A 72,089-nucleotide genomic window follows, 5' to 3' on the forward strand; every position below is an offset into this window, starting at 1 on the left:
CCTCCATCTTCTTCCTGTAGATGTTTTTTCCATCCCTGATTTTCCTTCTCAGATCCTTCTGCACGGCTCTCAGCTCCTCCTTATTTCCTGATCTCCTTCAGGAGAGCCTTTATTTCGGAGTTGATCCAGGGTTTGTTGTTTGAAAAACACCGTACCCTCCTGGTGGGCACAGTGTTTTCCACGCAGAAATTTATGTACTCAGTGATGCAGTCCGTGATGCTGTCGATGTCCTCCCCATGAGGGGCACAAAGCTCTTCCCACACAGTGGAGCTAAAGCAGTCTCTCAGAGCTTCTTCAGTCTCCTCAGACCATTTCTTCACTGTGTGTGTCACAACTGGTTCTCTGTGTACCAAGGGTTTGTACACAGGCTGGAGATGAACCAGGTTGTGATCTGAGCCCCCCAGGGGAGGCAGAGGTGATGAGCTGTATGCCTCCTTGATGTTGGCATACAGTAGATCCAGTGTGTTGGTATTCCTGGTGTGGCAGGTGACATACTGGGTGAAGGTGGGGAGAGTGGAGGACAGGGAGACGTGGTTAAAGTCCCCTGAGATCAGAAAGAGGGCCTGTGGGTGCTGTGTTTGGAGTCTGCTGGTAGTAGCATGGAGGACATCGCAGGCTGCAGCAGCGTTAGCAGAGGGCGGCACATACACAGTTATCACAATAACATGTGAAAACTCCCGAGGAAGATAGTACGGCCTCAAGCTAACAGCGAGCAGTTCAATGTCCTTACTGCAGAGCGTCTCTTTGATGGTTAGATGTCTGGAGTTGCACCATCTATCGTTCACAAACACAGCCAGACCCCCGCCCCTCTTCTTACCACTCTCCTTGGTTCTGTCGGCACGGATCAAATGAAAGCCGTCCATGTTTATGTGTGAGTCCGGGGTTAGCTCGGTTAGCCACGTCTCCGTCAGGCACATGAGGCTGCTCTCCCGGTAGCTCCTTTGATGTCGCGTTAGCGCCGCCAGCTCGTCCACTTTGTTGGGAAGAGATCTCACGTTTCCCATGATGATGGACGGGATGACGGGCCTGTACCTTCTCCTCTGGCAACGACGACCTATGCCCGCACGTCTCCCGCGTCTCTTCCTTCTCAGTTCGCGGGGAATATCAGGTCGTTCTGCAGGAGTAGGCACAGCGGAGCTCCCGATGGAGAACAGCTGGTCCCGAGAGTAAACAATAGGAGTGTGGCCACTCTCGCAGTCTCCAAACATAAACACCATAAAAAGGGTAAAAATCAAAAACAAAGTTTTCCAGAAAAAAGTCTGCTCCATCATGGGGAAAAAGAGCAGAAGATACAGAAACTCAAAAACACATCTAATACTAAACAAAATGAGAAAAAACACGAAATGAGTGCGGAGCTGCTGAAACTGGCTGCCTGCTCGCGCGGCGCCGGAAGCGGAACTTAATAAAATAAAACGGAAGAAAATAAAGTGTGACACAATAACAAGAGGAGCATATAGAGAACCTATAGAGCTCATCTTGAAATAGTAAATATGTTTGGCACAACAATACATTCAGATCACAGCTCTGTTTGCAAGATCTGCCAAACATGACAGGCTTAAAAAAAAAAAGAAACCATTGGTCTGAACACAGGAAGTGGAAGCACAGCTTAAAAGACTGTTTATTTCAGCTCCCTTATTGATAAACCCAAATACTGAACTGCAGTTTGTAGTTGAAGTAGATGCCTCTGGTGTAGGCGCTGTGCTGTCACAGCGGTCCGGACTCGTACAGAAGTTACAGCCTTATGTTTTTTTTTCTCGATGTTTGAGTTCCACCAAGTGGAATTATGACATTGGTGATCAAGAACTTTTAGGCATTAAGTTAGTGCTTGAAGAATGGCATCATTGGTTGGAGGGGGCTAAAATACTTTGCCTCATGTTTGTAGCCTTTATGTTCTTGCTCTTTTTCAATCTAACATATCTTATTATGCCAGAATTTGTCCCCCTATGGTATTTCTCTCTAACCCTAAGCAATTCATTTCATTGACTAAAATGAAATGACTAGTTTTGTGTGCCAGCTAATGAAAAGAGATGTTCTGTAATGGGTTAATGAGCTTTTCAGGGTGTCCCCCCCGCTTCTTGTTCAGCTGGAATAGGCTCCAGCCAGCGACCTTGAATTAGATAAGCAGAAGAAAATGGCTGTATGGATGGATGAAGAAATGTGGTCTCACATTGACCGTGGGGGGGGGGGGGGGGGGGGGGGGGTGGGGGTGGTATTTTATTGAATAGAATATAGGTGAAAGATTGTGCAGCTATAGAAAGTGGGTTTTTAGGGCTGTCAGCTGAAGCATTGCCAGGATCATTTAGCTCACAGAATAGAAAAAAAAATCACAATACAACTATCCATCCATCCATCCATCCATCCATTTTCTTCCGCTTATCCGGGGCCGGGTCGCGGGGGCAGAAGCCTAAGCAGAGAAGCCCAAGCTTCCCTCTCCCCAGCCACCTCCTCCAGCTCATCCGGAGGGACCCCAAGGCGTTCCCAGGCCAGCCGAGATACACAATCTCTCCAGCGTGTCCTGGGTCTACCACGGGGCCTCCTCCCGGTGGGACATGCCCGGAACACCTCACCCAGGAGGCGGCCAGGAGGCATCCTAATCAGATGCCCGAGCCACCTCAACTGGCTCCTTTCGATGTGGAGGAGCAGCGGCTCTACTCTGAGCCCCTCCCGGATGGCCGCACTCCTCACCTTATCTCTAAGGGAGAGGCCAGCCACCCTTCGAAGGAAACTCATTTCTGCCGCTTGTATTCGCGATCTTATTCTTTCGGTCACTACCCAAAGCTCGTGACCATAGGTGAGGGTAGGAACGTAGATCGACCGGTAAATCGAGAGCCTCGCTTTTACGCTAAGCTCCCTCTTCACCACGACGGACCGGTGCAGCGTCCGCATCACTGCAGAAGCAGCCCCGATCCGCCTGTCGATCTCCCGTTCCCTTCTCCCATCACTCGTGAACAAGACCCCGAGATACTTAAACTCCTCCACTTGAGGCAAGAACTCGTTCCTGAGCCGGAGATGGCACTCCACCCTTTTCCGGCTGAGGACCATGGCCTCAGACTTAGAGGTGCTGATTCTCATGCCAGCCGCTTCACACTCGGCTGCGAACCGTTCCACTGCGAGCTGGAGGCCCCCCCGTGATGAAGCCAACAGAACCGCATCATCTGCAAAAAGCAGAGATGTGACTCTGAGGCCACCAAGGAAGAAGCCTTCCGCCACCTGGCTACGCCTAGAAATTCTGTCCATAAAAATTATGAACAGAATCGGTGACAAAGGGCAGCCCTGACGGAGTCCAACACCCACAGGAAACAAATCCGACTTATTACCGGCTATACGGACCAAGCTCTCACTGTGGTTGTACAAGGACTGAATGGCCCGCAACAATGGGCCAGACACCCCATACTCCCGCAGAACCTCCCAAAGAACACCCCGAGGAACACGGTCGAATGCCTTCTCCAAGTCCACAAAGCACATGTAGACTGGTTGGGCAAACTCCCACGCACACTCGAATATCCTTGAGAGGATAAAGAGCTGGTCCAGCGTTCCACGACCAGGACGAAAACCGCATTGTTCCTCCTGAATCTGAGGTTCGACTAACGGACGCACCCTCCTTTCCAGCACCCTGGCATAGACCTTACCGGGGAGGCTGAGGAGTGTGATCCCCCGAAAGTTGGAGCACACCCTCCGGTCTCCCTTCTTAAAGATGGGGACCACCACCCCGGTCTGCCAATCCAATGGCACTGCCCCAGATCTCCACGCGATGTTGCAGAGGCGTGTCAACCAAGACAGCCCTACAACATCCAGAGCCTTCAGGAACTCAGGGCGAATCTCGTCCACCCCAGGGGCTCTGCCACCAAGGAGTTGTTTAACTACCTCAGTGACCTCACCCCCAGTGATGGTCAAGTCATCCCCCTCATCCCCAGACTCTGCTTCCACTACAGAAGGCGTGTCAGTGGGATTCAGAAGGTCCTCGAAGTATTCCTTCCACCGTCTGACTATAGCCTCAGTTGAAGTCAGCAGCACCCCCCCCGCACTATAAACAGTGTGAGTGAAGCACTGCTTTCCCCTCCTGAGTCGCCTGACGGTTTGCCAGAATCGCTTCGATGCCGTCCGAAAGTCTTTTTCCATAGCCTCACCGAACTCCTCCCACACCCGAGTTTTTGCTTTGGCCACTACCCGAGCTGCATTCCGCTTGGCCTGTCGATACCTGTCAGCTGCGTCCGGAGTCCCACAGGCTAACCAAGCCCGATAGGACTCTTTCTTCAGCTTGATGGCTCCCTTCACCTCCGGTGACCACCATCTGGTTCGGGGGTTACCACCACGACAGGCACCAACCACCTTGCAGCCACAGCTCTGAGCAGCAGCCTCAACAATGGAGGTGCGGAACATGGTCCATTCGGACTCAATGTCCTCAGCCTCCCTCGGAATGCTGTCGAAGTTCTGCCGGAGGTGGGAGTTGAAGATCTCCCGGACTGGGGCTTCTGCCAGGCGTTCCCAGCGCACCCTCACAATACGTTTAGGTGTGCCAGGTCTGTCCAGCATCTTGCTGGACAATACAACTAATGAAGAACAATTTCATTTAGTACAAGAAACACTCCAATTCCAAATGATTTGTGAATCTCATAAACACATTTTATTTGCAATAGTACATAGAAAACATATCAAATATTTAAATGACAAAATGTACAAAATATTCACTCATTTTGAATTTGATGGCAGCAAAAAAAAAGTTGGGGCAGGGCCATGTGTACCATTGTGTAGGATCCTCCAAACATTTGGGAACTGAGGAAACCAGTTCCTGGACTTTTGGGAGAGGAATGCTGTCCCATTTTGATATAGCTCCTCAACAGTCCTGGATCTTCTTTGTCATATTTTTGGTTTCATGATGTGGCAAATGTTTTCAGTTGGTGAAACTGCATACTAATATATCAGTATGCAGTTTAGCATTATTTTGCTGAATTATGCTTGACCTTCCTTGAAAAATGTGGCTCTAAAACCTCATGGTGCCTTTCCAGATGGGTAAGCTACCAATTCCACAAGCATTAATCCGCCCCAAAGATGCAGGCTTTGAACTGAGTGCTGATAACAAGATGATGCTTTAGTGTCAAAGATGTGGTGTTCGTATTTTCCTAAAACAGTTTCACTTTGCCCCATGATTAGTAGTCACAGTGGCAGCTCTGCTTAAGTTAACCATAGGCCTGGTTATTTATTGTGCTGCAACTAAAACTATAACTATCAATTGCAGCTGTGATCTGAGGCATGTTTCTGTATGTAAATCTTCCTACATGTGTGGAAGAATTTGGACTATTTCTTTAAATGTAAGCTTATATCATTCTGCCATTGCAACAGGACAGATTATTAGTGGAGCCTCATTTTGACCTGATTTATTAGTACAGGGGCTGAAGAATGGATGGATGGTGCCAGAAAAGCTATCTGTGAATGTAAAGATGAGCACCTTGGCATCCACATTGTAGAAGGACACCAGCCCCTTATCATAGTCAACATAGATTCCAATCCGGGAGGGTCTGATGTTAAGTGTCAGGTTGGTTGAGGGTTCTGTTCTGAAGGCATACTCAGTCCGATCCCGGAGACTGAGAAACCAGTATCCATGGGCGGGGCTTACAGTGATTTTGCCCTTACGACTGATAGACCGACTTGCCACTCCCAGGTCCCAATCAGTCTTTCCCCCTACCTCCACCTGAAAAAGGGCAATGTGGTACAGATTACTGGAATTAATTTAGACATGGCTCACCTTAAGAGCATGGGCATTATTTGCATTGAAGTGTGTTTTGATCTTTAATGTCAACATGATAAATTTTTCCACTTATGAAATATTCTATTCTTTTTATAAATATAAAAAAGAACAAAGCACTCTTTGAATGAGTTTTACATGTCTTAGGTAATCTGTGTGAACCTAGATAATTTCACCTATGGTCTTGTCACCAAATTACATTAGACAATATTAACTTCTCTAATTGATAACATAAATTTTCACAACAAGGTCTAATTTAAAAAAATAAGAGTGGCACATGCAAATATTATTTATAACTGTAATGTGTATTGTGTATTTTTTGTGGACAGTTTTTGTTTTTTGCACTTTTCAATCCATCATAACTAAATGGTAAATGGACTAGTTCTTATATAGCGCTTTTCTACTCAGATATGAGCACTCAAAGCGCTTATACAACACGTTTTACATTACCCCATGCACACCCATTCATACAAGCACTTCCATGATTAATTAATTAAGCTAAGTGCTTTAATTATTTAACATTCACTCACATTCATACTCCGACGGAACGGTCGGAGAGCAACTTGGGGTTAAGTATCTTGCCCAAGGACACATTGGCATGCAGCCTGCAGTAGCCAGGAATTGAACCACTGACCTTCCGATCAGTAGGTGACCTGCTCTACCTACTGAGCTACAGCCACCCCTAGTGTTTAGATATATGTACTTTCCCTGTCAGACAATAGAGGGCGCAAGCTACCGTTGCCAGCTAATACATAACTCTGAGTGCAACGGTTAGTGTTATACTTTAGGACAGCTACACACAAAATAGTTCTTCTTTTTATGCTTTTCCTAATTTGAATACAACACCTGGGGGAGGCCTACGCAGTTGGTACAAATATAGGGTGGCTGTAGCTCAGGAGGCTCAGGAGAGTAGGTCACCTACTAATTTCCTAAATTAGTAGGTGACCTACTCTGGTCCAGTCTGCCTCCACTCTGTGTGTTTTAAATCTCACTGCTTACCTTCCTGATTCATATCACCTTTGGGAGTCCACTCTGCAATTATGGGCCATTGGAGTCTAATCACCAAATAGCTTAACTGAATTCTATAAATCAATAAATCGTGTTCAATTCCTCCTAATGGGCTCTCCTTATAGCAAGATACTGAACCCTAAGTTGTTCTCAGATGTGTTGAATGGAGTGTGAATATTAGCCTTAGGTGTAGAAAAAAAGTGCTGGTGTGAATGGGTGAATGAGGCATGTTGTATAAAATGCTTTGAGTGTTCAAGTAGAAAAGCACTATATAAAAACCAATACATTTACTCCACACAGAAAACAGTGTCGGTTAGGACAGGGAGTTTCTTTTCCTTTTTTAATGACAACTGTAAAAAAACCCAAAGACATTTACTATCACAAAAAAACATGGAGACAATTAAATATGTAAATTGGCGAAGAGGGTACCAGTGAATTTTTGGGATTTCTGATGAATAATTGACTCATCATCAATCAAAATAGCAATTAGTTTTCTCTTAAACATCTAATTAATCAGTGCACTATATTTTCAGCTCTAGAATGGTAGTTGGTTCCTGGGGAAATGATGGAATTAACTTGTACAGTGGTCTCAGAGGAGGGTGCCGGCTATGGTCGCAGTGTATGTGACATATTTGTGGTGATACTGAAATTACAATCACACGCAGAAGCACATTCAGGAACTGGGAGAGGAACTTATGTATTATAGCTAATATAAACACTGAAGTAACCTATCAAGAAGCGCAGCTACTGTGCTTCTGCATAATATGTTCCAGAGTCACACAGCATATAGTTGTTTATGTCTAAAATGATGTTGAAAGATTATCATATCTTTCAACATCATTTATAAAATTTAATCTTTCACATCATATAATATTAAAAAAAAAGGATGACCATGAACTTATAATGTTTAGGCATGAAAATACATGCTAAATTCAAGATGTCATAAATGTCCCCTTTCTCATGCCTGTTGAATGTCAATCTTAAAACCAGATTATATCACCATCAGATGGACTGCCTCAGCAGTGTAGACTGAAGTAAATTTTCAGATAGACTTGAATACCTCTTTGAAAACATGTCCATTTCTTTTCTCGTACATAAAGACCCAGAGCTGTATCGGAAAAAGTTATCTTTCACATTGCGTCACACCTACCTCCCAGTAATGGCGCCCTAAGCTGAAGCCCTGGTGGGCCAGTACACACACCACCCGGTCAAAGCGTTCAGGGTTGTCAGGTACCAGCTGATGGTGATCTCCACAGTGGACCTGTTTCCCATCCGCTGAGATGGTGAGACGTGGGTGGGCTGTGTTGGGGTCCAAAGTGATGTCAGCTGACACACAAAGTGATAGAGCGATGGTTAGTTCTTATAATGTTATGTGTAAGGATAGACTGTAATTAATGTCCAGCCCTTTTGCGTGTTTAGAACACCCAAATGGAAAATATGAGACTGTCTGAAATGTAATATCTTCTAGTTTCTAAAAACTTGCCTATTTAGCATGTGCCATTGATATTTTAACCCTTACCTGCATATTCTTGAACCCTCCTAACCTCTGAAAAGAAAAGGTGATGTATTTACTTTTTGACATGTTGCTTGATTCAGTCATTTGAAAGGAAACTAAAATCTAAACATTTTTGCGCTATTTGTTATTTAAACAAAGTCTTACTTGGGTTGGGTCTGGATAAAGACGGGTTTGATGAGGACTGCTGGCCTGTCAATGAGCAGAAATACATTTTAGTTGATATTTAAGGAATAATTAATTAATGTTAATTAATGAAGAATCATCATTAAAAGCTAGAACTCAGAATGGCAAAACTGTTAGGATTTATTTTGTTACCTTTACCACAAAAACCTTACAGAGAAGAAAGGCACTAAATAAGAACCAGTCCATTTATCAGTTCCAAAGGTGATTTTGGTAATACACCATTTGTTCCCTTGAATTTTTAACATTTAGTTTACTGTCCAGTTCAATCTGAGTTGTGAATGAAGACTTACAGACTTCTGGCAGTTTCCTCAGCTCTTTGTGAAAGTGCTCGATCATCTGATTGACAGACCTGAGAATCACACCTGATGTCAGCTGAGATGACACAGAGACTCTGGACCTGTTCTTAGCTTGTGGGGGTGCAGACAGGGCAGGGAATGTCTGCAGGGAGAGAAAAATGTCAAACACACAGATTGTCCTGTTGGTGAATAGTCTCTGTAATAGTCTCTGCTTAGTTTTGATAGCTGTTTTAAAATGGATAAACAAATAAGTGCTGTTACTAAAATTGTTTTTTTTTTTCAACTCAGAGTCATATCTATGGTAAAGCTTGTGTTCTGCAAAAGAACTTGGAGATAGTTATTCATGCTTTTATCATTTCCCACCTGGACTTCTGTAATTCCCTGCACTTTGGCACAGCTCGGTCATCTGTGAGGTCATCTTTGTTGTTTTTAACGTGCTGTATAAATAAACTTGACCTAGTTAGTTAGCTATAGTAGTTAGGGGCAACATAACTGATTCCAACCAATCACTTATTATATTTTCAGTGGCTTTTTGATTAGGATTAGGAAAAGGCTGTGGTTTGGGTTAAAATGAACCATTTCACAACACTGACCACATCCAAATGGGGCTCCATTACCAGCATGATGAGTCCTACCCCAACAAACATATGGTTGGTTACTGGAAAAACAGCAACAGTGACTACACAACTACCCATCAGAAAAAGTTAGGTGATTTTATAAAAACCTACTGACACAACCACAAAAGGCTGACACTGTAAACCTTACTTAGTTTAACCCCCTTAAATGATCAGACTATTGAGGCATTACTTTGGACTCCAGTAACACTGTGAGAAATCATTTTTGACCAGGATATGTCCTTCAATGCACATATTAAACAAATATGTAGGACCACTTTTTTGAAGCGGTTCTACATATTCTAGGCTGGACTATTGTAATTCATTATTATCAGGCTGTCCTAAAAGCTCCCTGAAAAGCCTTCAGCTGATCCAAAATGCTGCAGCTAGAGTACTGACAGGGACTAGAAAGAGAGAGCAGATTTCTCCCATATTGGCTTCTCTTCATTGGCTCCCTGTTAAATCTAGAATAAAATTTAAAATCCTTCTCCTCACATACAAGGTCTTGAATAATGAGGCCCCATCTTATCTCAAGGTCTCCATTTACAGTTTGTGTTGCACTTTTCACAGTTTTACTACAGCTTGGAGAATAGCTGGACAGTGTTAATAGGCAAGTCCATCACTTTCATTCAAACTACTCAGGAATATGCTTGTGACCAAAACAATCACACATTTTTGCCATTCAGTTGGGGCACATATAAATTTCCCCAGTTACCTTTGGTTGCACAGACTGGTCTGTAGGCCTGTGTGATTGGTGATTTAACAATCATTTTCCTCACTGACTGCCAGCAACCTCCAGCAGCCATTCGCAAACTGGTTGGGAAATAATAACATTTCCCTCATGACTGGAGATTACTAGATGGTCACAGTCTGGTTTCTAGACCAGTAGAATTGGGGCCTTATTCACTTGATCCTACATTGTTACCATGAACTCCTCCAGAATGGAGTACAAGTTAACATCCAATCCCCTGGACATGTGTCTGCACCATACCTCTAACTTGATCCTCTAACCCTCATTCAATGTTCTTTACTGCAGTGCAGGAAAAATAAATGACTGATATTGAAAATATGTGTAAATACAAAACATCCACTGATTGTAATGATATCAATATAAAAAATGTTAAGAAGATTATAGAAAAGATCACAGAACCACTTACATTCATCCACAACGTATCATTTTGGCTCAATAAAGTATAAAATAAAATGAAAATAGCTAAAGCTGTGACACTCTATATATGAAAAGCACTTCACGGATTCTCTACTACCACAATTCTCCAAAATCATAGAGAAACCATTCGAGAAATGATGAATTCTTAGATAAACATGCATGTAGCATCCACAAGGATTCTGTACTGGGTATAAATGGCATTCATAAGGCATCTGATAAATTTATATCAGCATTATTTGCAGATGACATTTGCAGATGGGGGAACCCCAACCTTAACCCTAAGGGAGGGTTCAGGGTCACCTGATCCAGCCCTAACTATAAGCTTGATCACAAAGGAAAGTTTTGAGCCTAATCTTAAAAATAGAGAGGGTGTCTGTCTCCTGAATCCAATATAAAAAAAGTGATCTGACACAACAAATTATTATTAAAATTAAGATGATGTTATTTGGTAATAGTAAAGAAACTCACAAGTGCAGATACATGTACAGTAATCCCTCATTTATCGCAGGTGTTACGTTCCAGGACCACCCGCGATAAGTGAAAATCCGCGAAGTAGGGACGCTATATTTATTTTAATACTTATACATTATTTTAGTAGTTATACACTATTTTAAGTTTTTATAAACCCTCCCCACACACAATATTATTTTACACTAATACTGATTAAAAACCCGTGAAACTGCGAGTCCGCGAAAAGCGAACCGCGAAGTAGCGAGGGATTACTGTAGACGGTAAATGGAGTTCTTGAGAATAAGTTTTTGTTGTGATAATAAATGATAAAATAACCTGGAAGTCTCATAAATCATATCATCATATACATGGGAAAGTTTCAAGAAGCATTTCAATATTGAGTAAAGCAAAACACATTCTCGACCATGAATCACTCCACATTCTCTGCTGTTCACTGATTTCACCATATTTTAATTACTGTGCCGAGGTTTAGGGTGAACAGGTGGAATACTACACATTTATTGCTTCTGTATTATTTTGTGTAGTAATTTATTTCATTTACCTAATCCATTCATTCATACCTTGAGAAAGAATATGTAGTCCTCAGACAGGGCCATCTGGCTCAGTGTTGTACTCCTTTTTTTAAGCTCATCTATTTCTTCTTCCAGCTCTCTTAGCATACTATAAGCTCTGAGCTCCACTGCTTGAAGAGACACCTCTATCACCTGGGTGCAACAGTAAAAACATGTGCTCATGAATATACTTCAAAATTATCATTTCTGTAAGAAGCAGTCTTGTCTACTTGATTTCCTTGGAAAGACAGAAGGTCTGTCTGCTTTATAAGATTCTCTATGTAGTTAGTCACCTCCACGACTTCAGATTGGCAGCGCTCCACGCTGGAGATCAGCTTGGAAAAAGCACAAACAACTCCATTTGTCTCTCTCTCAGCAGCAGCCTGATGGAGGAACAGCAATAGTTATCTGTTTGAAGGCAACTACTGGAAGGTTTTTAACAAGCCTGGTCAAAAAGTAGAACAGTAAAAGTAAATGAATTCAGAGCAAACCATAAATGCAAATGTGACAAACTGAAACATGTTCAGTTTGAACTGTTGTACATTTTCAGTCACCTGACCCAGCTGCCTTAGCTAATTATAGGCCAATCTCCAACCTTCCTTTTCTCTCAAAGACTCTTGAAAGAGTAGTTGTAAAACAGCTAACTGATCATCTGCAGAGGAACGGTTTATTTGAAGAGTTTCAGTCAGGTTTCAGAATTCATCACAGTACAGAAACAGCATTAGTGAAGGTTACAAATGATCTTCTTAGAGCCTCTGACAGTGGACTCATCTCTGTTCATGTCCTTTTGGACCTCAGTGCAGCTTTGATACTGTTGACCATAACATTTTATTACAGAGATTAGAGCATACTATAGGTATTAAAGGTACTGCACTGCAGTGGTTTGAATCATATTTATCTCATAGACTCCAATTTGTTCATGTAAATGGGGAGTCTTCTTCACACACTAAGGTTAATTATGGAGTTCCACAGGGTTCTGTGCTAGGACCAATTCTATTTACATTATACATGTTTCTCTTAGGCAGTATTATTAGAATATATTTTCATATGCAGATGTTACCCAGCTTTATCTATCCATGAAGCCAGATGACACACACCTACTTCCTGACAATATTCTAAAATTATAACAATTTAATAGGAATTAAACTTTCTGTTATACTGCAGGAATGTCTTAAAGACATAAAGGCCTGAATGACCTCTAATTGTACTCGGCCCCACAAATCTTAGAAACATGGTGTTTAACCAGATACTTACTCTGGATGGCATTACTTTGGCCTCCAGTAACACTGTGAGAAATCTTGGAGTCATTTTTGACCAGGATATAACTTTCAAGAACAAGGAGAGCACTGATCAGAGATGTAGCCAAGAGGCCGACGGTGACTCTGGACCAAATGCAGAGATCCACAGCTCAGGTGGGGGAATCTGTCCACAGGACAACTATTAGTCGTGCACGGCACAAATGTGGTCTTTATGGAAGAGTGGCAAGAAGAAAGCCATTGTTAAAAGAAAACCATAAAAAGTTCCGTTTGCAGTTTGCCAGAAGCCATGTTGGGGACACAGCAAACATGTGGAACAAGGTGCTTTGGTCACATGAGACCAAAACTGAACTTTTTGGCCAAAATGCAAAACACTATGTGTGGCTGAGAATTAACACTGCACATCACTCTGAACACACCATCCCCACTGTCAAATATGGTGGTGGCAGCATCATCATGCTCTGGGGCTGCTTCTCTTCAGCAGGGACAGGGAAGTTGGTCAGAGTTGATGGAAGATGGATGGAGCCAAATACAGGAAGAAAACCTGTTGGAGTCTGCAAAAGACTTGAGACTGGGGCGGAGGTTCACCTTCCAGCAGGACAACGACCCTAAACATAAAGCCAGGGCTACAATGGAATAGTTTAAAACCAAACATATTCATGTGTTAGAACGGCCCAGTCAAAGTCCAGACCTAAACCCAATCCAGAATTTGTGGCAAGATCTGAAAACTGCTGTTCACAAACGCTCTCCATCTAATCTGACTGAGCTTGAGCTGTTTTGCAAAGAAGAATGGGCAAAAATTTCAGTCACTAAATGTGCAAAGCTGGTGGAGACATACCCTAAAAGACCTGCAGCTGTAACTGCAGCAAAAGGTGGTTCCACAAAGTATTGGCTCAGGGGGGCTTAATACTTTTGCACACCGCAAAAGTATTGAGCCCCCAGTTCTCAGTTTTTTATTTGTAAAAAAGTTTTTGAATCATGTATAATTTTTGTTCCACTTCACAATTGTAACCACTTTGTGTTGGTCTTTCACATTAAATTCCAGTGAAATATATTTATGTTTGTGGTTGTAATGTGACAAAATATGGAAAAGTTCAAGGGGTATGAATACTTTTGCAACCCACTGTATCTAGAAGGTCTGGATTTTAAACCACCTTAGCCGGGGTTTTCTGTGTGGAGTTGGCATGTTGTCCCCGTCTTTGTGTGGGTTTTCTCCCACAGTCCAAATACATGCAGTTAGTGGTGTTAGGTTAATTGGTGATTCTAAATTGCTTGTGACTGTGAATGGTTGTCTGTCTGTCTGTGCTAGTCCTGTGACAGGCTGGGGATCTGTACGGGTGTACCCCACCTCTTGCCTTGCGATCCTGAAGAGATGGATGGATGTTTTTTAATCATCTGCCCCGTATGAGTGTGGTATGAATAACACTTCAAATCACTCACCTGTATCTCTTGCAAGGAGTTGTGTATCTCCTTCACTTTTCTCTCTCTTTCATGGATGAGATCCTTTAGCTCCACCTCTGCAATACCTAACTGAGCCTGTATAAGACAGAAAACACACACTGTGTCTAATAGACACTGCTGTTCACATATTCTGCTGCAGATACATGTTTATATACAATTAGAAGCACAATGTGTTGGACAAAGACAAATTTTTGTCAGTTTGCCTCTGTACATTGCCACAGTGAATTTTAAAACATGCACTATATGACTGAAGTGCAGACTTTCAGCTTTAATTCAATCAGTTTAACCCTTTAACTGCAAATGTCCCACCATTCACAGGCTTCCAGCAACAATTACTGTAATAACCCCATTTTCTCAGCTTTCAGAAACCATTCAGAATTTGAATTCTTTCCATACAACAAACGGTTTTTAATTGCAGAAATTTAAAGCACATCTAATCTGATGTCTCAGCGGTGACACGATTGGTGTTAACCAGCTTTTCATGGCAGGTCACAGGTGAATCTGCAGCGATCGCTGCTGTTAAAGGGTTAACAAAATTACCTGTTTGGGAATTACAGACATTTTTATAGACAGTTCCCCATTTTCAGAGGCTCAAAAGTAATTGCACAAATGACAAGCAGCCATGGCCATATTGTCAGGTCTTTACCCCACAACGCTATATAAATGAAATGGAAATTGAATTGAACTGAATGTGTATTTTATAGATTTTACTGTAATCTTACATATGCAGCCCAAAGAGATGGCAGTGCAATTGAGGGAGGCCATCATGAGATTGAAAAAACAGAATAAGATAAATCAGAGAGAGTGCCCAAATCAACAATCTGGAACAGTCTTTAAAAGAAGGAATCCTCTGGCAAGCTCAGCAGCACCAAAGGGCCGGATCATAGACAACAACTAAAGTGCACAATTATTTCTGTGGTTAAGAAAAATAACCCTAACCCTAACTAGGTCAAGAACATTCTGGAGGAGGTAGGTGTAACACTGTCAAAGTCTACAATCAAGAAACACCTTCATGAATGGAAATACAGTTTAAACAAGATGCAAACCACTGGTTACACTGAAGAACAGGAAGTGTCTGTCTACCAAACTGTTACTGTAGATGCTAGCACAGGTGTGTGGCCCACACAGCATTTTATACATTAGGATTTCCACAGCTCCAAAGGTGCCACCCTAACCCTCTGGACTTCTGGATTGGCAGTTGTGGTTGTGTTGCTTTTGCTGAACATGTTCTAGATACAGCTCATCTCACCCCAAATCACCTAAGTGCAGTATAATCGTGTTGTTAAAGCATCATCCCAGTTATGTTGTTGTGAAAATTAGATTCACTACATGTCTACAGCATATCAGGGCCCCTGAAGGTTAAAAACAAAAATTGTGTTGTGTAGTTCCTATCTGACTGACACATGCACAAACCTTCTTGATGTGCCACTCTCTCTTGGCAGGGGTGACGTTGTGTCCTAGATGATCTGTTGTTTCCACACAAGTGCTGCACACGCAGATGTTATCAGTACGACAGAAGAATTCCAGACCTCTCAGGTGGATGGGACATTTCGGCAGATCAGAGGAGGAGTCACTGGAGCTCCTCACACTGGATATGTGCAACATCGGAATAAAGTCATCATGTAACTAATCATAAACCGATTAACTTGTTTGTCATTTTGCTTCCATGACATGTTATTCAAACATAGCAGTCCTTCAATTGTTTACAATTTGTACAGTGTATCACAAAAGTGAGTACTCCCCTCACATGTCTGCACATATTTAAGTATATCTTTTCATGGGACAACAGTGACAAAATGACACTTTGACACAATGAGCAGTAGTCTGTGTGCAGCCTTACCTTTAGGCCTAGACTTAAAAATCTGGAAACAAAACAACTGAAACATTACCCTGAGAGAAAAATGAATATTTTAAATGAATGACTCCTCGGCCTTTGTTTTAGCGCTGCTCTCAGGACAAACATCACATTTTACTGCAGAAGTAAAATGAAATACTTTTCTCTGAATGTTTGCTTGTTACTATTTGTCCCACATCTAGAAAAAACATCATGAAAAGTTTATGAGAATTTCTTTACTAATGTGAAGTTATTTCATTGTATTTTTATGTCACAATTACCGAGTCCAACTTCTTAAATCTTTTTATTAGTACAGTATTACCACGAGTACCTACTCAGCTCGACTTGACTCTACTCTACTTGGTTTTGTTCATTTTCCAATACAATTAGGTACCACGTCAGCAAGGTGGTCCAAAAGTCCTGTGATGTCTTTTGTATGTGACACAAACCCAAACGGTCACTCTATCTGGATTGCTCTGGATTCTGTTCTCAGCCACCAAGCACGATTTAGTGTGCAGCCATTTCCCTCATTGACAGGAGTCGTTCTTATGACTCATCTAGTGATGTTACCGCCTGGCCAATCAGTGGCATGCAATTTGTTGATGACACATTTTAGGCTTGAGCTCACTTGGAACCACATAGGAGTAGATACTAAAAAATACCTTGTATGAAGTACTGCCACCTAATGACCTTAAAAACTTTGTTGAGCTGAGATGAGCTGAGTAGGTACTAGAGGAAAAGCAGTATATGTGGTTGAGTCTATCCTATTGTAATATAATATAAGTGCAGCTCGATACCTGCAGGGAGGAGAGTAGGGTGGTGGGGGGCCATGATGCTCCATCTTGGCAAAGTGAGTATCATCTCGACCGCGGCTTTGATGATTCGACCCAGGGTCTGCCAACTGCTGAAAACGTGTCATCATCTCAGCAAAGATGTTCTCAGGCATCTCCCCTTGTCTTGGTAATGTAGGTGATAGTGGTTGATTATGATGGGGATGTGAGTTGGGATGTTCTATTCCTCCAACTCTTCCAGCGATCGGCGAGCTGGCCATCTGCTTGAATTGTTCAGTTATTTCCTTCAGGGTTAGGTTGACATGGAGCTCTGGACGCTTGTGGAAGGACTCTTTGCAGAGAGGACACTGGTAAGTATGTCTGCCTCCATCCCAATATGAGGAAATGCAGGATTGGCAGAAACTGTGTCCACATGGTGTTGTGACTGGTTTGGTAAATACTTCCAGACAGATTGAGCAACTGAACTGGTCTTCAGACAGGAAGGCAGCAGGCAGTGACACAGCCATTCAGTTTAGCTGCATATAGTGACAGGAGATTAGGAAAAATACTGAATCATGTGAATCAGTAAGCTATCTAGTAAATGCCTGAGATATGAAATTTAAAACCTCTACTGTTAAAGCATCTCACACCTAATTGTTGTGACCACAGTAAAAGATCATGTTAATACTTTGATATACTTTGGCAGAACTGGTTTGAGCTTGAAGCTTTTTCAATTCAATTCATTTCATTTATATAGCACCAAATCACAACAACAGTCATCTCAAGGTGCTTTATATTCTAGGATAAAGACCCTCCAATAATAGAGAGAAACCCCAACAATCAGATGTACCAGCTGAAATTAACTAATTGGGAAAAAAACCTGTTTTATTTGTTATTATCTATCATCCACCTGGTCCTTACTCTGATCATTTCTTAGTAACATTTACTTTAATGGATTACACAGCAGCGGGGAATAAGTTTTATTACAGTAGAAGTCTTTCTGAAAGTGCTGTAACTAAGTTTAAGGATCTAATTCCTTCATTGTTATGCTCTTCAGTGCCAACACAGTGCAGAGCAGCTACCTAAACTCTGCTCCCAGTGAGGTCGATTATCTCGTCAATAGTTTTACATCCTCGCTGCGTATAACTTTGGATACTGTGGCTCCTCTGAAAAGGAAAGCTTCAAATCAGAAGTGCCTGACTCCGTGGTATAATTCACAAATGCACGGCTTAAAGCAGTTCCACAGGGTTCTGTGCTAGGACCAATTTTATTTACATTATACATGCTTCCCATAGGCAGTTTTATTAGAAAGGATTGCATCAATTTTCATTGTTATGCAGATGATACTCAGCTTTATCTGCTGATGAAGCCAGATGACACACATCAATTAGTTAAACTGCAGGAATGTATTAAAGACATTAAGGCTCAGATAAAAGTAAACCTCTTGTACTCTGCCCCACAAAACGTGGTGTCTAACCATATACTTACTCTGGTTTTTCCTTCCCACTGTCACCAAGTGCTGCTCATAGGGGGTTGTTTTGACTGTTGGCTTTTCTCTGTATTATTGTAGGGTCTTTACCCACAATAAACCACTTTGAGGCAACTTTTTGTTGTGATTTGGTGCTATGTAAATAAAACCGAATTGAATTGAATCAAATTGAATCAAAAGTAAAAGACAAAAAAGGTCCCTGAGAGGATCCAAACCTCTTTTTGCAGTAAGGCAGTGATTACCATGGCAACTTTAGAGTTGCTAAAAGTGAATTAATCTGCTTCTAGGTTTTATGTTACTGAAGAACTAAGTGTAATTAAAACTAATTTGTGATCTATTCCATCAACTTCTTCAGAAGCAGTGTTGGAGCTCTTGTCAGCATACAGATAACATGTGAGTCTATTTATATGAGTGTGCACTTCCTGACTTGAACACACAATACTAAAACACACTCTGAAACAATACAAAAGAGTAGTTGCGCAAGATCAAGAAATTCAGGCTTGGCTGGAACATTTTCACAGTCCGTTGGCCTGGATGTCTTCATTACTGTTAAATAAGGCAACAAACAAAAATCTCTTTATACTGTACCAAGATATTTGGTAACATCCTTAAAATACAGGTTTAGTGATAGCTGTGATATATCTTCTTCCTCTACACTCCACACAAATTGAGCCACACTCGTGGACTGGATAATTAATTACCATACAAACAAGTCACAAAAACCATTTCCACTTTGTGTTCAGAAACACTATAAATCCAAGAATAGTTCCAAAAACATGTACTCATATTAATAACATTATTTTTTTCCCAAGACTGAACAATTACAGGAGTCATTTTCTGAAGCAGGGTTTCTTGCATATTGTGAGAACTGCAGGTGAAACTTGGTTTACCTGTATAGTTACATCCACATGCCACCAATCCTTATCATTTTTAAAGTCACTCCAACATGACCACATTTGTGATTCTGATAGGCTGGTGTTGTCGGGATGCCTATGCCTCGGCTACTTTGTATACAACATACTAAAAAAAGTGGAAAACTATAAACAAAAGATCTTATTAACAGCATCTGTGATGATATGGGGGTAACTTACTGCATGGGTAATGAATGCCCTATTAATGTTAAATGATACAGGATCTGGAGCATCTTTTTCAGGTAAGGATTGCTTATTTTCAGAACAAAACAAACAAATCAATAAGAAACACAGCGATGAAGTGATGCAATGCAGTCACCTTATGTCCAAACTCTTTATAAATATTGTGGACTAAATAAACGGACAAGTTCTTATATAGAGCTTTTCTACTCTAATTGAGCAGTCAAAGCGCTTATGCAGAACATTAGCATTCACCCATTCCTCGTGCTTACTGTCTACCATTCATGCTCCGATGGTTGCCTCAGAGAGCAACTTCTGGTTCAGTATCTTGCTCAAGGATATTCTGGCATGCAGACTAGAGCAGCCAGGAATTGAACCACCAACCTTCTGATTAGTAGGTGACCTGCTCTACCTCCTGAATGACAATGGAGAATGGAGAGGTCTGTATTTTTATTGTAGGTACACTTCACCTGTGAGAGACAAAATCTAAAAGAAAGATCCAGAAAGTCACATTGTATGATTTTTAAGTAATTAATTTGTATTGTTTTTCTGTTGCATTTGATACAACAGAAAAGCAGTACTTAATATTTGGTACAGAAACATTTCAATTAAATTCAATAATACAGAGAAAAGCCAACAGTCAAAACGACCCCCTATGAGCAGCACTTGGTGACAGTGGGAAGGAAAAACTCCCTTTTAACAGGAAGAAACCTCCAGCAGAACCAGGCTCAGGGAGGGAGGGGGGGGGGGGGGGGGGGGGGGGTGTCATCTGCTGTGACCAGTTGGGCATTTGAGGAAGATTTGTTTGCAGTTACAGAGGTTAGACGTTTCCTGTAGTTCTTGACCAAGTTTGCACACACTACACTGGCTGTGTGTTTTGGGTCATTGTCATCTTCAATGCTCTTACTGAGGGAGGGAGGTTGCTATTGGGATACATGGCCCCATCCATCAATCCATCCCCCCTTCAATATGGTGCAGTCGTCTCGTCCCCTTTGCAGAAAAGCAATGTTTCCACCTCCAAGCTTCACGGTTGGGACGGTGTTCTTGGGGTTGTACTCATCCTCCTTCCTCCTCCAAACACAGTGAGTGGAGCTGATACCAAAAAGCTCTATTTTGGTCTCATCTGACCACATGACCTTCTCCCATACCTCCTCTGGATCATCCAGATGGTCATTGGTGAATTTCAAATGGGCCTGGATATTTGCTGGCATGAGCAGGGGGACCTTGTGTGCCCTGCAGGATTTTAATCCATGACAGCATAGTGTGTTGCTAACAGTCATCTTTGAGACTGTGGTTCCAGCTCTCTGCAGGTCATTGACCAGGTCCCCCCATGTAGTTCTGGGCTGATTCCTGACCTTTATCAGAATCATCCTTACCGCACGAGGTGAGATCTTCCATGGAACTCCAGACCGAGGTAGACTGATTTTGTGTTTCTTCCATTTTCTAATAATTGCATCAACAGTTGTTGCCTTCTCACCAAGCTGCTTGCCTATTGTCCTGCAGCCCATCCCAGCCTCGTGCAGGTCTACAGCTTTGTCTCTGGTGTCCTTAGACAGCTCTTTGGTCTTGGGCATGAAGGAGAGGTTGGAGTGTGATTGACTGAGTGTGTGGACAGGTGTCTTTATACAGGTAACGAGTTCAAACAGGTGCAATTAATACAGGTAATTAGTGCAGAATAGGAGGGCTTCTTAAAGAAAAAGTAACAGGTCTGTGAGAGCCAGAATTGTTGCTGGTTGGTAGGTGATCAAAAATCATACAGTGTGATTTTCTGGATCTTTTTAGATTCTGTCTCTCACAGTTAAAGAGTACCTAATTACAGACCTCTCTGTTGTTGGTGGGTGGGGAAAGTTGCAAAATCGGCAGTGTATCAAATACTCATTTTCCCCCACTGTAGGTTTTAAATCATTGTATTCATTTTCAATTTAACTTTTAGACATCACATTTTTAAGAAAAAGATAACAGTTGTTAATAGTCAATTTTGTAATTTGCAACATATTTGGTTAGTATATTTAGCAGCTCTGGCACTAGTGTTACCATTGCTAAATTAATAATGTTTGTCTCTTTAGGGGAGAGCATAAACACATATCTGTTTGTACTGCTACATGTCTTACTTTATTTGTGTTCTACATATGTATTCTTAATGACACAAATATAACCTTGATTGTAATTTTAATTATACATGGAAGGTGAAGAAAGAAAGGACATTTTCTTTGGGCTTTCTGTTTTAGAGGATCTAATGACATATGCAGAAATGCAAGCAGCTGCAGTACAGGTTGCACCACTTTGCTGAGCCATTACTAAGGCACTTAGTAAACAATCTGAACATAGTGATCATAGCTGAAATGTAGAAGAAATGAGACAGTGTTGTAATGTGTCTAGAAGCTTCCTCAGTGATCAAAGAACTTGATAAAGTTTTATAAAAATATTGTGCAAATATCAACAATATCCTGACTGTGACACTTTATGTTCATGTTAATTATCATCCCTCTTTAAAACTGTTGCTGGTTAACCTATGATTAAAGTCAGAAAGTGTTTTGTTCTAATGATCAATGCAATCTGTTTCAGATGGAGAAAAAACAGACTTTTGCAGAGTCCAAAAAGAAAGGTATTTGCATGATGTAATTTAATGGACTAAGGATTATGGGAAGAAGAACTGTGGGTGGAAAACACTAATGTACATGTAGAGAAGGCCACCGCATCTGGAAACAAATCTGGAAGCTTTTGTGTTGGTTAAGTATTTTTCATTTAAGTTGGTGTGTGCTATCCTACCACCATGCCACCCTGATCTCATTTGATCTCAGAAGCTAAACAGGTTTGGGCCTGGTTAGTATTTGGATGTGAGACCCCCCTGGGAACACCAGGTGCCATAAGTTGAGGTGGTTGTAGCTCAGGTAGAGGTAGAGCAGGACACCTACTAATCAGAAAGTTTGTGGTTCAATCCCTGGCTGCTCCAGTCTGCATGAAAAACATTCTTGGTTAAGATACTGAACCCCAAGTTGCTCTCTGGTGGAACTGTTACAGTATGAATATGTCTGTGTAGATTCTCAGTCATCCAGGTCATAGTCCAACTCTCTGGAGCTTGAAAAAAGGCAACTGGACTTCTTTTTGTTTCTTTCAGATGTTCCTCCTCTCATCCGAAAGGCTTCTTCAGGTCTCAAACCAAAAGGTGGAGAGACCCAGGTATTTAAACCCCAGTAAGCATAGACGCCTGGAGGTGGTTGTGACCCTCTATTGTTCATGTGCATAATCACGTGCGCCAAGGTGTGAAAGGAGGCGTGGGTCATTACAGTGGTCAAACTCAAACTAGGGAGAGAAATTAGTCAGAGAATCTCAGAAGAATTTTCTCGAAGCATGGCATCCCAGTATCCTTCAAACCAAGTCATACCCTAAGGCAACAACTGGTTCATCCCAAGGACAAACCCCCGAAACACAAGATCAGCAACGTAGTGTCTGCTGTCCAGTAAAGAGTGCTCGGACCTCTACACCAAACAGCCTCTTCACAAACAAATGGCACAACATAGAAGAGCCACCTCGACAGGACAAGACTCAGCTGTCCTGTGAACAACCATCACTGAACAGAGGAGGTGGATTACGTCACCAACTTTCCCCCGCTTACAGTGCTGTCCTGAGCTCCCTTCCCAGATGTCTCAACCCCCATTCACACCTTTGTTCACGTGACCTCAATATGCCACATGATACAATGGAGGGAAGTCCTATATTGGTTTCACCTGAAAACACTGATTGAAATCAGTGTTTTCTCTCCACCTTTTGGTTGAGAACTGAAGAAGCCTTTCGGATGAGAGGTGAAACGTCTTCAAGAAACAACAAGAAGTCCAGTCGCCTTTTTCAAGCTCCAGAGACTACTATGACCTGGATGACTGAGAATCTACACAGACTGATTGAAATGACCCATGCCTCCATTCACACCTTGGCACATGTGATTGAACAATACATGAATAGAGGGTCATAACCACCTCGAGGGGACCACGCCCACAGGGGTTTAAATACCTGGGTCTCTCCACCATTTGGTTGAGAACTGAAGAAGTCTTTCGGTGAAAGATCTTCAAGAAACAAAAAGAAGTCCAGTTGCCTTTTTTCAAGCTCCAGAGAGTTGGAGTATGAATGTTAGATAGAAAGCACTTAGCTGTAGAAAGAAGTGGTTGTATGAATGGATGAACAAGGAATGTTGTATAAAGCACTTTGAGTGCTCAGAGTAGAAAAGCACTTTAAGAACCGGTCCATTTAAAATCTTTGGGTCCAGTGAGGAGCTCTTAATTCATCCACAGCTGTAAACTCAGAAAGGTTCTTAACTGAGTAAGGATACCCAGAAGTATCTGCATGGCAGCCACAATTGGAGATAATTTATTTGAATTTCAGGAGCAGGACTACACCTTCCAGTTCTTTGACTTCATATGCATTCGTGCACGACAGTCAGTTTTTTTCTCATTTTCATGTGAACACCCATCAATGAGGAATTCAATGCTGTGTTATCTCTCACAAGATAATTTTGGCCACTCTCCATTGCTGCAAAATTACAACCTTAAGCTCCATTTGAGGAAGATCAACCACCAGCCAAAGTTACCGGCATAAAATACGACTTCACCTTCTAGCTTCAGTCCTGCTCACTCTGAAGCCAGCCCTCAGGCCTGATGAGTCTCCAGAGACTCTGGCTCATCTCAGTGCCAGGTTCACTGCATTTCCTAAATATTATCAACATGTGAACATTCCTACCAATGATAAGAACACATTGGATCATGTCTACAAAATGTCATTGTATTGTGCGATGACAATAAAGATATCTTATCTAAAAAAAAGCTGTACTCCACCCTTACTTACGGCACTTACAGCCACTCGATATGACTTTTCTTTCAGCACACAGGATCAGGTTGAGTATGTGATTGGGGACATTAGAATTTGTAGTAATAGCATCATACAATGCAGGAAGCCCTGTGTTCACTCTCCTGCATTTAGATCAGCCAACAGGAGTATAAAAGGGCAAAGTTGTTGAACATGAAACTGGATGACCTGACAGGTCTGACTGGGTTATACTGAGCAAGTCAGAGATGTACTGACCTTTATGAAGGTCAGTGGTCACTATGTGTGTGTGTGTATATATATATATGTATATCTATATATATATATATCTATATCTATCTATATATATATATATATATATATATATATATATATATATATACATACTTAGTGACCACCGACTTGCTAAACTTTAACCAATTTTAAATACTGCATAAAACAAAAACACAAGATGAGGTTTTAAAAATGTAGTTTAAACATAGCTCACAAATGTCAACAACACATTATTCAGAAGACTGTAAATTATTGTCATATTTTTCACAATGAATTTACACTGGTGTATTTTTGTCTGCCCAACAGGTGTGGTTCTTTGGTATTTCTGTGGAGTGAAGTCCTCTATAAACTTTCATAGGACATAAAGAACCACAGCCTTCTTTCAGCTTTGCTTTGTTGCCTTTCTCTGCTTATTTCTTTGATATCATGAATAATTGGCTGCTGTTACACCCAAATTTCCCCTCTGTGGGACAATAAAGGCTGTTTCTTCTTCTTCTTCTTCTTCTTCTTGTAGTGTCTTTACCTCACAATATAAAGCACCTTGAGGCAGCTGTTTTTTGTGATTTGGAGCTATATAAATAAAATTGAACTGAAGCTCAATAGAGTTGGGATGTCAGAAAGTAAGCCCATATCTACACTTGATGAGCTGAGTGTGTTTTGAGGTTATATAACACATCAGCTGTTAGCAGCACCATTCTCAGAAGTTACCTAGTGGGAAGATTCATATGTTAGCTGCTTAATATTGAAACTGTAAAGCCACAGTATTTTTTTCTCTGTAACTATTGATTTTTTACCTTAAAATTATAAAGCACATTGAGATGACTGTTGTGAATTGGCGGTATATAAATAAAATTGAATGGAATATCATCTGTCATTCTTGATTTTACACCATGTGAGCAGATGTAAGTCGACTGAAGTCTTTAAACAAAGAAGGTTGTGAAAGATTTTCCATTAAATAGCTTTTCACACACTGTTCACAATCATCCATGTAAAGGTAAAACACATAACACTGCTCTGTGTGGACTGTTCTCCTCTTAATTATGGAGAATTAAATATCAGTTTTTACTGTACATATAGCCAAAACAAATATTTACTCTGATGTAACACAGAGAGAAGAAGCTCTACGGGCTGCTGTGTACTCCATCAGGATGGACCACTCCTGTTCACACACTAACTTCATAATATAACAATAAATGAACTGGTTCTTGTGTAGAGCTTCTCTGATCACTCAAAGCATTTTATGCATCTCATGCACTTCTGTCTATACCTAAGCGCAATCACACTCCGATGCACTGGAGATGTAACTGGGGTTCAGTACCTTGCCCAAGGATACTTTGGCACAGACTGGGGCAGCCAGGGATCAAACCACCAACCATCCAATGACCTGCTCTACCTCCTGCACTACAGCCATCCTGATAGGAACACAGATTCCTACTGAGATTCCACTGGTTATATCAGAGAACATGCCTTACCTGCTTCTGAGGACTAAAATAGTTTCAACAGAGACTTTATTTCTTGAGCGTATGTACAAGACGGTTCCAGTGGTGAGTGTTCCTCTTCCTCTCCTACAAACTTTTACCTGCTCCAGTCGCATTCTTGTCCTTTTACCTTCTTTTGTTGTGTTGTTGACCCCTCCCTCCTAACACCCCCACCCACAAGATTTATCTGAACAGACCTGCTCAACAGGTGCAGCTGTACTGTCTCACAGCTCTTTAGCTAACAACCATTCTATTTAGATAAGGCACATACATGAAAATGTGATAGTTCCCTGTAAAGTGAAAAGATGCATTACTACTCTATGTGCATTTTATTATGCTAACCAGACATTACACCAAGTTTTCAGTCCACAGTAGAAATCGACCTTATGGTACAGCGAGCATGTTTCTAGGGTTATTTTATTTACTTCAATCAAGGGTGAAAAGTAAGAAGTCCTAGCTTTACGGAGGGCTTTTCATAGAGCCCCTTCAGGCCCCTCTTCTGTGGAACCAGCTCCCAGCTTGGATTCAGGAGACAGACACCCTCTCTATTTTTAAGATTATGCTTAAAACTTTCCTTTATGATCAAGCTTATAGTTAGGGCTGGATCAGGTGACCCTGAACCATCCCTTAGTTATGCTGCTATAGGCCTAGGCTGCTGGGGGGTTCCCATAATGCACTGTTTCTTTTCATTCACCTTTTATGCTGGATTGAGCAAATATAACCTGTACCACAAGAACAAAATTATCAGTAGAAAATCTAATCCAAGTAGAACAAAACTTTCAAGTTTCCAGAGGGTGCCCTAACTGGCAACATTTTTTTTTTTTTTAAATATATATATTTTTCACTTTTCAAAACCTTCTCTACCTACCATTTCAAGATCTACTGCCTCTTAACCTGTCTGATAATTCTGGGTTAAGTTTAAAATAGACTAAGCTGCTTTAAATATATAACATTTTTCAAACATAAAAATAAATATATCAAAACAATCAAGAGTAATGAAAAGAGAATTAGTAGCTCATTTCATGTGAGTAGTCTTGCAAGACCACTTTAATGGGCCCATATGGTGCAATTACTAGTCTTAAAGGTAGTCTCTAAACCCCTAATCACCTAACCCTACCTCTAACTCTCTGACCAAACCCTAATCCTAAAGCTGCAAGCAGAGATTAAGCAGTCAGCATGCTGACTGCTGAAATCGGAGGCAAAAAATGTACATAAAAAAATAAAATAAGTATATATATTCACTGCCTCGTGGTCGTCGGGGTGTGGGGCAGCGGGGGCTGGCCCTTGGTTGGGTGACTGGCCTCCTCTGTGGGGTGCATGGACTGGGTCCATGGGGTCTGGATGTCCGTTTCCCTCTTGGGTCCCTGCCTGTGTGGGGGTGGTCTGTGCCATCCTGGGTGCATCACTGGTTGGGGTGGGTTGGCCCACATTGGGATGACTGGTCTGTGAGGGGGTGGGACGTTCAGTTGGGGGAGCAGTCTTATACAGTAATAGGGTAGTTAGGGTGGGCTGGTGGGAGCATGTTTTTTTGTCTTGACTTTTCTTTGTGTCTTGTGGGTTTCTGGTGTTGGGACTGTGTGTGGGTTACCCTCTGCGGTTGGAGCAGTGGATACTGGCCTCAGGTGTGGTGGTGCTCCGGGGTGTTGCTACCATGGGCCCCGGGTCTGCTTCTCCCTGCCCTGTGCGGGGGTGTGGGGAATTGAGCACTGTTGACCAGTTGTTGGGTCTCTTCAATTTTAATAGCACTCTTGTTTTCTTCCTGCTTCTTTCTGCCGTCATTATTATGATTTTTTTTGGCCTTTTTGCAGCTTTGACGGTGTTACGGTCTAGAGAGGGAGGAAAGCGGGGGGGTGGGGGGGTGGAGGGAGATGCAGTGAATGGCAACAGGCCGGGACGTGAACCGCAGTGTTAATTTTGACAGCAAATTTTGATTTAGTTTTAGTCATAGTCTTTTGACAAAAATGTAATTTAGTTTTAGTCATAATTTAGTCATCTGAATAGTTTTAGTTTTAGTCTAGTTTTAGTCGACGAAATTATGGTAAGAATATAGTCGACTAAATCTACAGTCGATTTAGTCAACTAAAATATAAAGGGTGTAATCGTAAATGCTTTTTCATCAGTTCACATGGTTTACACATCATTTTGTTTGTCACAGCGTCAAAGGTCAAATGTGTCCATACATCGGCTCTTCTCTTCCTCCCTGCTGACATTGTTTACGTAACTTAGTTCTATCAGAAGTAACGACCAATCACAGGCTAGTTTGGTCTTCCCGGGTTTAGAGCAAATTTGTGCATCTGTGTGTTTGATTGGATGTTTTCCTAGCTTGTCCCGCCCTGTCACAAAATTAAATAAGTTCTGATTGGACGTTGTCCCTGCCAAGCATTTTCGTCTCATTTTCATTCATTGACGAAAGTGTCAATTAATTTTGTCATCGTTTTTATCCTTATTAGTTTTAATTTAGTTATCGTCATGAAAAAAAGGGTCGTTGATGAAAATATTTGCTCAACTAAATTAACACTGGTGAACCGTGGACGCCTGCTCATCTGCCTGTGCCTTTCTGCCCTCATTACTGAACCACTGGTTTCTACTTTACTCTGTCCTCTTTTCTTCTATTTTATCTGCTTTTTGTTTTTATTTCTTGACCCCCATCCTCCCAGGTCAACTCTGGCATTGCCACAATACATATACACTTATGTGAACAATAACACAAATGAATGAATAAAATTAAAACTAACAAGAGGAGCCTATAGTGAACCTATAGAGCTCGTCTTGAAAAAGCAAACATGTCTGGCACAACAGTGCATTCAGATCATAATTTTGATTGCAAAAGTTGCCGGACAAGAATCAAAGCATAAATGCTGGCAACAGCCACTTAGGTAGGTTATGTTACCTGCTGAAGATCAGGCTCTGGCTGCTGGGCTGACATACATTGAGCTTTATCACTCAGGGTGTTTTTTTTAGCTTTGTGTTACCATGCTGAGCCTAAGATATATTGGTAGTATAATGCAGCAGGTCAGTTCATCAATTAAAAAAAAAAAAAGACCGCTCATATCTCCACTCCTCAAAGGCAGTAGGTGCTCTATTTTCCTCCTCCCTGCACGTGAACTCAGAGCAGATGATTGTGGCACTTGTGCATGAAGATAAAGGTATGCTCTATTTTTAAATTTTATACAGAATCAGCATTTTCAGAATTGGGTTTGTTTTTCAACTGCTGTTGATCTCTGCAGAAGAACCCAACGTAACCCTGAACCTTTCCTTAGTTTAGTCATCAGAGTGCAGAGCACCATGAAAGCAGGGACACTGCATGATCATTGGCTAAAAACTGGTGACTGACAAGTCTGACCAAACACACTTGTATTGGGGGGGAGAGAAAACCATTTTTAAACATTTTATTGATTGTGCACGGTTCCTGCTGGAAGTTGTCTTCCACTGTACAGTTTCCATCATTAGTTATCTGTATGAGCTGCAACTAAAAAAAAAAAAAATAAATCATTCCCACCCATTAAGAACTAAATCTTAAAGTTTCAATACATTACAACATGACTCCACTTTGCTAATCTACCCAGGGGTGAAATCATAGTGCACAAGCATTTACAAATACAAGCATGCTTCTGGTCCCACTCTGAGATGGTGCAGACTCTTCAGCTGCAGGCTGAGTTCCAGCTCTGATCAGCGGTGATGACCCTCGGCTCGCTGGGTCACTTTGACACAGAGGCTGATGTTTGCTCTCTGAATGAGATCCAAGGTGAAGTCACAAATGTGCATACATAAGCAGTCAGAAGTAGACTTCAATGAAAGATCAAACCAACAACGTGGACGAGGTGAAGCTTCTTTTCATGGGTGGAGCTGATAAACTTTTCAATTAAACCCCAAACATAAAAAAAAACAAAAAAACTTAATAGCGCACATGTAAAATGTGACAGCTGACAAAATAACCAATCTGAGAGTCTGGACCCTTCAATAGAAACGAGACAACAGCAGCTAAGGGGAAAGGCAGAATTCAGCCCACGTTTCATAAACACATTCAACTGGAGTCGGGCTTGGTGGTCCCGCTTGTTGTTTCGGAGGTCTTCAAGTAGTTCTAGAAAGAATGTGAACAAGGAAACTGATTAGACCACATGATTCCAACTTCTTTCTAACCAAACAAATGTGTGGATTTACTGACACATCACTGACTATCCTGAGCCACGTTTATTTTAGTTTTAGGCTTCGATTCAGTGAATTAAACAGCGCTTTGGTCACTTTAGTGGACCTGAGATTTTCAGGCCTTTAAGGGAGGGTCCCTACTTATTTCCAGGTACAATCACACTGGTAATACATCACCTCAAAGGTTTGTCAGGATGTATATTCATGTATCTAAAAGTAAGTGATTAAACCAATATATAAGAGGCAGGGTTATAGTTCTTGTGCTCTGCAGTTGTATTCTTTAATATGTATCTATACTCCATGATTGAAATCAATATGCTGCACAGTTACTGCAGGTGACAACACCAGAATGAATTCCATCTTATCCCCACAAATAACTGTGTGTGTGTGTGTGTGTGTGTGTGTGTGTGTGTGTGTGTGTGTGTGTGTGTGTGTGTGTGTGTTGCCTACCTGCAGGTTCTCGTAGTGTTTGCGAGTTTTGCAGTGACTGATTTCAGCCTCCTTGGATCCACTGAAGAACCGACTGCACACCTTACAGAAGAAACCCGTCTTTGGGACCAAGAACTCCATACCTGTGGATGGAGATACGCACACACCTAAATGAAGACTAGGCACCAAGACGTGAAATAAATATACACATAAGGCTCTTGATCATTGCATATCTTGCCATGATCAAGAGCCTGTGCTTCATGTGAAGTAACTGTGGTGTGAGCACCGCATCATTTATCAACATTAATGCAGAAATCCCACTACCTCCATGAGTTTAACTGTTTATCTTTTTTATATTCACATGAATGTGATACCACATCATGCCCCTCATACTGTGCGTCATGTTTGCAGGACATCCAAAGTGCCACAAATGAGCCACAGTAAATAAATACAAAGGAGCATCTTACCAACTGGGTTGCTGGGGTCAAAAGGAGGGAGGGAACGTGCTGTTGTCCTGGAAATTGATTTTGTCTTCTCCTCAGCACTGGTGCTGTTTTCAGACTCCTCCTGTTTCCCTGTGACAGACAGGGCTTAAAAAGTGCAACAGTTTTGATCAAAATTCAATTCATTTTGATATTTATTTACATTATATATAATAGTTTATTCAATTTAAGTGCTCTATTGGGGTGATACGGTACTATGAGGTCTTTGAGATAAGATGGGGCCTGATTATTCAAGACCTTGTATGTGAGGAGAAGGATTTTAAATTCTATTCTAGATTTAACAGGGAGCCAATGAAGAGAAGCCAATATGGGAGAAATCTGCTCTCTCTGGCTTCATTGATAGGTAAAGCTGAGTATCATCTGCATAACAATGAAAATTGATGCAGTGCTTTCTAATAATACTGCTAAGGGAAGCATGCATAATGTAAATAGAATTGGTCCTAGCACAGAACCCTGTGGAACTCCATAATTAACCTTAGTGTGTGAAGAAGACTCCCCATTTACATGAACACATTGGAGTCTGTTAGATAAATATGACTCAAACCACTGCAGTGCAGTACCTTTAATACCTATAGTATGCAATAATCTCTGTAATAAAATGTTATGGTCAACAGTATCACTGAGCTCCTTAAGAAGAAGAAGAAGCAGCAGCTCAGTTGTTGGCTGCTGGTGTCAGCTGGGATTCACAGATTTGCCCCCTAAGAAATCTGGATCCTGTTTTAAAAAAATCATTGCTAGGTCACAGGGACTTAGCAACACTGATTTGAGAAACATGGAGCTAACAACACCAGCAACAATAGCTGATTGTCTTCCAGGGGCCAGAGCAGGCAACACAGAAGGAAATCTGAAACTGGGATAGGGACTCATCTCTGTGCTTGTCCTGTTGGACCTCAGTGCAGCTGCTCCCTCCTCCTCAGCAGCTGTCCTCAGCAACAAACCTCCTCAGCAACAAACCAAAGTGTAATCCATCTTACCCGTTTCTGCAGCTCTGTCACTCCTTTCTTTGTTCTCTTCATCTTGCACCTCCCTCTGTTTCTCCTGCTTGATCAACCCCGCATTCTCCTCAGAAGACTGACCATGTTTAAGAGGATTCTCCTCATTCTCATCTTGACTTCTCTCTGCACTCACCACAGCTGCTGAGGAGGAGGGAGCAGCTGAAGCTGCAGGGACACAGATGGGAATGCTTTCCTCTGGGGTGGACTCAGCAGTCAGTGAGGTGTCTAAAGAGTAACAACAGATTTTAGGCCCATGTAGAAAAAGGCTAAAGAAAAAAACAAACACAATGACTTGTTCAGTGTACCTGGCTGAGGTGTGATGTCAGGCTCAGGTGGTTTGGATGTAGATGCTGGCACATGTGTTTGGCTGGGAGCAGGGTCACTTTGTAAAGTTGTTGATGGGGACACAGTAGCACTGGGGACCAGATCAGCTGTTACATCAGTCATCTCAGTCACATGTTCACACTCAGAGGCAAGCTCAGCAGGCTTCTCCAGAGCTGCTGTGACCTCCATGGGTGCACTCTAGAAGCAAAACACAAGACATAATGTCACCCTACAGAAATAAAGTCTTTCACAATGAGAACCCACCTGATGTGCAACATGGCATCACATTAATCAGCTGATAAAGTCTTTAACTCTTCAAAACTTGTGGTAACACATGGAATACAAAGTATTACTATAAGCAAATGAAACTGTGTAGAACAGATTACTAATCTCAGCTGTTGGAATTATGCTATAAATTCCATTCTGTTTATTATGAATTATCATATCTTCTGTTTGTATGTTTTTATAAGTTGTTTTATGTACACATTATACCAGGGGTAGGCAACTCCAGGCCTCGAGAGCCGGTGTCCTGCAGGTTTTGTGTCCCTGATCCAGCACACCTGACTCAAATGACTGAATCACCTCCTCAGTCTGCAGTCAAGTTCTCCAGAGTCCTGCTAATGACTTCTATATGTGATTCAGGTGTGCTGGATCAGGGACACAAAACCTGCAGGACACTGGCTCTCGAGGCCTGGAGTTCCCTACCCCTGCATTATACTGTTGTTTTTATGTTTGAAATGGAAACACGTGGTGGCATTTCTTAAAGAGGAAGTTGTAGTTACCTGTTTCAAGCCTACAGAACACACATAGGATACGCATCTCATGTACGCCATGTCACGTATGGACATTCCACAGTACACTTACTACCATATATGGTAAGGAAGAAGCCGAGAATGTTGTTTATTACATGCTGTAAACTAAGTTCTGTGTAACCCACGTGATTTTATTGTGAAAGTCCGAATAAAAGCGCTGCGCAAGAGGCAGTCCCTCAGGACAGATAACTTCCACTCAGCCGAGAGCTGAGTTCAAGGAACAGATCTCTCCTCCTTGCGCAAGTTTAAAAAAAGAGTTGTGTGTTTGTTCTCTGAGTTTATTAAAATGATCTGAACCTATCACATTACAATCACACAGAAAGGAAAAACAGAACAAAACGAGCACAGCTGAGCAGGTGCTAACGCCCAGCTGTTTTGGATTTTTGATCAGCTGAAAAAATCATGTTTGAGTGTAAATGCAGTTTTCAATAAATTCCCTGCTCAAAGGTTTTTGTCTCTTGTGCTGATTTCTTCTATTAGCATTGTGAAGCTCTACTTAGAACCTTCTTAAGATCCAATAGTGCAAAATGCAAATTCTTGCAATTTTTTAACTGCTCTAAAGATTTTGATCAGGAGTGTATAATCCCTCCAGAGTATCCTGGGTCTTCCCCAGGGCCTCACCCAGGAGGTATCCCAGTCAGACGCCCGAACCTCCTCAACCGGCTCCTTTCGATGTGGAGGAGCAGCAGCTCTACTCTGAGCCCCTCCTGGATGGCTGCTCTCCTCTAAGGGAGAGACCAGCCACCCATCAGAGGAAGCTCATTTCTGCTGCTTGTATCATGATCTTATTCTTGGCCTCAGACTTAGAGGTCCTTAAATATATAATCCATCCATCCATCCATTCGCTTCCGCACATCCTGTTAAGGGTCGCGGGGGGGCTGGAGCCTATCCCAGCTGTCACAGGGCGAGAGGCAGGGTACACCCTGAACAGGTCGCCAGCCTGTTGCAGGGCCAACACAGAGAGACAGACAACCTTTCACACTCTCATTCACACCTATGGGCAATTTAGATTAGCCAATTAACCTAACCCCAGTAAGTGCATGTCTTTGGAATGTGGGAGGAAACCCACGCAAGCACGGGGAGAACATGCAAACTCCACACAAAGAGAGGGAGAGGCCTGGGCCAAGGTGGAATCGAACCCAGGCCTTCCAGATGGTATTCTAACTGTGAGGCAGCAGTGCTAACCACTACGCCACCGTGCTGCCCTTAAATATATAATAATTTTTTTTTTAAATCAATAAACTGCAAAACCCTTGTTGATACTAGAGTGGAGTTCAGCCTACAGGAAGACTGGCTGAAAGTTCTTTAATCAAATAATAATAATAATAACAATAATAATAAAAATAATAATGATGCTATGGAGGCTAAAAATGTCCCCATCCAGGCAATAACTCTTTAAATGTTCAGGTTCTACACAGTAAAAAGCAGCACCATGTCAACATTAGTCATTAGTGGTGGTGTGAATAAACATCTGCATGAAGCTGAATGTACCTCTGGAGTGTGCTGTTGGACAGATGTGGGCAGGTTCCCCCCTCCCTCTGAGGGATTCGTCAGAAGATCAGCCACATCTCCAACTTCGTCCACTGTCACGAAGTCGCTCATGTCAAACGGGAACTCGTTCAGCTCCTCCTCCTCCTGATTTCAGGGCAGGACGAAGGAACAGAATTATTAATAACTCAGTGACATCCACGACTTTTAACACGCCCGTGTCCTCTCACCCTTTTGGTTTCGGCCTCCACGCTGTGCTGCTCATCCCTTCTGTGGCTCTGCCGGGATCCCTCCGACCTGAAGGATGATCTCGAGCCTGATGAAGTGTCACCATGGACTCTCTTCCTCTCCCTCCTCTCTCTTTCCCTCCTCTCCCACTCCCTTCTTTCCTCCCCCCTCCTCTCCCTCTCCCTCCTGGATTTTTCACTCCTTTCCCTCTCTCTCTTGGCTCTCTCCTCCTTCTCCCATGCCCTTCTTTCCCTCTCCCTCCTCTCCCTCACCTCCTTCTCCTTTCTTGCCTCCTTCTCTTTTTTCTCCTGCCTTTTCACCTCTCCTTCCTCCACCGTGTTGCTCTTGCTTAGCTCTTTAGTCTCCTCTGCTGTTTTTTGGCCCAGCTCTGTCTCCGTCTGTTCTTTCCCCTCTTCTCCACTGGGGGGTGCTGCACTGTTGTTGGACTGGCTGGTGGTCCTGGTTCTGCACTCCACAAGCAACGCATTAACCATGGCTTGAGTCACCTGGTGATAGTGAGATCAAAAACACAGTCTGAGAGCTCCCACCTGCAGGTTTACAGGAGAACAACAGAGAAATGCTTATTTATATTTTTTAAATTATGTATTTATTTAATTGCCTTGGGCAGTTGTGTCCTGGTCGTCTCCTGAGGAGCGGCTTTGCCATCGAGGCTGTGTGGCTTTGGCTCTTCTGCAGCAGGAGTTTGCTCGGAGGCAGCAGCTTTACTCTCCTCTGTTTTCTTGCTGACTGTGTCAACACCTGATGTTTCCACTGAGTCTGCTTCTAGTTTGTTCTCCGGTGGAGCCGAAGCTTCACAAACTGTGAGCTTGTCTTTTTCCATGTTGTCCTCTTTGCACTCTTTTCCTTCCAAAACTTCATCTTCAGCCGTTTCCTTCCTGGTCTTCACATCATCATCATCATGATCTTTTTCTAGCGTGTCTACAGGAGATTCTGCTGCTTCCACTCCATCTGCAGCAGCTGCAGCTGTTTGGCCTCCTTTGCCATTTCCATGTGCATCCTGCAGGCACATGCAAATTGGGCTGAATTCATCACAGGCAATCAGGTGTTTGAGAAAAGTTCAATCTGCAGAAGTGTAAATGGGTGTCACCTTAACTCTAACCAACGTTACTGACCTCAGATGAATCGTGATAGGCAGCGATGACTTTAGTCTGTGCGCTGGCTTTGGGGTCAGGCTTGCGGGAGAAGAACAGAGGGTTGCTCTGGATTACGCACGGAAACGTCTGGAAGCGTTTGTAAACGGAGAGGGCCATGGCTGCCGTCGCCATCTCACAAATGACCTGAGCAGGAAAGGAAACAGAACATGAGCCGAGTGTGATGTAGAGACAGGAGACGATGGATCTGCAGGGATGGTTTGCTTTTTCTTAATTAAAAACTATATAACAGAAACCAATGGACTGGACCTGGACCTGTCAATCAAACTGGCCACAATCCTAAATTTAATTCTTAACAAAATCCAAAGAGGAAAATCACCAAAGCTGTTATGAAGGCTGTCCATAGACAGGCTGTATACAAAGCTGTAAATATGCCTTTAAATGCTGTGAAGTCAGGTCAGCCTGTGGGGGCTGACTCTGGAGCTAGCTAGGACATGGGCACAGCTCTCACCATATTGCTGAGAACGAGGGTCCTGATGACCGTTCCGAAGCGTCGCACCAACTTCTGGACCTCTGAGGAACCGTACGGTGTGTTGGGAACATTACTGATTACCAGCAGGCTGTTCCAGCCTACCGGAGCTCGACGTTCCTGTAACAAACAGCAACATTCAATTTCCTGTTAACCAGCAGAAGAGGCAGTGTCTGTTTTGGCACCTGATCTTGATGTAGCATAATTTATTTCATCATATTTTAGTCATTAGAGTTTATTTAGTTTAAGTGTATCTAATGAGGGTTAGATTTTAATCCACCCTGACAGCTGATAACCAAGTTCTACAGCATATCTCAGCAGATGTTGACGGGTACATCTGAATAAGAAATGCTTAAATCATAACAAATATAAACCACTGTTCTCAGTGGTTACACTGGAAGAATTACTCACTAATGGATCCACTGATCCCATCAGAAGATTGTAGAGCGCCACCTGTGTGCAGAGTGTGGGTTTTCATTAGGCATTGCTAGAAGAACTAAAGCTAATGAATCGACAGCTGAGGCGTGGAAGTCCTACCGGAGTGCTGAGGCTGATGTGCTGTTTGAGGAGGATCAGCTTCACCTCAAAGTCTTTAATCTTGGCCGGCATGAACGTGTGGACTTTTACGATCTCCTGAGCAACCTCCATGTCTGCCACCGACACCAGTACCTAACATACAAACAGGATCTTACAAATTTGGTTAGAAAAACAGCATCGTCTATGCATCCATCCTCTGACCCTGTACAGGTCGCTGCAGCCTCTCCCAGCTGACGCAGGCCGAGAGGCCGGGTACAGCCTGTACAGGTCGCCACCCTGTCACTAACACACAGAGAGACAACCATTCACACCTGTGGGCAATTTCCAGACAATTCCCCTAACCCCAGTAACTGCATGTCTTTGGACTGTGGGAGGAAACCGGAGATCTACACAGAACATGTTCTGTAGACAGGTTTATTATATTAAAACTGAAAATACACTCTTACTGTATAAACACAATATCAGCTCAATATTCAATCTTAGTTCACACTGCAGGCCTTAATGCTCGATTCAGATTTCTTTTGAAATCCAGTCGTTCACATTGTCAAATATGTGATCTGTGTGAACTGCAAACAACCTACAAGTGTCGTGCATGCACAGTAGAGGACACAGTAATGTCACACAGAGCGAGCGTGCTCAGTGTTTGAAGAACGTGGATGAGGACGCAGAATAGTGACGTTTGTCGAGTGTCAGTGACGTGCAGGTCAGATGAAATCGACCGTACAGACACAGGTCACATTAGAAAAGATCAGATACGTATCAGATTCAGGACCACATGTCCAAGTGGCCTGGGTCACATTTGTACAGATCAGATCTGTGTTGGTCAGACTGTCGTAAAAAGATCAGATACAGGGCGCATAAGGGAAAAAAGAAAAGGGATTTGGGTCCCTTCAGGCTGCTGTGTGAACACAGCCTTAGGGGCTCGACACACGGGGAGCGACGTCGCTCGCTCTCCATTCATTTCCTATGGAGCTTGTGCGATGAGGCGACAATCGCTTGCCCTCCTCCAGCTAAGCGACCGGCGACGTTCGTGCATGTGAAATTTCGAGCTCGTACACGTAGACGTGCACACGCGACCAGGCGACGCGACACAACAAAGTTGGAAAATGTTCTACTTTTGTCGCTGTCGCGTGGCACTAAACCAATCAGCAAGAGTTTCATTGACTGACCAATGAGCGAAGAGTATGCTGCACACTGCAGTCTGCAACCACTTTCAGCAGGAAGGAAAGCATCGTTTTAGCTGTGTTTGACTTTCCTATATTATATGACACTTCACGCAGTGATTATCGAGTTAAACATAAAAGGCAGCCGTATGAGAACGTGTTGGTGCAAGACTAACGTTAAACAGACGGATAGAGAGGACTTTTGTGCTAATATAGGATGAACGCGAGGTTGTCTTTTTCTTTTGTAGAGGAGACTCAACAGCAAGATTTCTGTCAGTTCCAATAAAATCTTCAGACTCCTCATCTTTATTCCCGTGTCTGACACGGACTGCTTTGAAAATGTCTAAATCCCTCCAGTTTCATAACCAATCACATTTCTTGGAGACGAGTGACGTAAGAGCGCGATTCGCAAAGCTGCCGTCGCTATCGCGTCCCGTGTGTTCGGTTTCACCCCAGTGGCGATGCGACCCATTCGTCGCTGTCGTTTGTCGCTCCCCGTGTGTCGAGCCCATTAGACTGGAGCGCTGTTCCAAAAAGAACACGGACATCATCCAAGTTTGGATAGAGAATTATTCATCAGTGCAATAACAGCAGAATCCTAAAATAATGACCAAAAACAGCATTTTGATCAGTCATACGCACAAATGTAATAACTAAAGCAAATTTGTGGGAAAGAGAAGACATTTCAGGACCTTCAATTTCTTCGTGCTAATTTCAGACTTCTCAGTGAGCCACAGGAACCTGATGAGCACTTCCATCACTATTTTCTCGTGTATTACAGAGAACGAAAGCTTCAGATCACATGTACTAACCCTTCCCATTTGCGTTGCCAGGATGATGTCAGAGGGAGTCCCAAAAGGCTGGATCAAGTTAATGATGTCACACTCTGACCAGCCACTCTCAGGGAGTCCTGTGATCAACAGCCTGCCCTTCTGTGTGAGACAACACAGTTTTTAATGAGGAAATGTCTCAATAATGAGACACTCTGATACGTCCAATGGACTAAGAATTAGTGTACGGATCACGCACCTCATTTGAAGTCTTCTGGTTAGCATCACCCTCTGCAGTCGGGAGTCATGGGGGAGGAGAAACACACAACATGAGCTCATAAACGCGGCTGAGCCTTCAGATAATCGTAGCAGATCAGATGCATGTTCTGTACATCTCAGTTTCATTCATCTGGACCGACACCAGAGACCTCAGTGGAGGTCACACTGTTGGGTTTCTGTTCAGTGAGACTTCGGATCACGCGGTGTGGCTCCAGTATCCTCGGACGAGATACTGATGTGTGTGAATGACGATGTGTGTGACGGTCCATTCACCATCAGTGTTTCTAATAGACTAACAGAGGCCCAAGCACTGGCTCACGTTCCTGCTGGTACTCCAGATGTTTCCTACCTGTGTCCTTGTCAGCTGCACCTTTGCCGTGTCCCACTGAAGGTCTGCTGTGGATGAAGAAAGTTACAAGTTACATGAAGAAGAAATAACAGGGTTAGAAATGTAAAATCATTAATGGCTGTGACAAACCTGCCGCTCGGATCAGGACACTGTTCCCCTTCAGGTCTCTGTAAGAAGGAAGGACAAACAGTTTAAGAACTTTATGAATCCATAGCTGGAAATCATTCACACTCATTTTAGCATAGTCTCATCTTCCTGTTAACAAGCTGCAGGTGGGTAGGTCAACTCCACACTTATTTACAGTTTCCAGAGGTTGATTGTTCAGCAGCCTAACAGCCCCGGAAACAAAGCATCTCTGAGCAGATTTCTCCGGCTCTTCAGGGCCCTGTATCTTCTCTCGACTGGGGGTGAGCTGGATCACCCAGGATCTTCATAGCCCTATTATAAAGCCCTTTGAGTGCTCAAAGTAGAGTAGAAAATAGAAAAGCACTATAGAAAGAACCAGTCCATTCACCATTGAACCCACAGGAGTTTGCCGTGTCCCCTGGGGGGGGTGCATGGGGCAGCTCTTTATTTTCTCTGCAGTTTTTCCGGCATTTTTTTAAAAGTGGAGCCTCCGCTGAGCCTCGCCGACCACCACTGGTGTGTTGGTAGAACAAGTTAGGTTGTCAGCCAAGAAACTTGAAAGAGGGGACTTTCTCCACACAGACACGGCCTCTCTGCAGTGGGGCGTGGGCCACTCTTCTTCCTCCAGTCCACTGCTGGTGCTCAGCAGAAGGTTGTTTGCCTCCCAGACTCTGGACCTCTTCCCTGCACTCTGTGTCATCACCGCAGGAAATGAGACCCACCATCATCACATCATCTGAAAATCTGACTATGATGTTAGACTGGCGGGGGCACAGTCGTGTGTATAGGTCATAGAGCAGTGGTTCCCAAAGAGACGAGTGCTGAGGCCCACTTGAGAAAACCAAAAATCCCATGCCCCCCCCCCCAACAAAATGTAAGAGAAAGTGATGGATTTCCTTTAAAATTAGATTCATAAACATAAACAACTATAACTTACTGAAACTACTCAGTCACATGTAAAGTGCTGATGCCAATATGCACCTCACTGGGACACAAACGTCAATACAAGAGCAGTAAATGTAGGTCAGAGGAATGTCAAACCAACCACCTCCTGTTTTTATATAAATAAATACATTAATATACATAAACTATGCATACTTGTGAGTGATTTCAAACTAAATTTCTGTTATTACTTTAACCCTGCTGGGGTCTACATGCTGTAACTTGCATTCAGATTATGAAAAATTAAATGTACTTCACTATTATTGCAAGCACAGTCATTGAGTTACAAACGTGACTCAGTTACACTCACTTCCATTTAATGCACAGAAATCATTTAGATGAAACCAGACAGACAGAGACTTTATTGATCCCCAGGAAATATGAGCCTTTATGAAACTTAAAATGATAAAAATATTAATATGCTCTCACATATGCATGTACCTTTGCTACTGCAGCTGTGATCTGCTGGTCTCTGATGGAGAGGTCAGTGGAGGATGCGAGAGCCTGGGCATCTTCAGGCTTCAGCATACATACAGAAGCCTGTGACAGCAGACACACACAGTGAGCTCACACACACACACTCACACACACACACACTGGAGCTGCTATGTTTATCCAGTGTTGCATCATTTGTTCAAACAAACAAAAACAGATGAAGTCCATAAATAAAGTGACCCTGATGTTAAACTTTAACCCCACCTTCTGTCCTTGGCCCTTCTCGCTCTCCTCACAGGACGGCATGAGGATCACATTATTGATCTTTCCGAAGGACCCAACCAAATCGGTGACCTCTTGCTCCGAGGCGTCCTCTGGGATGCCCGTCAGATAAACCAGACGATCTGCAACAGACGAGTCCTGCGAGGGTGGAGTCACCATTTTCTTCTTCTTCTTGGGGGGTGGAGGTTTGGCAGACTTTAAAAGAGGAACAGCAACAGCATGAGGGTGAGATGAGGGCGAGGCTGAGTGATGTCACCAATAAATGAATGAAGGAGAGACGTTCTCAGATTAAAGCCTTCAACTCTGCATGTTTGTTCAAACCCATCACAGCATCTCCTGATGGACTCATATTACTGTGCAGCAGGATTTTAACAGTAATGCTGACAATGCTGCTAATATTTGATCATTTCCTCTGAAGCACTGACACTTCAACAGATCCAGCTGTGGTGACATCATCCACACTGCTGCCCCGCGCCATGACCACCTGCTGCAGGTGGATGTTTCCTGCAGCCCCCCCCCCCCAAACCTTTAATGGCGGCTCTGAGTGTTAAAGTCTGACACCGAAAGCTTCTTCTCTCATTAAGTCGACCTCAGTGAGCGTCACCACCGCACAGCAGGTGGTGACGCTCCACAATAGTCTTTTCCCATGAGCCCAGATAAGTTCTGGATCAGAAACACACTCACCCGTTCATATGAGGAAGGGTGCCCAAATTTTTTATGATCTTAATATTTACCCAACACCCATTCTTCCACGTAGTTACTGATATGAACCTGTGGCCTGAGGTCAGATCACAGCTAAAATAAACAGCATGAATAAAGGCGGCGTGGCTCTGCCTCCTACCATCTTGGCAGTCTTGGTTCCAGGCTTTGGCACAGACTTAAGAGTCTTGGCGGAGGGCCGGGATGATCCGTGTTTGGATCTGTGACCCCCGGTGGATGCGGACAGATCTCGGCTCTTGTCAGTGGAGTATTTGTTTGGACGCTTCACAGCGCTGCGGGAAAAACTCGCTGGACGTGAGTCAGAAACAAAGAGAGAGGCCGGGAAATGTTATAAACATCTGGAAAAGTACAGTTTCATTATTAAAAGCTACTAAATGCATGATATCAAGCTTCCAGTGTAGAAGGCTTTTAAAGCTGTGGGATGGAGCCGCACCAAACAATGAGCTGCTTTTCATCTGCACACACTCACACAAAGCTGTACAACATCACAATCATACTAATGTACATGGAAACACTCATAGTGCTCAGACAAGTACGATGTTCAAAGGTGAGGGAGCCCTCACCGTGTTTTAGGCTGAGCAAACAAACCCACACAGGCCCACTGACCTGCTGAAACTCTGCCCCTCCTCGCGGTCCAGTACTCTCTGGAGGACGAGGAGGCTCGGGGCAAATGAGAGGGACTGTGTGAGCCAGAGCGGGGGTGCTCAAACTGATCCCTGCGTTCTAAAGGGAACAAATGAAGATCACTGAGCTTACAACTGTGTATATAATAAGCACAGTGTGTTTTCCTGATCTGAACAGAGGTGCAGAGCAAAGGCCTCGTTTTAAACCTACAGTGTGGTGGTACATCTGCAGATGCAGGAAGGGCTGGGTGCCTGTCTCTAACACGTGACGGGCAGAACACCATGACCCACATTTAAAGACGCGATCAGAATCAGGAAGCTGGGGTTTCCATCAGAGCTTTCTCAGCCTGAGAGGCTGCCGGGCCCAAACTGAGTGCAGCCGCAGCATCGATAAAACACAACTCATAAAATTACTGCAGAACACCACAACTCTGGACCTTTTAACTGTCTGTGCATGCTGGCATCACAGCTTCTTGTGAAAAGAACTGAAAACTGAAGGGAAGAGACACACAAAGCCCAGGGAACAACACACACACACACACACACACACACACACACACACACACACACACACAGTTAAGAGGTCACAGATTAAGCCATAGTACCACAGCGTGGGTGTCTGCTAACTGGAAGGCTAGACCTGAATTAGCTGTGACGTATCCATGAGTGGGAATGTTAGATAAGGTGCTGTCTGAGTGTGTGTGTGTGTGTGTGTGTGTGTGTGTGTGTGTGTGTCTGAAATGTGCACTGTTCTGTTACTGAGTTCCTGCTGTGGGGCTCGTCTCTGATGTAATAAACATGAAGTTAGCTTTTCAGTTCTATAATCTGACACAGAAACTGAGGCCACACAGGAGTGTACTTTGGATTACACACTGTAAGCGGTGCACATCGTGTTCCCCTCAGAGTGCTGTACCTGTGTCAGGCTGGTGCCGTGGGTGACAGTGGGGGGAATCAGGTCTCTTCTGGGGCCTGTAGGAGCGGCCGTCCACCCGACGTTTCCTTGGAGGAGGACTTGGAGAGCGAGAGTGAGAGTGGGACTGAGATATGGAATGGGATGGAGAGTGATCCTTGGGATCCCACAGAGCCCGACTGCCATATCGTCCACTCCGACTAAAAGAGAGACACATCAAACTGGAATGGAGATTTCCCCATTTGTGGGACTAATAAAGGCATTCTTGATTCTTGATTCTGGAGTTACCCCCCCTTTCAGTGAGCTCTCTGTACCAAAAAAAGGGCCTCTGTTTCTGCTTCGTGCTGTTTTAGGGCTCTGATGGGCCCCAGGCACGCGTCAGCTGCAGGTTCATCGTGCACAAACATCATGTCTGACTTTTCTGTGAGAGCTGGGACTCCACAACTGCTGGAAGTTTCTCTGAGATTTCTTATTAAATGCTGTCCAAACATTCAAAGGTGTTCATGTGTCTGTGCCCACAGTGAGCAACAAAGGCACGTGCTACCCAAGCAAACTGAACATTACTTTACTTCTACTCTCATCTGATATTAATAAGTAACAACACTGCTCGGTGACACTATGGAGTTATGTGAAATGTTTGGGTCATCTGGCAGCAGGGCCTCCCACACTGCTGATCACAGCTAAAAACAGATTATTGGAAACATGAGACCAACTGACCTTGGCAGATTTGGTTTCCAGTCAGGGTACCTTCAGAGAAACACACAAACACCTGTTAGTATACTATTCACCATCTTCTACAACACTGCGACTTACAAAGCACACACAAAGCCTCTGTTTTCACTGATATTAGATTATAGTAGCAGGCAGCTGAAAGGAGCGGCTTATCAGCAAAGTCACGAATCTATAAAAGGACTCTGCGACTTTTCCTCAGGATATGATAACGCTATCACATCCTGAGGAAATATCTCCAGCAGCCTGGAAGATCTTCATTTAAAATAACTCTGTGGTTCTCTAACAGCAGGACACTGCCCCCTGCAGGCAGCCGGAGGGATTTAGAGCACGATCCATGTAGCATCTTAAATTCATGATGCAGAATCTACAAACGGCTGTCCCTTAACGTGAAAGCCAAGCTGGTGTTAATCAGTTAATGTATCCCTTCCATATTTATTTGTCACAAAGAAACCGGCAAGCAAAATATTTAATTAATTCCCTTCAGTTTTATTTTCATCCCTCTGCTACAAATACACACGAGTCTGTGGAAAAGCTGCTGATCCTTATTTCACTAAAATTCAACCTGGAGTCTTTGTTAAACAATTATTGGGAAATTTGGTGTGAACTCTGACATCTAAAGTGGTGCACACCACAGAACAAACCACTGCTGTCAGTGAATGGTTTCACACATGGTGACGGAGGCTCTGGTCTTGTCTGTGGCATCATGCATGGAAAATAATACTGTGCACAGTTAGTGCTAATGGAAACCTGCATGACGACAGTGAAGTCTTACAGTGCAGATGATACAGATATGACAAATGCAATGCCAAGTCAATAAGCCTGATTGAGTGCACAGCCAAAATAAAAGGCACAGGTCATTACTGGAACTGCAGCAGGACTGCAGGCCAGAGGCTTCAGCAGCACACTGAAATGGTCTCACCTGTTGCGCAGGTCCCTGCAGGCAGCCGTGTGGTTGACAGTGTTAACATGTTCAACCCAGTCCTGCAAAAACAGAGAGAGAAGCTTCATATAGAGTCACACAGAAGGTTACTGCTGTTACTGTGAGTGCAGAGAAAAGGACGTGGCACAGTTTGGAAACCCTCGACTCAGTCGGTGCATCAGTCACAGACGCTGGCAGAAGTCCCATCATTTGTTTGCTGGCTGCACTGGTCTGCTCTCAGCTCACTTTGAACTATCTGAAGTGTAATTTCTCATTTTCACATGCCTAAATTTTCATTGCCGGCACAGAAAATGTTGATCCGACAATCCAAGGTCAACAAAAGGACAAATGTGTTTCCTGTGCCGTTACGTCCTGTGATGTAGGACACGTTTAGACACATTTGGCAAAAATAAAACATTAATATGTTCCAGTTTTTAAAAGGTCTGTTCAGAGAAGAATACCTTCACAGAGCGTTAAGAGAAACAAAACTGTGAGACACTGAAAATAGTTTTTGTCTCTCTTCAGCCCAGAGTTTAACAATTAGGACTCTTGCTCGAAACTATGAGTAATTACAAACCTAATCATTAGTAATTACAGACACTGATCAGAATGCAAAACAAATTTGAAACTCAAGTATTTCAATGAAAACAGCATCTGATGGAAACCCCACTGCAAAGCCAGAGTGGGGGGGCACAGAGAACAGCAGTTTATTTTACAGGAGTTACTGCTCAGCTTTAAGCATCCTCTCACTGTCCTGGAGTAATCCTTTGGGGAGCTTTTAAAAAGATTTATTCAGCGTAAGAAAGTGCAGTAAAAACTAAAAGTATCCTGTTTTCAGTGATTTCACTCCATATGAAACAACTCAGAGCCAATTCAACACATTTCAGTGAAAACCAGGAGGAAAACAGCAGGATTAGGAGATCATCAGGATCGTGTCAACATGGATGGAGTTTTATTTCATTGTCCATTTAATTGTAATTTCAGACAGGTTTCTTACATGTTGGGATACTGGATAAATTAAAGGTTTCCTAATCTTATGGTAATGGCTTTTTAGAGTTTGTGCAGGGACACATTTCAGTTAAGAAACACATGATCGCAGTGGGAAACCTTTAATTCCAAACTCAAGTCATTTTACTTCACCAGACAGCTGTCTCCTCAGAAGAGCCCAAAGGATGAGCAGCAGTGGTCGGACACGTCAACCACCACCTCTAATGCAGGGGTCTCAAACTCCTGGCCCGCGCCCCACTTCCAGCCCACCCCTGCTCCCGGCCTGTGAATTTGTGCCAAAAGTATAACAGAACCTGGCCCTTTAAATTACTTTTTAAAATGTTGTTTTCCATTCCAATTAAAACAACCATTTTTCATGTAATTAAAATCAGAGGTCCCCGGGTAACAGTTCGTAGGTCGTTTGGTACCAGGCTGCACTCAAAGGATAAATTACATTATTTTTGTTTTATTTGTTATGAGTCTAAACGACATTTTACTTTGAAAAATGGGCGGATTCTCTCGTTACATCGTCTATGACTCACTCTTGACGTGTGTCATGATGCTTGTTTTGGTTACTGCTAAAATTAAACCCACAATCTTCACTGGTTCCCGCGCCTGTTCAGGCCTTTGCACACCAGACGGTAAATTTTGTGTGAATGTTTCTCTCAATCGTCTGTACTTAATGCAGCCGTTCACACCAACCGCGGCATTTCACAGGACGAATTTGGGCATTTAGTTTTTTGGATCAAGTTCGATTTTTCTGAATAGATGTGACCAATCAGAGCACCGCAGTCAGCATATTTTTTATATATATATAAAAATATATAAAGAACAAACAGTGGCCCTCCACTGAGATGACAGAGCAAGCAGTGGCCCCCAGGTAGTTTGAGACCCCTGTTTTCAAGTACCAATCAAAATGGTATCTATTAGGGAATGCGCTGCAATTTTGCTTTACTATCACGGTCCTTCACAGGGCTTTGCCATCATTCGTGTTTTTGCCTGTCACCAAATAGTCGACTAAAAGTCAGCCAATCAGAAGAATGAGTTCAAGGAAGTGGCAACACTGTGTTCGGTCTGTCCCACAGGAATCCCCATTTTTATGACTGCGCTGCCTTCTTTAGGGCTGAAGGAAAACCACTGTTGTTAAGTCCTAATGTTATTAACTCCACTCTGCTTCTTTTGCTATGTTAGCAACATGTGAAGGCCCTTCAGCTATGACTACAGCTTAAAATGGTGTCAGCCATGTATAGCTGTTAAAATATGGATAATAAATGTCTTGATTAATTCTTTTGAAATTAACATTCATGAATAAAAACTGATCTCTGTATGTGGGAAAAACTATCCTCAAAAAGACAATAACATCTTGACAACTGTCTGGTGAAGACTACTGTGGAGATATTCTTTTAGGAAAACTGTTGGACACTGGTACAAGGGCATTCACGATGGCACTCACCTTTTCCTGGTCACACAGTATGTGGCATAGGGAGCAGGTATGGGGATACACCTTTGGAGACACAGCTGAGAAATCATTTATCATGGTGGGCGTAGGTAACTTCTTGCTGCTGATGTGTGGTTTTGAGCCACATGAAGAGGACAGAGACCGTCTTGAAGAAGCCTCGCTCCTTGTTTCAGATGACGACCTTTGCTTGGTCCGGTCACGCCTGTAGTCTCGGTCTAGATCACGAGATTTGGGTGATGGTGAAAATTGTTTCCCCGGTGAATGACTGCTCTTGCGCTGGATGCTGTTTGCCCTGCGATAGTCACTGTCTCCATGCTTGCTTGATTCAGTGTGTTCCAAATGAACCTGCCGCCTTTCAGTTTTATCCATTTTTGACGCTGATGAAGAAGATGACAAGGCTGGGTACATTTTAACTGTCCGTTCACTGGACAGAGGCTCTCTTTTGAATGTCTCCATGTTACTACTGTCGTCCTTTGTTCGACTGGCGTGCCCATAGTCAATGACTTTACCGGCTGTCTGCGTAACAGTAAGAAGGCTGGGCACTTCTGGGGACTGTGAATGTGCCAGTGGAGAAGAGCAGGAAGGAGGCAGTAGCATATCATGGGTGCTGTGTGAAAATGACGATGAGGAAGTGGGAGCCACAGTCTTCTGTTTGCCTGACTTGTTGATCTGGATGTCACGGAGTATAAACGGTAAAGTATCTGGGGTTAGCTGATCATCGGGGTAGTGACTCAGGACTTCCAAGTCCTCGTTTGAAAGTCCAAAGCTAGCCAAGATGCTTCCTGCACTCTCTGGTGTGTATAAACTCTGACCCTCCCCACTGCCACCATGGGTATGCTGAGCTTGGGTCAAAGGTGATTCACTTACAGAGGGAATCCAATTTGGGAGTCTTGCTCCAATTTGGCTGCTCTGAGGCTGTTGTGGCCCTTGGTGTTGTTGTGACTGGTGACTAGTAGTAGGTGGAGGACCAGCAAACAGTTTAGTTGGAGGTTGGTAGCTTGACCAGTCTATTCCCTGCTGGTTGCCAGGCTGATTTTCAGTGGGGAGGGATAATGGGCTAGAGCTAAAGCTTCCGTGTTGACCGATCCCAGGACCTTGGGTATGGTGTGGATTTAGTCGGTTCACGTGATCAATCTGACGGTGGTCCATGTCCCTGGCACCACGAATTGCCAGTGCAGACTCGAGCTCATCTGGCAGTTGGGTCGGGCGAGGAAACTGAAAACCCATCACCTGCATAGCAGAGCGAGTTTGATGCTGATTTGGAGGTTGCTGGCGAGGTGGTGGCCTGGGCCCATTAGAAAATGGCTGTGAGCCCTGTGACGGGGGGTGTTGGTGATACATGGCAGCAGACAGACAAGGCCGTGTAGCTCTGTAGGTTTTACAGCTCGTGTACCCCACAGCCTGATATCTATTGAAAAGAGTCAGGAGGGCCAGGTGAGGAGGTAACGCTGCCGCAAGCCAGTTGTTGTGCTGTTGGCTGCCAACAGTGACGGTCGCTAAAGCAGCAAGCTGCTGGAGAGCAATCTGTGCCTCAGCTTCAATCTGGGCCCATCGGAGAGCTGTCACTGCAGCAGGACCGGCCACGGGTCCAAATATAAAATGGGTCCCTCTGGTGCCGCCGGTGATGGAGAATGTTGCAGTAGGAAGGGTGGGAGCAAGATGTGAATTACTGCCTGTGCACACAGCGAGGCTGAGGTGGAAAGCAGAAATATACTATTACAAATAAACGAGATTTCATTTTTTACTCCAAAATCATTTTTAAATGAAGTCTTCCTTTTGTCCGCCGAGCACTTTTTAACAAGTTGGTCAGTCCTCACAGTTTGTGGCATCTCCTTTAAAACGTACAGAAATGTGGTCAGCTCTGAGGTCCGCCCATCCTGCTTTTCCTTCATCAAGGAAAAGCAAAGCCACATTATGCAAAAACAGTTAACAATGAGAATGAAAAAACTGAACAGCAAATAGCAACGAAATGGCCCAACGAGACCTCATTTCTCTGCTCTAACCTTTTGGGCCTGACAGAAAGGGGGGGGTGTGCATAAATATGGTAATTATAAGGCATATTTGGCAGTTTTGTAGTGTCCGCAGTGAGCTTCCTCTCAGACGGACGTTCCTTCCTTCAGGAGGAAGCACCCAAAGCACCAAATATTAGCCTGCTATGCATTTTTAACATAGTGCAATTTGGCAGTTTTTACCCCCCAAACCTAGCCCACCTGACATTTAGAAACCATGAGTAACACTTACCTTACCTTCAAACAGATTTAACATGAACACACAGAATATAAGTACTTCACATGGTCTGCATGACTACAAGAAGTACTACAGAGATGCAAAGCTTTCTATGCTCCTCTGAAGAAGATGTAACAGTTTGGTTTTATAAACTGAGCTAGGGCTGGGCGATACATCAAGTTTTTAAAAAATATCGATATATTTTCATACGCGGTATAAGATGAGACTAGCGTTTATATCGATGTAGTCTATGTCGCTTTACAATCATACTTAAAGCTCCACCAGTTCATCTTTCTCTTCTCCCAGTTTGTCTGTGCACAGCTTCACTGCCCCGCCTCTCTCCACTTCACCCATTAATCATGCAGGGAGCGACCGCATGGCAGTGTTGCCAACTTAGTGACTTTGTTGCTGGGTTTAGCGGCTTTTCAGACCCCGCTGGTGACTTTTTCCCCCAAAAGTGACTAGCGACAATTTTAAGGACTTTTTCCGGTGAGGTTGGCGAGTTTTGGAAACCTGAAATCCTCCACTGTTTTGTGTACATACAGCCTTCATACTGCATCCGTTCATACGCTTTGGCATCGCCCAAGAGTCCCTGGCTGCAGGTAAGAGAGCGCCGCCAAACGCAGCAGAAGTTGGTTTGCACCGTAAGTCACGTGACCTTAATAGTGGAAGTGGGTCTTTTACGTGTGCTTGCAGACGCTGCATTGAGCGGGTGGGCCCGTTGCTGTGATACTGAGCTGGCTAAAATCCTGCAGATGGAGTTGTGTTCTGTCTGTCACAGTACTAGACATACAGAGGTACACACAGGAGGAAGTACTTTCCAGTGAAGTAGACTTCACCAGACTGGCTTTGTAAAGAATAAGTCAGCCTTTTGCTGTTTTTGCTCTCCATCTTTTCCATTTACATTTTAATAGCACAGCTGTGAGTCTTTTATAGAGGAAAAAAACATTAATGTATTTGAGGAGCATTATTATTTAAATGTCCCAACAGCTGAATGTTAATAAAAATGTCTGTGTGACATTTGGGACATGTAGCTTTGACTAAGAAGTGCCTTTCTGTTTATACCTTTGGAAAGAAAAAAATATATCGTATATCGCCATTCAGCTAAAAAATATTGAGATATTATTTTTGGTCCATATCGCCCAGCCCTAAACTGAACATGTGTACAGCATGTGACACACGAATATACTTTGTTGTACACAATTATTTTTGTGTGTGAGACAGAAAAATTGAAAATCAATCTCAAGTTTTGTTGAGAAATTTGATTCAAATTGATTAATGCAGCAAATGACAAAGTAAATCTGGGCCATAACATCAATTAAATTGTTCCTTTTTTAAAGACAACCCATCTCAAATTTTATATTGATGTTAAAAACAACAAAAAACAACTCATTTTTAATGTTGTATAATTATAAATTTAATCAATGTAGGCTAGGCTCATTAAAAAAGATACTCAAATACCAACTGACAGTAAAAGTTACTATTGAATTAGATACTCGTGTACAGCAGTACTGATATCTTAACTAGTGCTGTAGTACTCGAGATCGGTCTTGGTCTCGAGACCGCTTTTTGATGGTCTCGGTCTCGATCATTGCTTTTATTGGATGCAAAACGTACTGATTCAAATCCAACAAAGATTGCGCTCCTCTGCCTCTCAAAGGAGCACCTCGCAGACTCCGCCCCGGCTAGGTCGCTGCTATTATCGCTGCTTACGCCTGTATCATTTCACCGCAGTTTGCAATCTACCACAGAGCACGGACAGTTTCACTCACAGTGTGCACGTTTGATCTCACTATGGTCATGTGTGCGCCTGATTTCGTGGGTCACCGTAGTACGGAAATTAAAATTACAACCGGTATGAATGCAAGAAATAAGAGGGAAAAGATCAAAGGAAAATTTCAGGCTTCCTGTTCAATAAAAAAATCCCAGCATGAAAGGTAAATACCAACCTTCATGTATTTAGATATACAAACTGAAAATTTAATGCAAATTTTAGGGCTGCAACGATTCTCAGAGTAACTCAATCCGATTATTAAAAATCCTGGACAGAAATTTGTTGACACAAAGTGCGTACTTGTCGTCTTGCTCTAATCGCTGTCTGTGTTTCCCTCTGTGCTGCACACAGATGCTGCAGGAGTTTGGTTTGGACCGTAAAACGTATTTGCAGCACGAGAAAGGAGAGCGTGTTCTCCCACACTCATTATGTAAAGGAGCAGTTCACGAAGCGCGTGTTTCGCTGGTTCATTGAAACCAGCACCAGTACTGGCACGAGCACCGGCACCTCGGTGGTGGAAAAGTAGCAACGGTGAGCTCAGGTGGAGTGAAAGGAGCTCTTGTTCCTGTAACCACCTTAAAACCTTTACTGGGAAACAGCTGGAGGTCCTTCATCAACCACCTGATCAGCAACATGAAGAACAGAGAACTTTGTAGCTGCTCCATCCACCCTGTTTGTTTCACACAGGGAAACATCTGCAGTACGGAAGTTAAAATATGCTGATGAATTGTTAAAATGAAAAATTATTTCTTATCCAATTACTTGGTTAATTGACGGAGTAATCAATTGAATACTTGATTACTAAAATAATCGATAGTTGCAGCCCTACTTGTATTCAGAAAGCCATAGTCAAACATTAGTTTTCAGCAGCAGTAGAGCTGAGAGAGGCCTTCAAGAATAAAAAACTACAGTTCCCAGCAAGATGATGTCACTTCCTGTTGTTGCATTAAAAACGTGATCGTTTATGCTCACAACATGGTGGCTGATATTCAAATGTAGGAAATGCTTTTAGCAGCTGATTGTTAAAAAAATCTGGATTATGTTTTTGTTGTGTATGTTTTTTTTTTTAATGTGATTTCTGCAAACACAGTGGAAGGAAACGGCACTCTGGGATACATTAAATACTTGATATATAAATGTAACTTTTCTGGATTATATGCAAAAATAATCACTATCAATCTAATAAGGCCCGATTAAGAGTTCTGCATTGATCCTTTGTGCATAACTGAAAATCCTCTCTGAACCAAACCTGACATGCACCTCAAGAAATGGAACTACACGTCCACAAAGACTGATCACTGCCTAGGCTTCAGAGGTGCTTTCCAGTAACATCTTAGGTCCCATCACTCAATTAACAAGTGGGAGCAGCATTTAGTGGTTAGCATTAGCTTACTAATTAGTATTAGCGTTAGCGCTGGGCTGAAAAATATTTCTTGCTAGAACCCTGAAGTTACCATGGCTACCAGTGACAGCAGATAAGTAAGCTGTTTCTCCGCCATTAGTACATTGAGCTAATGGTGACCAGATCGATCCTACTATTGATAATATTAACACCAACTTTGGTATTGGTATTGATCAATATCAGTATAATGAGATCGATACTTTGGCTTCAGTTTCTCTCCTGTATGCAGTGCTGCGGTTTCATCAAAGATGCGAGCTGACTGTCTAAGTGTCGCTCCTGTCACAGCACAGAGCACTTTGCTCCTCCCCTCCCCACAGTGGTTTGTTATACTGTCACGTGACACATAACATATTTTACTTGGGAAAAAAGGAATTTGCTATGAAACATTTAAAGCTAATTTAAATTTAAATTTGTACAGCCTGTTTATTTAAGAAAAAAAATCTAGAAAATTAATGAATGAAGGGACATTTTTATTACATTTTGTATTATACTTTCTGAACAATCTACCTGGAAAAAAAGTTTGCATTTGTTCTTGAGTGATGATTTTGTACATTTCATTTATGAAAGAAAAAAAAATCTAGATATGGGTAAAATTGCTTTGTTAATGTTCTATTGTTTCAGAACAATAACTTTTATTTTGAAAAAGTATTTTCTACTTACCTATAAACTTTGCCCAATTCTATCCTGGGTTTTAACTAATTAATGATCCAAAGGAAAAAAAAAAAATCTCAAACCAGTTAAACTTCATCAAAATTCTTTGTAATTATTAAAAAGTATCGGCATCAGTATCGGCGACACTGGCCCTGCATTCGCTCGGCATCGAATCGATACCAAATCTTGAAGTATCGTACACAACTACATTGAGCAGCATACACGAGGAGTGATTGACAGTGATTGACCCTCATCCTGGCTCTGACTGGTTGTTTTTGATTAGGAGCAATTCAGTGAGTAGGTGGAGGAGCTTGATTTTTTTCACAGATCATCGGTCTCATACTGTCCTGACCTGGTGACAGTTTTAAAAAATATGTAAAAAACTGATTTATAAAGTTACATACTGCAGCTTTAATCTGTATAAGAGAGAAACCTGTAGCTTTGGTTCTTACTTTCGATGATTGTTTTGCCACATTTAGCTATGTGGTTTTGAAATAACAACAATCTTTATAAAAATGTGCGCTATTTAAAACAACATAACTTTATGTATTGTTTATGAAAGGCAGAGAAAAGTTAAGACTATTGTGATGAACTATGAATAATTGTTTTAATTCTGTGAGAAATGATGGAAGTCACCCAGGAGTATTAAATAAAGATGGTTATATTTATTTCAGCTCTGAGTGTTTAATATTTAGGTGATTTTATGGGAATGTGGATCTTTCAGATCAATTTGAGAAGTGATTTTGATCATGTTTCACATTTTATTGTGTCATATAGCGGCACTGGTCTTGGTCTTGACTCGGTCTTGGACCCTAAAAGTCTCGGTCTCGTCTCGGTCTCGGGATAGGTGGTCTTGACTACAACACTGATCTTAACACAGCACAGCTGCAGACAGGCAAACAGCAGGCAAACAGCCATTAATATTAAACACTTATTATAAATGTTAACCTGGCTGGTGCACATGTTAACATTAGCCATTTAACTATTAGTAATTAGCCAGACTTTTTTGCTCAGTCGGGCCCTTGGACCTGACCATTTCCAGAGGAATGTCACTTTGTTTGTTAGGAATCACTGCAGTATAAAAAACCTGCCTCAAGGGACAAACTACAGCTGGGAGGTATACCGGTTCACACAGAAAGCTGGTCTTTATTTTCATTATGATATGAAATGTTCACGTACCGCGATGAGCGTGAACAGCCTAACCTACGTCCAGAACGTGCCTGGCTGTATTCAGAAGTGTTTCAGTGAGGACCCACTTCACTGTGGCACCACAACAACCACAGGCGTGCCTGCTCGTGTGTGCACAAATGTTCAGAGGCGAGAAAAAAGCAAAGCAAGTGTACAGGCTGCTGAAGGACGACCCCGAGGAATTCATAGCCAGGAGGAGGTTGTTTACCAATAACAGGTCAGACATATTTCAAATGCTGTGGAGCACACGCGATATCTGAACAAACTGCTTCAGCACGTTTCAGAGTAGCAGGAACACAGCAGAGAATCCATTTTAAATTGTATCATCAGGCACTCTGTTACTTCCAGCCCGTCACCAAAACACATTTCATCATATTTCTTTAACTGGATCTATTAAAAAAAGCCAAACAAAAGAGTTTAACAGGCATAAAAACAACAAGGTGATTTCCAAAGAGCTACTAGTTCAAAACTTAGCACATCTGAACACATACAGCCGGTTTCCCAGTCATGGATTAAGCATGGTCCTAGACTAAAAGGAAAAAGTCAATGAAGACCACAATAGGAAAAAGTATTTAGTCCAGGATTAGACAAAATCCCTGTATGGGAAACTGGACCAAAGTGTTCATTGTATCTTTAAATCATGTGAAGAAAGAAGTGGCAGGCCTAAAACCAGCTACAGTAATGAACAGTCTCTGATGATCCAGCACTTCAGGCAGCGCAAAACCGATCAAATTATGAACCCAGAAAAGTGCCGTTCATTTTTCAGTGTCTGAAGACTTCTGCACGGTACACATGTCATAAGACATCGTAAAAACAGCACTGTGATTGATGTTACTATTGGTACTGCTCTACTCTTTCTGAAAAAATACTGTTTTTTGGCTATTGCCTGCACCCTCCACTGTATCAGAGTCCACTCCTGAATGTCGGGAAACAGTTTGACATTGTAGTATCATATCAAGCCTCGTGGGGACAGACGTCCACGCCTGGTCTGTTTGGTAAACATCATGGATCTCTGTTAGATAAGGACTAAATGTATAAAGGATGGATATTCATAACTGTGCTAATGCCATGATCACTGTTGTTTATTAGTTCTTCCATCCATCCATTCTCCTCCACTCATCCTGTTCAGGGTCGCGGGGGGGCTGGAGCCTATCCCAGCTGTCACAGGGCGAGAGGCAGGGTACACCTGTACAGGTCATCAGCCTGTCACTAACACAGTGAGGCAGACAACCATTCACACCTGTGGACAATTTAGAGTGACAACTAATCTAACCCCAGTAACTGCATGTCTTTGGACTATGGGAGGAAGCCCACGCAGACACGGGGAGAACATGCAACACTCAGAGCAGTCTGGGCCGAGGTGGAATCGAACCCAGGCCTTGCAGATGTCATCCTAGCTGTGAGGCAGCAGTTCTTCACTGAGTCTTGATCGATCTTTTGGGTTCTGAGTGTCAGTGTAACAGGCAGAAAGTAAGCCGTGACTCAGGTGTGCTGTATGTATGTTAGAAACCTGCCAGCATTTACAAAGAGAATGATGAGCTTTCTGTGTGCGCCCTGGATCATAATCTCTGTGGTGTGACAGCGTCAAAGTGAGTTTCTGAATTTTGCACATTAACGTATTCCTGCTATGTTCACCTTCCTGCTGCGAGCTTCAGTTCTAGCTCATCCACACACGTGTTCTCTGAGGGGAGAAAGCCTCCTGTAAGATGACGTTCACCATCATGTTTTAACCCGAAAAATAAAGGCAGCTGTGAAGGCACGATAAGGTGAGGGATACATAGGCTCAGGTGAGAGTAAAGTCAGGTGTGTAACATTCATATCCACATGCTGACGCCAGTCCTGCCGGTTCCACTAATACAGACTGCGGCTGGAAATGAAATAAATATCTGGGACGGGATCCCGCCTCGTTCTTCCCCGCAGCACTGACACTAACCGTGGAGTGAAAGTGAAACTACGTCTCAGGTACCGAACCTGCGGACACGCTCAATGGCAGCAGGAAAGGTGATTTCAGGTGCCAGCATAGCACCGTGTGTAGGACGTACCCTCAGGTGTCGTTCTTGTAGTCGTGGAGTTGATTTTCACACAACCCCGAGAGGGTCTGCGTGTGTTTTCCACGAGCCCCGCTGCGTGGTGCGTAGCAATCCGCTCACGATGCAGGGCCTGCACCGCGGAGCGTGCTCCATTACCCGCTTCACACTCGACGGTAAACGCTTACACACCGGTGTAGAGTCCATAAACCGCACACGGCAGCCTACAGTGCGGTGAACTGAACGCTGTATTTATTCAGACACATGATGCTGCAAACCGGGAAATGCTGGCTCTCCCTAAACAGCCATTTTAGCTACTGTGGCTTTACCTCTACCACACCAGCTAACGTTCGCTACTGTGGAACAATCACGCTACGCGCAAAAGTCACGGTCCGATTTCCAGAGCACGTCTCATAAATACCTTTCACAGCGAGCGGACGTTGATCCTTCGGTGGAAAACCCCAAATCGTTTTCACTCCGATATTATTGACCTGCGTTCCGCCATCCGCAGCAACAGGAAACACTTCCGCCCGGGTTTTTCACAATAAAAGCAGTCTGTCCACTGATCTTATTTAAGAAAACATTTCCAGTGGTGAGTCACGTGCATTGTATTAAATCTCTGTTGCCAGAATCAACAAAAACTAAGCATTTTCCTCGGAAATATTTTTGTTGATAAACCGAAATGCGTCATTCAGAGCGTTAAGGCACAGTGAGGTCCTGAATCAGGTCCACCTGTTAAAGCAGCTCTCAGCAACTAGCATGATGGAGGAGGTGAGGGAAACATTCATCACTCACAAACTGGACTCCACTTACTTTTCTTCTTCTTCACTAGCACACAACCCTCACTCTTTCACACTAGAGCTTAAATTATTATTAACTGAGTCAAGAGATGGATCATCTCTCACAGGCTGTTGTATGTTGGCCTTAGATGCATCTAGTAACCCTGCAGAATTGTGGGGGTGGAAAACAATGAGTAGGCAATGGCCGAGGCCTGTGACAGCTATGGGCTGGTTCTTATATAGTGCTTTTCCACTCTACGTGAGCACAGCATGAGTCATTCACCCATATTCATACTCATACTCATATTCAAGGGCTTTCTATCTAACACACAATCCCACTGGGAGCAACTTGAAGTTCAGTCTGAGGCAGCCAGGGATCAAACCACCAACCTTCCAATTAGTTGATGACCCGCTCTACCTCCTGAGCCACAGACACCAATGTGGTCCTCAGCTGGTTGGGGTCATACTGAGAACACAGCTGCTGGGATGTTGCTACTGGAAATCATGAAGAAGTTAATAAGGGCAGTGGTACTGCACTAAGCTCAGAAAACACATCCTCGCTTCCATTTAATGGTTCCCTGACACATTTTTCATTATTAGCAGAGGAGCGGTCCCAGGTTTATGTTCACTGATATAAAGACTGTACAGAAACCCCGGCTTTGGTCTTGTGTGTATTTCTCTCTCTTCAGTTTGTCTTTATGAACATGCTCTGCACCACAGGCTTTCAAGTTTGATGTACTTAAACCTGCTCACTGTGTTAGAAATCCTACATTTGAGCTATTTTTAAAGCTAATCGCAGATCCAACTTTTCATTTATCTCTAAAATCCTCACAAGCCTGTTGCAAATCAACGTGGTAACATTTGTTTCTGCTTCTTTTACAGCGTGATTCATGAGTTAATAGTTTCATTCACCACAGACTGCATCAAAGTGCCTCCAGCACTGCTGTGAGGAATACGGCCTAAACTGTTTATATGCACGTCTGTCTACATTTGTTCATCTGTACAACATGCTGAAATTAGAAAGGTGGGGAGGGCGATCCAGCTCCCTCTGTTATTAGGATTAGGGCTTAATAACACTGTAGGTGTACTCTTCTCATTAGTTGTTGTTCCTCATTACTCGCTAATGAGTGCTGCTGTTGTTATTACTATAATCATTAGTATTAAGTGCTTAAGTGTCAGAGTGACAGCGAGCAGATTCAGTTACTCAGAGCCGTAGTGGTGAGATACAGTAACTGTTGGGGGTATTACTGCTGCCCTTCTTCCATCTGTACTCTGCATGAACATCATCACTTTTTTTTTCCTTACATAGATTTACTGTTATGGTGAACATCAAAATATTTAGCATTAGCTAAATGATGGGGGGGTATTTTATAACCTTTTTTTTAGTAACAATAGCAGCATCAGAAGGTTCAAAGGTCAAAGTGTTTATTTTACAGTCAAATGCGACGCCACACCCTGTCTCTACGGAGGAGTCCTGACATCCTTCAGAGGAAACTCATTTCTATCTGTCATCTTATTTGTGACCACAGGTGAAGGCACGTGGAGAGCAGGTGGAGTTTCCTCGCTGCAAGGAAAGTCATTGCTGCTCAGAGTGGGGGTGCGGTGGAGCAGTATCAGCTCTCCTTTTCATGTGTGGGATGACCAGGGCATACTCCAGCTACTATCCAGGTCACCTGAACAGTTTATTATAAATAAAAAGTTTTACTTTGAGCATACTCATATTCTGTTGTTGCAGCCGCAGCACAGACCCCTCTAAGACCTGACGAAGATCTACTTCTTCCTCCTCCTTTTGATCATCCAGTGTCTGGATTTTTCCATTCTTTGCATGCTCACTTTATCTTTCATTGTTTAGGCCAGGGGTCGGCAACCCGCGGCTCATTCAGGCTTAATCTGCGTCTCACGGAAGTAAATTATAAGTGTCCAATTGAAGTGCATTTTATTTTTGTCAATTCGGTTTTTGTAGTAGTTTTAAATTGGAACATTATTGTGATCTTGAGATGTTAAAACAAAATCATTTTATTTATCTATTTATTTATTTTCGTTTCTCAATATATGCATCACTCGGGTTAGCCGCTACCAGCTTCCGGTAGTATTTGCAGCTCTCACTGTTTTGTTTTCCGTGGAAACCGGGTTCAGATGGCTCTTTCCGGATTACAGGTTGCCGACCCCTGGTTTAGGCTGAGTGGGAGCAATGCCACTTGACCTTCATTGATTTGGTCAATAAGAAGCTCATTAAAGCTTGGAGGTGTGTTTGGGCTCAGCTTCCTGCTGCAGGTCTAAACTACAGGGTGCAGCTTGTCTCTAGAGAAGATTTGACTCAAGCTTCAGAGTAGCCCCCCCCACACCTACCAACACACACACACACACACCTCAGTTAAACCCGTGGCATTCAGGTTAAGAGGAGCCAGCAGTGCAAACTCACTGCAGAAACAGATGACCACATCACAGCCATTTGATGACATTCTCTTCCCATCTCCTGTTTCTTACTCATATAACACATACATTGCACAATTAAACTGTAGAGAGTTATTTTGGTTTATTTTAACGTCTTACTGCCTGACGAACACTGTAGTCTATATAGTCTATACGGGTAAGACACTAGCTAGCCAACAAGAAGGGACTACTAATCACAGTGGCAGACTAACCAGCCTGTGTGTGTGTGTGTGTAGCCTTTAGCCTTGTGCTGATGCATTACAACATTATAGTTTCTCTCTCTGTGTCTCACTACAGAGCAAAGCTCGACTATTTAAGCCTCTTTTCACCTCTTTTTGAGGTCAAATCACTTAAAGCTTGTCAGAGTTTGAACCTGTATTTTTGGTAAAGCTTTCAGTGTGACTCCCATTAATTTGATGAATTTGAGTTCCAGAGTTAAATCACTTCCACTGTGGATACATCATGTTCAGTATGAACCACATGCTGTGGAGTTAGACCTCATGTTCCCACTCAACTTGATACTTGTGTCTACACCCAGATAATGTTCCTGTCTTGAGACATTCAGATGACTTAATTAGCTCATCAGTATCAAGTGTTTGCATAGATAGTGGATTAACATCCTGCCAGAAATAAAAACTACTTTTTAGATCATTTTTTTGCTTCTAAGTTCAGATAAAACTGAAGTTCTTGTACTCGGCCCCACAAATCTTAGAAACATGGTGTCTAACCAGATACTTACTCTGGATGGCATTACTTTGACCTCCAGTAACACTGTGAGAAATCTTGGAGTCATTTTTGACCAGGATATGTCCTTCAATGCACATATTAAACAAATATGTAGGACTGCTTTTTTGCATTTGTGCAATATTTCTAAAATTAGAAACATCCTTTCTCAGAGTGATGCTGAAAAGCTCATTCATGCATTTATTACTTCTAGGGTGGACTATTGTAATTCATTATTATCAGGCTGTCCTAAAATCTCCCTGAAAAGCCTTCAGCTGATCCAAAATGCTGCAGCTAGAGTACTGACAGGGACTAGAAAGAGAGAGCAGATTTCTCCCATATTGGCTTCTCTTCATTGGCTCCCTGTTAAATCTAGAATAGAATTTAAAATCCTTCTCCTCACCTACAAGGTCTTGAATAATCAGGCCCCATCTTATCTCAAAGACCTCATAGTACCATATCACCCCAACAGAGCACTTCGCTCTCAGACTGCTGGCTTACTTGTGGTTCCTAGGATACTTAAGAGTAGAATGGGAGGCAGAGCCTTCAGCTTTCAGGCGCCTCTTCTGTGGAACCAGCTTCCAGCTTGGATTCAGGAGACAGACACCCTCTTTCTCCCCTCAGCCCCAACCAGTCACAGCAGATGACTGCCCTTCCCTGAGCCTGGTTCTGCTGGAGGTTTCTTCCTTATTTCCCACAAGAGCTTGCTTATAGGGTTTTCTCTGTAATTATCGTAGGGTCTTTACGTACAATATAAAGCACCTTGAGGTGATTATCTGTTGTGATTTGGTGCTATATAAATAAAATTGAATTGAACTGAACTGAAATTCTGCTTATCTAAGGCTGGGTGGTGGGGGCAGCAGCCTAACCAGAGAAACCCAGACCTCACTGTCCCCAGCCACCTCCAGCAGCTTAGCTGGAAGATGTTCCCAGGCCAGCCAATAGATATAATTTCTCCAGCATGTCCTTGGTCTGCCCTGGGGCCTCCTCCCACATCTTGGAATACTTTATCCAAAAGGTGCCCAGGAGGCATCCTGCCCATATGCATTAACCACCTCAACTGGCTCATTTTGATGTGGAGGATTAGCAGCTCTACTCTGGCCCCCCCTTGAGTTACTGCACTCTTAGCCCTATCTCTAAGGGAGAGGTCAGTCACCCTTTGGAGGAAGCTCATTTTCACTGCTTGTATCCACAATCTCATTCTTTCTGTTACTACCCAAAGCTTGTAGGTGGGCGTAGGGATGTTGATCGACTGATAAATCGTCAGCTTTGCTTTACACTCAGCTCTCTCTTTACCACGATTGATCAGTGGTACGTCCCCATCACTGCAGCTGCAGCCCCAATCCAGCTGTCAGTTTCCCGCTCTCCTTTCCCCTCACTCGTGAACAAGACCCCGAGATATTTAAACTCCTCCACTCGGGGCAAGACTTCATCCCTTTCTGGCTGAGGACCATGGCCTCACATTTATAGGTGCTAATTCTCATACCTGCTGTTTCACCACTTGCCTCCGTACCACTCCAGTATGAGCTGGAGGCCACCACCTGATAAAACCAACAGGCTCACATCATCCACAAAAAGCAGAGATGAGATTCTGAGGCCACCAAGGTTGAAGTCTTCTGCCACTTGGCTACACCTAGAAATTATGTCCATAACAAGAGCACCGCTGAGTGGCAGGCAGAAGAGGGGAGGGGCAGGGTCATGTCAAAGTGCTGTTCTAGTAAAGTCAGTGAAGATTTTGTGATGTTTGATGAGCCTAGCTTTAACAGTATGTACCTGTGGTGTGAATTTGAACATCCTAGGTCACGTTATGGAGTTATGGACAACAAAGTTTTTGTGGAACTTGACCTCTGACCTTTATATTAAGGTCAAGGACACTGACCTTCAAAGTCATCCTAGATATTTAGTAGATGCATCTATGATTAGGACTAACCCTAACCCTACTAAGAATTCACCCGCATACGCTTTTCAAATAGTTAGAAAATGTTGATCAGAACTTTGTAATTTGAGCGCTGCCGCCTGACCGCCAGTACCCGAGTCATCCACTCTTGTTCACTTGTACTCCACTGCACCATTGCGTGGTCTTCAGTGATATGGCCTCCGGTCTGGCAGATCAGTTCAAAGGCCTCATTGAATTCTCTAAAATAGTCCATCATCGATTCACAAAATGACTCTACTGACGATATTAGACAGGAACAAGCTGTGAGTGCGGCGCAGCCGGTGTGGACAGCAGCCAAAGCTGCCGGAGATAAATTCAACAAGAAGTGGAAGCATTGTTCCAAAAAAGGAAACCGTACACAGTAAACTGCAGAAAACGATGAAGGATTTTATTCTGAAGGTTAATTCTACATGTTCCTGGTGTGTTTTCATCTGTGCTGGCCTGTATGTTTGTGCATAACCTGGTGACTGGTGGCCGGCACTGCTGCCAACTTTTGTGTAAGAAAACTCGTCAGTTGCCTCAAAAGTTGGTAGAAGTTGCTTGGGAGCGAGGTCCGGGTGATGCCATAGCATACGAAGAAACACAGTACGAGCGCCATATGTACAAAAAACACAGCGACGGCGGAGTTTTCACATTTCAGGTGTTGTGCCAAAAACTGATTGCCAATTTTTTTAATGTATTATCTTTGTTATATCGGTAAATAGACTGTGGTGCACAGGATTTATGCAGGGCTTATATGTAAAATAAAGAAAATACTTGTTTTAGAAATGTCAAAGCCAAAAACTGACTGCAGCTTCTACCATGTGACAGAAATTTTCTTTATGACTCAAAATGAATTGATATCATTCATAAGAGATGATGTTTGAGATATGCTTGACAGATTATAGGTCAACAAGTCATTTACAGCAATATAAACACGAGCAAGAATTTTTTGTGCCAAAATCACTTTTTGGCACAGACCGGCTATTCAGATGACAAATTGCTCCACTGCCACTCTGTACAGTGTGGCGACATGTACATTTTACGTACATGCAGTGCAGTACACATTCACATTAAAATTCAAATCAGTTTATTACTCCCTATAAATTCTAATATAAAGGTATATCTGTTAATTACAGGGTGGACCCTGCATCTCACTCTGACAGCTGGGATAGACTCCAGCCCTCCCGCGACCCTGAAAAGGTTAAGTGGAAGAGACTGGATGAATGGATATTAGTGCAACAATAAAAAATTTGAATATAATAAAATATATGTTTTAATAATCCATTTGTTTTTACTCATCCTTTTCATTTTTCTCTGTACTGAGCTGCTGTAATGCACAAATTTCCCCGTTGTGGGATCATTAAAGTTTTATCTTATCTTATCTTAGATAGGAAAGAGCATATTTAATGCCGAGCTCTACAGATTTTTTCTGTTTTACCCAGCTGTGCGGCTTGTAGGGGCAGGTAACGGTGCTTCAGCAGCGACCGCCCGGCAGTATAGGGTTATAATCTGTATGCTGTGTGTGTTTCAGATGGTTCTCATGTTGTTAAACTACCACTGCAAACTGTCGGTCCGAGCCTCCCAGTGATTTGCATGCCTCCACTTTCTTGTTGTTGGGTTTTAAAAATGGCACGGTTGATTCTGGTGAAGGAGTCGCTCTCATGACTCAACTAGTGATGACTCTCCCTGGCCAATCGGTGGCGTGCTTTTCTTCCACGTCACATTTTCAGATTGCCTCGGATCGCTTGGAACCCTGTCTGACAGAGTACTAAAAAAGTACCTGGTACTTTTTAAATGAAAATGTCTACAAATCGCGCTGAGTAGGTACTAATGGAAATGCAGTATTACTGTATTTAGACCCCCAGGTCCATAAAAGTTAGGATGCTATATAAAATGTAAATAAAAACATAATGCAATGATTTGAAAATCTCAAAACTCAATATCAATATCAATTGATTCTATTGTGTATAAAATCAGTTTTATTCACAATAGAACATAAAAACATATGAAATGTTTAAACTGTGAAAATGTACTTTTTCAAGCAAAATATTAGCTCATATTTGAATTTGATGACAGGAACACATCTCAAAATAGCTGGGTTAGGTCCGTGTTTACCACCGTAGAATCTCCACTGGGATGGAGGAGGATATTAAGTAAACATATGATGCAATTTTAAAGATGTTCAAAATATTATATGATTAAAAATTGTCCTATAAGGCAATAGAGTAGTGGTCAAAAATAAACAGTAGATGGATCACCAAAAGTATAAAAAATGAAAAATGTTCTGTATGGACAAATTATAAAAGATAGAACAACAGCGAAAGAGAGGAAATGTAAAATCTATAAACTAAACTAATATGAGGATTTGCAAAAAGGAATATTATAATAAAAAAAATGTAAGAATAAAACATCAACTGACTAGAATGATAATGAAATGAAAATAGTAAAAAAGTTATTGAAGAAACTGAAAACCACCCATCTGCAATTTGTCTCTTCAAACAGTACATTTCCAAACAAGATGAAAATAGTTATACCTTTCTATAAAGCAGGTGCCTCTTTGCATCCTCAGTTCTCCAAGATACTGGAAAACCTCTTTACAGACAGATTAGATGACTACAAAAGTCTGGAAAATAGTCTGGAAAATCAAGAGGAGGAGGTGTGTGCCTAATGATTAATAACAACTGGTGTGACAGTAGGAATGTTGTCCCTCTGAAACAATCATGTTCACCTAACCTGGAGCTCCTAACCCTGAAATGCCGTCCCCACTACCTGCCCCGCGAGTTCACTTCGGTCATCTTCAGCGCCGTCTATATTCCACCTCAGGCGGACACAAACACTGCACTATCCGAGCTACATGAGGCGATTTCCACCTATCAGGCTAACCAGCGTGATGCGGCTCTCATCGTAGCCGGGGACTTTAACAGTGCAAACTTGAAAAAGCTGATACCGGAGTTTATTCAACACATCGACTGCCCCACCAGAGGAGAGAGGACCCTAGACCACTGCTATTCTCCATTCAAAGAGGGCTACAAAGCAAAGCCTCTTCCGCCTTTTGGGAAGTCTGACCACACCTCTGTCCTTCTCATGCCGAAATACAAACAACGGCTCAGGCAGGAACCCCCTGCTGTGAGAGAAGTGACACGGTGGTCTGATCAAACAGAGGCCGCTCTGCAGGGTGCGTTGGATTCAACCGACTGGGACATGTTTCGCAGCAGCGCGGGCGGAGACATCGAGGAGTTTACGGAAACTGTTGTGGGATTTATTGGGAAAGTTGTTGAAGACACTTCGCTTAGGAGGACCATCAGGACTTTTCCCAACCAGAAGCCGTGGGTGGATAAATCTGTCCGCGACGCCCTGAGGTCCCGCACCGTTGCCTACAACTCCGGCCTCGCCTCTGGGAACATGGAGGACCACAAGGTTGCATCATACAACGTCCGCAGAGCGGTGAAAGAGGCTAAACATCGCTACGGCCGCAGACTGGAACAGCAACTACAACAGTCTGACCCCAGGGGACTGTGGCAGGGACTACGCACCATCACGGACTACAAAGCACCACACACACACCCGGTGAGTGCCGACGCTTCTCTGGCTGATGAACTCAACATCTTCTTTGTGCGCTTTGAGTCGGGAAGCCGACAGCCCGCTGCGCTCCCGGCCGGAGGGGCGGAGACACTCACTGTGACGGAGCGCGACGTGAGGAGGGCGTTTAGACGTGTAAACACCAGGAAAGCGGCTGGACCAGACGGTATTAGCGGACGTGTCCTTAAGACCTGCGCTGACCAGCTGGCACCTGTGTTTACACTGATATTCAACCTCTCACTGAAACTGTGTGTGATTCCCACCTGCTTTAAAAAGTCCATCATAGTCCCTGTCCCAAAGAAACCACACCCCAGCAGCCCCAATGACTTCAGGCCCATAGCACTCACCTCTGTGGTGATGAAGTGTTTTGAGAGACTCATCAAGACATTCATCACCTCCTCACTGCCCACCACCCTCGACCCACTACAGTTTGCATACCGGCCAGACAGATCCACAGATGACGCCATATCCTTCCTTCTCCACAAGACCCTTTCACACATAGACACTGGTAAGGGGAACTATGTGAGAGTGCTGTTTGTAGATTACAGCTCAGCATTCAACACCATAGTTCCCTCCAGGCTGGTCTCTAAGCTGCTGGACCTGGGCCTGGGCCCATCCCTGTGCAGGTGGGTTCACAGCTTCCTGACCAGCAGACCACAGGTGGTACGAGTGGGTCACCTCACCTCATCCTCCCTCACCCTCAACACTGGATCCCCCCAAGGCTGTGTGCTCAGCCCTCTGCTGTACTCACTGTACACCCATGACTGCGAGGCCACGTCAGAGTCCAACGTCATCATCAAGTTTGCTGACGACACTGCTGTTGTGGGACTGATCTCTCACAATGAGGAGACAGCCTACAGGAGAGAAGTCTCCCGCCTGGAGAACTGGTGCCAGGAGAACCACCTCCTGCTCAACGTCAGCAAAACAAAGGAACTGATCGTGGACTTCAGCAGGAAGCAGCAGAGGGACTACCATCCACTTGTCATCAGTGGTGCTGAGGTGGAAAGAGTGGACACTTTCAAATACCTGGGAGTGACCATCTCACAGGACCTGTCCTGGACTCATCACATAAACATCACTGTGAAGAAGGCCAGACAGCGTCTCTACCTCCTCAGGCGGCTGAGAGACTTCAAGCTCCCACTCAAGGTGCTCAGGAACTTTTACACCTGCACCATCGAGAGCATCATGCGTGGGAGCATCACCACCTGGATGGGAAACTGCACCAAGCAGGACTTCATGGCCCTAAAAAGGGTGGTTCGTTCAGCTGAACGGACCATCAGAACCACCCTCCCCAACCTGCAGGACATTTACACCAAGCAGTGCAGGCTGAGGGCCATGAAGATCCTAAAACAGCCCAGCCACCCTGAACACTCTCTCTTCTCCCTGCTCCCATCAGGCCGGCGTTACCGCTGCCTGAGGGCTAAGACTGAAAGGTTGAAGAAGAGTTTTTACCCACAAGCCATCCGTCTGCTCAACTCTGAGCCCTAACTGGACCATTATTGCACAATGTAAATATTGTAATTTATAAAAGTGTGTATAGTGTATAGTATATAGAGTATAGTGTATAGTGTGAATTACTTTTTTTTATTTTTATTCTTCTTATTTACCGTATTTTCCGGACTATAGAGCGCACCATACTATAAGCCGCACCTACAAATTTTTTGGAAAAAACTGGAAACGTACATATATAAGCCGCACCGGGCTATAAGCCGCTGGTATCTCCGCCGCTCTCGGTTTTCCACAATTACTCGGCACTCAGCAGAGGGGGACAGACAACCCCAAATTTGAGTTATAACAAGTCAATTCACCATTGATTCGTTCACGCCGAGCTTACGTGCAGCGGCTCTATTTCCCTCCTGTAGTGCCAGGTCGATAGCCCTCAACTTAAAAGCGGCATCATAGGAAGTTCTTTTTGTGGTTTCCATGATGAGGGAGTTTGAAAAAAATCTCTTTTGTGCCTGCTGCTAGCACTTGTTGGCGCTTTCTTCTTTGATTTCCAACTTTGACGTCCCATGATTCATATCCTGCTAAAGAGCCCCCTGGTGGTTAAAGAAAAATCCACAGAAACGCCGCACCGGGCTATAAGCCGCATGGTTCAAAACGTGGGAAAAAAGTAGCGGCTTATAGTCCGAAAAATACGGTATATGTGTGTGTATATATGGTTGCAGGTACAAAATACATTTCACTGTGCATTGTACTGTGTATAACTGTGCATGTGACAAATAAACACTATCTTAATCTTAATCTTAATCTACATTGAGATTCTATGGACGAAAAAGTCTTATTGATAGACCTATAAAAACTTTTGAAACAACTGATTGCAACACACTATTCAACAAAGGTATGGTATCAGAGGGGTTGGACTGAATTGTGTGATTAGGTACTTAAACAGACAGCAGGTTGTAGAAATAGGTGAACACAGGGGTTGGTGCTAGGGCCAAAATTATTCAAATTAAATGTTAATTACATATGCAGCATCTCAATCAAACATACTGAAATTTAAACTATTTGCGGATGATAGAAATCTCATTTGTTCAGATGAGTGTTTACAGCAGATTTTAGTGGCAATCACAAAAGAAATTAATACATTGATACAGTAGTTTGATATGAACAAATTTTCATTAAATTTGAGCAACAAAACAAAACTAATCAAGTACAAGTAAAGATGGATAATGAATAGAAAAGGTGCATGATAACAAATTTCTGGGTGTGATATTAGATCATAAAATCTGTTGGGAGCCTCATAACTGTCAGAAAAGCAAAAGTAGCAAAGAATATGGAATGGAACTACTGAACAATATTTTATATTGTTCAGTAGTTCCAGTCCTGTATGGGACTCTGCCGCTTTCTCCCAACTTTTGTGTGGAGATGTGCGGGATCGATCGATCTATCGATCTATCTATCTATCTATCTATCTATCTATCTATCTATCTATCTATCTATCTATCTATCTATCTATCTAACCATTTTTCATGAAATGGTAAAAAGTCTCAGTTTAAACATTTGATATGTTTTCTATGTTCTACTGTGAATAAAATATGAGTTTATGGCACTTGCAAAGTGTCCCAACTTTTTGGAAGAGATTCCCGCTCGTTGTGCCAGCCTTATTCCAACAAACTGATGTACACCTGACTCAAACCCCATCAAGTCAGGTGTTAGAACTCATCGCTTGCCCAGGGTAATGTTACAGCTATCAACCAGACAGCAGTCAAGTTTCTGGGCTTCCTGTGATTTTTCTAACAAAACTGTCAGACGGTGTCTGCAGTGTCCAACAAACCTGACACATTGTGTAGATCTAACATTCCTGATGGCAGTTAAAGATGAGTCCATTTGGCTTTTGTTTGAATTAAACTGAACAATTTGATTGTTTGGACATTTACAAAGTGATTGCTTTTGTGTGTTATACTGTCAGAAAGTGTGTGTATTTGAAAAAGTTCAATTAGCAAATCTGCACACCCCAAATATCAGTGATAACTAAATGATTTAAATGGATGAGTCTTTAATAATAAATTTACTTCCAAAGTGTTGTCCAAACTTTGGTTGGGATGTTTCACGCTTTAGCAGCTGTATTGACCTTACAGTAGCAGGTGGCATGCTGTCAGTCTAGTACAACTATTTTAAGGAGTCTATCACAAGTAGAACAAATTTCTAAAACACATGAGCACCAAATGCCCAAACCATGACTATCTGCTTTAAATACTCGTCAGATTCTTTTACATCTGAAGGTCAGGTTGTCTTCCAAAGCTGTCTGTGTTTCTCCAAGATTTATAGATCATTTTAAGTGCTTCTCTAAGTGGCCAAGGCCATGGGCTCATTTAGAAAGCATAGCTCAGAAAGTTTTGTGAGTGTACTCTTTCTTAGGTTATCATACTGAAAGCCAATTTAAGTCATAGTGATTCCTAGTTTTGCACGTCATTACAAGCAGTAAGTAAATGGTGAATGGACGAGTTCTTATAGAGTGCTTTTCTACTCTGAGCTCCCAAAGTGCTTATATGTTAAGTGGGCAGCACGCCCACTAAGACGCGTAGCCTTCAGGTTATGTTTGGTTTAGAATAATGTTGTAGTCATGATCGTGGTTATGTATAAGAATTAATTTGTAGTTAAAACAGACAATGCTTTTAATTTATAACAGGAAATGTGGTCTCAAGTGTTAAAATCCCATGTTTGGTCAACCCAGAATCCATCAAGACCTTTTCTCTGTGTGGATCTCAGCTGCCTTTTCACTGCAGGACCTCAGGAACAGTTCATTTGGTCAACCCATTGAGCTGTAATGGTTCTATTACAGTTCTGTTTAGAGCACACCCAAATGACACAAAGTATGGGCCCAAAGCCATGACAGCAATGGAGGGACCTAAGATAGCAAGAGGAGTCACTTCCTGATGGCCTTTTGAAAGAATGCAGGTTTATGACTCTTTGCACTGGCTTCACATGTCAGAACTAGAAGCTGTGTGCATTTCTTAGATATAGTCTATGAGCAGGCACAAATGTTTTTTGATATGGATAGTGTCAGTTTGTCTGTCTGCCCCAAGTGAACATTGAAAATTAAATTCAGCATTTAGTCAGAGATGGGGAAGCTTAGAGGGTCATTACCACAATAACTAGAGCCAAAAATGTTGGGGCAGAGATTGGAGGTGATTGTCTCCATGCCTGTCAGCTTCGTGACCTTCCAAGAAACCATGAAGTGACATACTCAAGTAGCCTCTCTCTCCCTCCCTCTTGGTGTCTAGTGAAACAGCAACTATATTTTGTGTCTTGTGACCAGCATCCAAGAACTGTCTGAACAGGACAGGCCAAAGCGGCTGCTTGTCGTAAAGCTGTCTGATATTTGTAGTAGCAGGATCACAAGGTCCCTGCTCCTCTCTTGTGGAATAGAAATACCATACTAACTCCACTGTGCTCTTTAACTTTTAAATGAGACAGAAACCAGCAGTAGCCAGCTTTAACATGCCTAATTATTTGAAGGTGCTAAGGACCCAAGTCTTTAAAGTTTTGAGTAAAAAAAAAGTGTTATCTGCTCTCACGTAATACATGACTACACTATCGGGGGTGTTGGCAACAGCATCTTTTTTTTTTTTTTTTGGCCACAGCGGCTTTTTGCTAGCAGTGGAGAGAGACAGGAAATGGGGGAAAGATACAGGGGAAGACACGCGGACAAATTGGCGACAGGCCGGGACGCGAACCCGCACCGCCCGCACCGCAACGCGGCATATGTGTGTGGTCCCCGGCTTCACCACTAAGCCACCCAGGCGCCCAGCATCACTATCTTAAGCCCTTTTCAGACCTGGGATAAATAACATTGCTGACTTCAGTCAGTTGAAGTGATGGCACTTTAAACAAGTTAGTCTCAAATGAATTTTTGTTGCGACTTGATTCAACAAACTAGCGCCTTGAGGCGACAGTTTGTTGTGATTTGGCGCTATATAAATAAAATTGAATTGAAATGAATTGAATTGAACAGTTGTGGAACGATCTGTGTAATATGTTGCATGAAGTTAGATTTTTACAATTGTGCCTACCACGAGCCATTTCCTATTTGTAGTTATCAGCACACATCCACATAAACTATAGAACAC

At 43.0% G+C, this 72,089-nt stretch overlaps 2 protein-coding genes across 2 annotated transcripts; both read right to left on the reverse strand.

The window, feature by feature from the left end:
- Window positions 1-5,002: 5,002 nt before the first annotated feature.
- Window positions 5,003-26,116, reverse strand: LOC115776843 (zinc finger protein RFP-like). Its single transcript, XM_030724631.1, has 11 exons — window positions 26,012-26,116; window positions 16,899-17,407; window positions 15,681-15,855; window positions 14,247-14,342; window positions 11,844-11,933; window positions 11,560-11,703; window positions 8,741-8,888; window positions 8,412-8,456; window positions 8,271-8,297; window positions 7,902-8,077; window positions 5,003-5,689 (listed from the first exon to the last, which is right to left on the reverse strand). The coding sequence occupies exons 2-11, from the start codon at window positions 17,396-17,398 to the stop codon at window positions 5,321-5,323; spliced, it is 1,770 nt and encodes a 589-aa protein (XP_030580491.1). The 5' UTR covers window positions 17,399-17,407; window positions 26,012-26,116; the 3' UTR covers window positions 5,003-5,320.
- A 3,275-nt stretch (window positions 26,117-29,391) lies between these two features.
- Window positions 29,392-57,624, reverse strand: LOC115776826 (zinc finger protein 638-like). The gene is made up of 25 exons (XM_030724605.1): window positions 57,506-57,624; window positions 47,811-49,506; window positions 45,371-45,432; window positions 44,437-44,466; window positions 43,723-43,919; window positions 42,793-42,909; window positions 42,308-42,474; window positions 41,449-41,661; window positions 41,191-41,289; window positions 39,811-39,848; window positions 39,682-39,728; window positions 39,313-39,344; window positions 39,096-39,215; window positions 37,121-37,252; window positions 36,995-37,036; window positions 36,566-36,703; window positions 36,076-36,240; window positions 35,562-35,960; window positions 34,945-35,448; window positions 34,718-34,861; window positions 32,396-32,612; window positions 32,070-32,315; window positions 31,060-31,182; window positions 30,614-30,735; window positions 29,392-30,098 (listed from the first exon to the last, which is right to left on the reverse strand). Exons 2-25 carry the CDS (start codon window positions 49,155-49,157, stop codon window positions 30,042-30,044), a joined length of 4,758 nt encoding a protein of 1,585 aa, XP_030580465.1. The 5' UTR covers window positions 49,158-49,506; window positions 57,506-57,624; the 3' UTR covers window positions 29,392-30,041.
- Window positions 57,625-72,089: the final 14,465 nt, after the last annotated feature.

The sequence above is a fragment of the Archocentrus centrarchus genome, unplaced genomic scaffold, assembly GCF_007364275.1.
Source record: "Archocentrus centrarchus isolate MPI-CPG fArcCen1 unplaced genomic scaffold, fArcCen1 scaffold_38_ctg1, whole genome shotgun sequence".
Taxonomy (NCBI): domain Eukaryota; kingdom Metazoa; phylum Chordata; class Actinopteri; order Cichliformes; family Cichlidae; genus Archocentrus; species Archocentrus centrarchus.

Bases quoted from the DNA above. Each gene is read 5' to 3' on its own strand.
- LOC115776843 (XM_030724631.1), bottom strand. From the start codon at position 17,398: ATGGCTGTGTCACTGCCTGCTGCCTTCCTGTCTGAAGACCAGTTCAGT. The intron at 8,889-11,559 runs GTATGAATGAAT...CTCTCCCTGCAG, and splicing joins ACTACATATTCTTTCTCAAG to ACATTCCCTGCCCTGTCTGC. The intron at 5,690-7,901 runs GTAGGTGTGACG...GCCCTTTTTCAG, and splicing joins TAGGGCGCCATTACTGGGAG to GTGGAGGTAGGGGGAAAGAC.
- LOC115776826 (XM_030724605.1), bottom strand. From the start codon at position 49,157: ATGTATCACCAACACCCCCCGTCACAGGGCTCACAGCCATTTTCTAAT. The intron at 42,910-43,722 runs GTACAGCACTCT...TGTTCCCTTTAG, and splicing joins ACGGCACCAGCCTGACACAG to AACGCAGGGATCAGTTTGAG. The intron at 31,183-32,069 runs GTAAGATGGATT...GCACTTTTTAAG, and splicing joins TGACAGAGCTGCAGAAACGG to CCCTGTCTGTCACAGGGAAA.